Here is a 72089-nt window from a genome sequence, read left to right on the forward strand (position 1 = left end):
TCTCACGTTGTAGACCACTGCGGGCCGATTTCTCCACCCTGGCTTAAGCGTTAAACCAGGTTTAACTATATGGGTAAGCCTGGCTTACCGGTTAAGCCGAGGTAAAGAAATCGGCCCTTAGGGCCGATTTCTTCACCTCGGCTTAACTGGTAAGCCAGGCTTACCCATATAGTTAAACCTGGTTTAACGCTTAAGCCAGGGTGAAGAAATCGCCCCTTAGTAGGTTTTCAGCACTTTTTTCAGCAAAGTTGCTCAGAAGAATAAAGCTTTCATTTTGCAAACAATTAAGATGGAAATGCGCTCACTACATGGTGCTAATGTTGCAATGAGCTTCCAGGTTTGTCTAAGCCGAGTACAACTGATCAATTGAAAAGACTGTCTTTGGCAGAGTGGCTCGGAAGAATAAAAGCATTAACATGAAAAATAATCAATTTGAAATTCGCCCACCACGTGCCACTAGTATTCCTAGGAGCTAACTGTATGATTTAGTGTTCAGAACCATTTCGAACGATACTGTTCTCAGCAATATTTTTTTTGAAGAACTCTTTCGATCTCTTCAATTTAGGTCGAAATTTGCTCACTACTTGGCGTTAGTGTACTTATGAAATGTCAATTTTATATAATCGTCGCATATTTCGCGTTCTCAACTTGTACTCGGGATACGATAGTACTTCAATAAGTGCAAATCGCTCGCGAAATAAACATCAAGTTGTCCTTGATTTATCGCTTCAAATCATCAAAATTGGTGATCCCATCGGAGTTTACCTCGACACGTACCTCTGTGAAGTGAAGTTCTGGTGAATTAAGTTGGAAAAGCGACAAATTTAGTGCTATACTGACTGTGAAAATATCACGCGGTTCGACTTTGTTTATGGTCTTACCCATACACACATCGTCACGACAGTGATAACAAAAAGCGCTGACCCGATCGGTCGGTTGTTCCAAAACGGAAACATCATCGGTAGTGCAATTCGTTTTTATTTTCACTTCGAACACCGAAATTAACATCTGAGCAGTGAGTTACAACCCGGACTAATGTCCGGTAGCTCTTCTGGCCCCTACGGGGGCCCAGCAGGGCTACAGCTCAGACGGAATAAACCTGAATGGATGCTGGGTCCAAACGACTTGGGCCAAGTGATGGTGCTAGTTCTTCGACGGAAAACTGACAATACGGATTCCAACAATCAATCGAACAACGATGCTCCGCTGCCGGACACATTCATTGTAGGAACCTCCATCGAACTGGTTATTGGCACAAAGGAAGCTAGGGCACTAAATGCATCTCGCGAAGGGCGTGGGTCGCGGTACCTACTACGCGCGAGTTCAACCAACGTCATCGATAAGCTCACCAAAATGACTGAATTGACAGACGGCACAAAAATCGAGATTGTTCCCCATCCGACACTCAATACAGTGCAAGGAATTGTGTACGATGCTGATTCCGTGAACAAGGATGAAAAATCGATCCAGGAACATTTGGAGTCTCAAGGGGTCCAAGCCGTGCGGCGAATCAAAAAACGAGTAAATGGTACATTGAAAAACACTCCGCTACTTGTGCTTTCGTTTTGTGGTACAATACTTCCAGAGCATGTGTATTTTGGTCTCATGCGTGTCGAAGTGCGTGTATACTACCCTTCTCCATTGCTCTGCTTTAATTGTGCTGCCTATGGTCACTCAAAAAAGATCTGTGAAAAAACCACAATCTGTTTACGATGCTCAACTTCACATGACATACCTGAAGGAGAGCAGTGTAAAAATGGAGCTAATTGTCTCTACTGCAATGCTGATCACCAAGTCACGTCACGCGACTGCCCAAAGTTCAAAGAAGAAGAGAAAATCATTCGCCTGAAAACTGATCAAGGAATCACTTTTGCTGAAGCTAGACGTCTATGTGCTGAAGAATCTAAACGACAGACCTACGCTGGAGTTATCCGAGACCAAATGCAGCAAGAACTGGCCGCAAAGGACCTAGTCATAGCTGCCCTGCAAAAACAAGTTGCCTTGCTGACCAAAGAACTGGCAAGCTTGAAGGACATGCTAAAACCAAGTAGTGAAAGCCACCCAGCAGCATCACAAGACCCACGGCCCTCAACATCCACTCAGAAAACAGTACAACAAACGACCCGATCCGCTTCGCAAACCGAACGACAATCGCGGAAAGATCAATCATCTCCCACAGTCCGTCGGCGAGAGAACCAGAAGAGCAACAAATCTGGTTACGGCATTGTGACGCGCAGTAAAAGTGGAAAAAGGCCCATGGAAACATCGCCCACCGAAGCGTTCCATAACCCAGGGAAACGTAGTTCTGCACACCCCGGAACAGCCAATTCACCCGCCACCATCAATATCAACAATGGCTAAGGAACGTGATAAAGATATACACACGATCTTTGATGATGACTACCCTGCAACGGAAAAGGACACCCCAACGGAAAAACGAACTGTACACTTTCGCAATAACCGCATCCTTCCTGCTCTTTCATCTGAAGAATACGACAGAATCCACAATCTCAACACTAAACCATCAACGAGCAGAACCTTCTTCACTGCTCAACTCGATTCGCCAAGCGCGAGGCCTACCACGTCGACCCTGACCAGGGATGTTCCGGAGCAATCCGACGAGCCTCTGGCGGCAGTCGACGTGGTTCGCCCGTTCTCCCGGGCAAGTATTTATGAATATCTCGTATCCACAAAACGGTCCAAATTCGTATCTCCTCTCACCAACCCAGATCCTGAAACTACAAACAGACAAAAAAGTGACGTCAGCATAACGACTACCGGCAAACCTCGACGAGGGGAGGGAGAGTGTGTAGTAACCTCTCCCCTCCCAATTTGGGAAGTGGATGTCTGGGGGGCATGTGATGGGGCCTGTCACGAGTGCCTTGCATCGCGTATACCCTCCCGGAATCCAGTTGAGACGAGTCTCACCACCGCACTACATCAGCACAACACCACTGCCGCATTATTTGGAAAGACATATTTCACGCAAACTGATTCGCCAAGCGCGAGGCTCACCACGTCGACCCTGACCAGGGATGTTCCAGAGCAATCTGACGAGCCTCTGGCGGCAGTCGACGTGGTTTGCCCACCACCCCGGGCAAGTATCTTATCAAATTCCGAACCTGAAAAACAGTTCAAACTCGTTTCTCCTCCCATCAACCTAGACTTCAATAAAACCAGCAAACCGATGGGAAACAGCTACATAATGCAAACCGGCGTACTCCAACGAGGGGAAGGTGAACTTGTAGTTACCTCCCCCCTTCCAATCCGTGAAATGGTTGCCAGCCACGAATGCCACTCATCTCGTGTATGCCTCTCGCATCCAGTCAAAAGTTCCCGTAAAACAAGATCCTTTATGCAGTTTGATTCGCCAAGCGCGAGGCCTACCACGTCGACCCTGACCAGGGATGTCCCGGAGCAATCCGACGAGCCTCTGGCGGCAGTCGACGTGGTTTGCCCATTCTCCCGGGCAAGTACCTTGTCAAATAATATCTCTACAAAGCAGTTCAATGCCGCCTTTTCTTCCAGTAACCCAAAACGAAACGTACACCCCAGTGTACAAAAGAATAACATCTACTCTTCTACGGATGTCCCCCGAAGAGGAGAAGCAGTAAACGCATCCACCCACATCCATGGATCAGACGGTGCCATGCTTGACTGCCTGCCAACTCGTTCGTGCTCAAGGATTCCACTTGAGTCCGAGAGTACCAATGTTCTACGATCGCCGTCACAATCATCGGATAAATCCGACTCTAGCACTACGGCACCACAAGGAATCAACCCATCGTTTGCCATTCAGTGGAACATCTGCGGGCTTCGCTCTCATCTGAGTGAACTGCAGATTTTGTTAGCCAAATACCAGCCTATGATAGTGTGCCTACAGGAAACAAACGCGGACTATCAAAGAATACCAAGTAGCTGCTTAGGAAGAGAATATGTACTTCTTCTTAGTCAGGGTTCTACACACGGAAGGCAGGGTGCTGGAATGGCCATAAGAAATGGTACGCCCTTTCTGAGAATTTGGTTTCGATCAAACATCCAGGCAATCGCCGTCCAACTATACGCGCCAACAACGATAACGGTTGTTTCAGTATACCTGCCACCTCAAGACAAAAATGCTGCAAAACTGCTTGGAGAACTCTTGGATGAGCTCCCAAAACCCGCTCTTGTTTTGGGTGATCTGAATGCACACCACTCCGCATGGGGTAGTCGACTGGCTCAATCGTCGTTTGGAGCCAAAAAACGAGGCGAAGCCGTCCTAGAACTAGTCCTACAACACGACATGGGTCAGACTAAGGCCTGAAGGACCTATGCTGTACCGAAGGAGTCGTCTCCATTCTGCTCAGTCCATGGCTGCGTGTCTCCAGTTCCGCACTCTGCGTAGAGTCCGCAGATCGTCCTCCACTTGATCGACCCACCTTGCTCGCTTCGCACCACGTCTTCTTGTACCGGTTGGATGACTCTCATGAACCATTTCAGTAGGGTTGCTATCCGACATCCTGATGACGTGACCCGTCCACCGTAGCCTCCCGATTTTCGCGGTATGGACGATGGTTGGTTCTCTCAGCAGCTGATGCAGCTCGTGGTTCATTCGCCTTCTCCAAGTCCCATCTTCGATCTGCACTCCGACGTAGATGGTATGCAACAACTTCCGTTCGAAAAGTCCAAGGGCGCGTTGGCCCTCTGCACGTAGGGTCCATGTTTCGTGCCCATAGAGGACGACCGGTCTAATCAGCGTTTTGTAGATAGTTAACTTCGTGTTACGTCGAACTTTATTCGATCGAAGAGTTTTGCGGAGTCCAAAGTAAGCCCGATTTCCAGCCACAATGCGCCTCTGAATTTCTCTGCTGGTGTCGTTGTCGGCGGTCACCAGTGAGCCCAAGTACACGAATTCTTCAACCGCCTCGATTTCATCACCGTCGATATAAATTCGGGATGGCGGGCATGGTGATTCCTCCCTGGAGCCCTTTGCCATCATGTACTTCGTCTTCGACACATTAATGACTAATCCGATTCGCCTGGCTTCACTCTTTAGTCGGATGTACGTTTCCGCCATCGTCTCAAATTTACGAGCAATAATATCAATATCATCAGCGAAACCAAGCAGCTGAACGGACTTCGTGAAAATCGTTCCACTCGAGAGTGTCCCTGATACTCGAACTACGCACATCACTCGATCCATCGTCGCCTTGATCAACCGTGTCAGTTTATCCAGGAATCCGTGTTCGTGCATAATCTGCCATAGCTGTTCTTGATCGATTGTATCATACGCCGATTTGAAATCGATGAACAAGTGATATGTGGGCACGTTGTATTTGCGGCATTTCTGCAACACCTGGCGAATGGCGATCATCTGGTACGTTGTAGCGCGTTCACCCATGAATCCAGCCTGATATTGTCCCACGAACTCTCTTGCGATCGGTGACAGACGGCGGCATAAAATTTGAGAGAGTATCTTGTAGGCAGCGCTCAGTAGTGTGATCGCGCGGTAGTTCCCGCAATCCAACTTGTCGCCCTTTTTGTAGATGGGACACACGATACCTTCCATCCATTCCTCCGGTAATACTTCCTCCTCCTAAATCTTGGTAATGACCCAGTGTAGTGCTCTCACCAGTGCTTCTCTAACCGTATTTTAGAAGCTCGTTTGGTAGTTGATCTGCTCCAGCGGCTTTGTTGTTTTTCAACCGGCCAACCTCCTCCTCAATCTCTTGGAGGTCAGGGACCGGAAGTCTTTCGTCCTGTGCACATACTCCTAGATCTGTTACCACGCCACCTTCGGTACTTGCAACGTCGCCATTGAGGTGCTCATCGTAATGCTGCCGCCACCTTTCGACCACCTCACGCTCGCTCGTGAGAATATTCCCGTGATTATCTTGGCACATGTTGGATTGTGGCACAAAGCTTCTGCGCGAGCGGCTCAGCTTCTCGTAGAACTTTCGTGTGTCCTTAGCGCGCTACAGCTCTTCCATCGCTTCGCGATCTCGTTCCTCCTGCTGGTGCTTCTTTATCCGGAAGACTGAGTTCTGCCTGTTCCACGCCTGTTTGTAACGTGCCTCATTCGCTCTCGTACGGTGTTGCAGCATTCTCGCCCATGCTGCATTCTTCTCGTTTTTCAACTGTTCACATTCGCCGTCGTACCAGTCGTTTCTGTGATTCGGAGTCGCGAAGCCTAGTGCTGTAGCCGAGGTACTACCTATGGCGGATCGGATGTCCCTCCAGCCATCTTCAAGTCTAGCTGCGCCAAGCTGCTCTTCCGTTGGTAGAGCCACTGCTAACTGCTGCGCGTAGTCTTGAGCCACTTCTACGTTACGAAGTTGCTCGATGTTGAGCCGCGGCGTTCGACTTCGACGCGTGGTGATAACTGTCGAAAGTTTTGAGCGAATGCATACAGCGACTAAGTAGTGATCCGAATCCATATTCGCACTGTGGTATGTGCGGACATTGGTTATATCCGAGGAGAATTTACCGTCGAGTAGATCGTGGTCGATTTGGTTTTCTGTTTTTTTTTTATAATCTCTTTATTTGGTAGGCCCATGCGCCAAAAAGGCTTAACGGGGCCGAATTTACTATTTACATATTTCAGTAGATAAGTTCGTATCACAGCCATTCTGTGATTCCTGAGTTGCACACAACTTTTTTTATCTTTCCTACGCTTCGATGACAGCCGCCGCTTGTTGGTGCCATCGTAGGTCTCGTATGGTGAAGTTGAACTGTCGTTCCAGTCGTCGTCGTCATCGTCTTCATTCGTGCTCGGCTGTTGGGTTTGGTTCGTTGAAATGGTAGTCGTTTTGGTCTCGTGTTCGGCAAGTGCACGTCTGCTTCTTGCTACAATCTCGATGAAAGAATCACTCACATCAGGGGAAGATTCGCTGGATTGACTGCACATCGGTGGAAAATCAGCTTCGGTGAATATCGATTCGCTTGATGGGGCACTTGCTGCTGCTGCTGCTGCTGCTGCTGTAGCTGTTGTTTGGGTTTCGGGTGCGCTCACATCCAAACATCTCTGCTTTGGATGTACTGGTTTGGAGCATCGCCTACAGGTTCTGACCTGGTTTAGGTGTTCCACATAACAGATCTCATTTGTTATTGAAAGATACGATGGGATTGGGTGCTTGATTCGCATCTGCAGCACACGAACCCCGTTGGGTATGCCCGCAAAGTAGTCTTTCCAGCGTTCAGTTTGAATAGAGAACACATCACCGTACTTCTTCATAAACTCCGCTACCGTAGTATGAGGTACGGAAGGGGGAAGGTCATGCACGCGGACAGTCACTGCTTCGCTGTCCACATATACCGGTATTTTAAATGGTTTGTCTTTCCAAACAAAGACTCGTTTGATATTGTGCGCTTTCTCGTAGCGCAGCGCGATATCATTGCTTACCATCTCAAGGTACACACAGTTACGTGTGTTGTGCAACTGGAGACTTTTAACGTCTGAAAGATTTAATTTTATTTCGTTTTCCAGAAACTGTTCGACTTTTCGAACATCGGGCCGTCCTGGAACAACGCTAAAATCAACTACCAATGTATTTTTCCGAACACCACTCATTTTAACGGTATGAAGCACGGGAGACCGGTAAACGCGTCCGAAGGCTACGAGTATAGGCTGTCAACTGGTTTTCTGTTTGATGGTCGGGTGATCTCCAGGTGGCTTTGTGGATATCTTCGCGGGGGAAGAAGGTGCTTCGGACTACCATACCACGGGAGGCTGCAATCGATACGGCGTGCAGACTGTTTCGCCCGATTACCGGTCTGTACATTTCCTCCCTTCCTACCTGCGCGTTCAGGTCGCCGACAACGATTTTCACGTCACGCGGCGAGCAACCATCGTATGTTTGCTCTAACTGCGCGTAGAACGCTTCTTTCTCGTCTTCAGGTCTCCCTTCGTGTGGGCAGTGGATGTTGATGATGCTGTAGTTGAAGAAACGGCCCTTAACTCTCAACATGCACATCCTTGCGTTGATCGGCTGCCACCCGATCACACGTTGTCGCATCTTGCCCAACACTATAAATCCTGTTCCCAGTTGATTGGTGGTGCCACAGCTTTGGTAGAAGGTAGCCGCTCGATGCCCGCTTTTCCACACTTTCTGTCCAGTCCAACAAAGTTCCTGCAACGCCACGATGTCGAAGTTGCGGGGATGTAGTTCGTCGTAAGTTATCCTGTCACATCCTGCGAAACCTAGTGACTTGCAATTCCATGTTCCAAGTTTCCAATCGTAGTCCTTATTTCGTCGCGTGGGTCTTTGCCGATTGTATCGAGTCGTATTTTCTCCTATGTTATTCGCAATGGGGATTTTTACGGGTGGCTTATTGGGCCTACGCCAACACTCTTGTCTCGCCGGAGGGCCATCGTGCCGGTTCTGTTTTACGTCCCAACCAACACTGGGACGACCACGCTGATGGGGCTACCACCTTGAACCTAGCTGGGCGTGGTGCAGCGTTTCTTACTCAGCCGCTGGATGCCAGAATAGACGCTGTTTGAGCCGCACCTCCTTGATGACCTCCTTGATGACTTCCTGCTAAGCACACAACTCTTAGCTGGCGGTCTATGTCATCGTTTGACCCATGGAAGCATGAGGTAGGAACTTGTGAGGACCAGAGCTATGTTGGACGCTCTCCTTATCGACTCACCGTTTTGCAGCCCAAATGTACCATGTACAAGACGTTAATAAGACCGGTGGTTCTTCACGGACACGAGACATGGACGATGCTCGAGGAGGACCTGCAAGCACTCGGAATTTTCGATCGACGGGTGCTAAGGACGATCTTCAGCGGCGAACGGTGTGTGGCGGAGAAGGATGAACCACGAGCTCGCTGCACTTTACGGCGAACCCAGCATCCAGAAGGTGGCCAAAGCCGGAAGGATACGATGAGCAGGGCATGTTGCAAGAATGCTGGACAACAACCCTGCAAAGCTGGTGTTTGCAACTGATCCGGTTGGCACAAGAAGGCGTGGAGCGCAGAGAGCACGATGGGCGGACCAGGTGGAGCGTGATCTGGCGAGTGTTGGGCGTGACCGACGCTGGAGAGCTGCAGCTGCAAATCGAGAATTATGGCGGCAAATTGCTGATTCAGTATTATCATGAATTTGATGTTAACTAAATAAATGAATGAATTACGTCTGTTCTTATTAAAGTCACCCTTAAAATTGAGATTTTTTTTAGTGTGATACGTCAAGCGACAAGACAAGTGGCGCTCTCTAGGCGTATCGAGGTGGAGCTCTCTTTATTAGTGCTTGTGATCTGTCATACGAGAAGGTGGTGTGCGTATGTTCTTGTAACGAACGCAAGTAGTAACACATACTATTAGATGATAATTCAACTTTCATCCGTAAAGAGCGCTCCCCCCCCGACTATCATGGGAGTACCCATTCTTGATATTGCTATTCTTTGAATCCATATTATTGTGGAAAGAATTTCAGATAGGAACCATCCTTAAAACATATTAAGTATTTCTGAAAGTTATTTGGTCCAATTTCATAGAAGTGCGCCATGACAGAAAACGATACCAGCTTTTGACATTTGAACTGAAGAAACAACGTGAGCTTCAGTTCAAGCGAAACTCCAAGTGGCAAAATATTGCACTGTATGGAATGTCAAATTTTTTAGTGGTGGTTTCAATGATGCAAGATTCATGTCGCCCTTTGGATTTGACTGGAGCACATAATCAACCCCCGAAAAACAGAAAATACCCACCGGCTCTTTTAATATTTGAGTGGTGCCCTTTGGTATAAGTTTGAAAAACAGCCGTTGGTACACAGTGTAAACAAATCCGTCAATATATGCACTGGAAACGCCATACAGTATAAAACCGTGCTTCTACGTTATTTTTACCAGCTGCAGATTTTCTCCTCCTCAGCGCAACAGACAGAAATCATCGCTTTCGTTGCTCTAGCAGCGGGAAAATAAAGCACCATCAGTAGAACCAGTATTCTGGTTATACTCAAACAGCGTTAGCATGCAAGCTCCGAAAAGCTCTTCTAGCTACCCTACCCTTTATCGCCCGATGCACACGTAACTTATTCATATAGATTGTATTGGCATTAAAGCAAAAATTAGCACCATGCACCGTCCTTTCGGGACCTAGGTCCTCTTCCAGTAGCAGTGCGCTATGCTTTCTAGTTCCCACTATCGACGAACACCAACCAGAGTTAGCTACAGTCTTGCTTCGAATGTTGCGGTACTAATCAGTTTCTTTGATCGAACGAGTTTTATACTTCAATACTATGACTTCAACTGCCAACTGATATCTGGTAACTGGAATCTGGTACTGCATAATTTCAAATCAATTCAAACGATTCCTAGTATTCTAACGATAAGAACTTATGTATAAAACCAGGTCACCCGTTACAATTTCCAGTGATTCTTCGTTCAGTGAAAGTGAATGCTAACACCTATGCTAGTTTTTCATTCTAAAATTGACTTGTAATAAAGTGAGGGTACAATCCTCCAACTTTTCGCACAACTTTAGACTCTACCGTCGCCGCGTTTCGTTCTCGCGCCAAACTTAGGGCACCGTCCGTCCGTTGGTAGGTAGAGCTAGAACAGTTTGTATGCACTTAATCAACCGCGTGTAATCCAAAAAACGGCTCCGGCTATCGCCTTGTGGTGCCGCTGCCTGTTTGCACTAGTTTAACTGCTCGATTATGTTGGATCTAATGTGATAATGGTTTGATTAGAAGTGTATTCCGGTGCACCTTGGAGTGGGGAGTTTTGAACTCAGCAGTATGTACATTTGATCTTATTTAGTTTTTTATTTGGTTTCTAAATGATGTTTTATCATTATATTCGTAATATTTTATTTAATTATCGTTTTATTTCAGATTTTCTTTACTAAATCGTCATTTATAGCAGTACAAACGTTTTCATATGTTTATCGATAAATGAAAACATAAGAAATTTGCAAATTCATATTCATTACTTGTTAACCTCCAAAAAGTGCGAGGAAAGTTGCGTGATCGAAGCAACATTTTGGTTTCATTCCCATCATCATTCGGTGCGGAAACACGTTTCCCATCCGTCTCCGGTCGGATGGTTGGAAGGCAGATGCGAAGGCAAAAATATGAAAATTCAAATCAGGCTTCGTCAACCCAGTCGAACATCGTCACAATGACTGCGGAATTTGTGCCAACTTTATGAATATTGAGTGCGCACAAATAACATGCTTGGTGTATTATTGGTCCATGATTGCCTCGGTTGGTTGGTTCTTACACAGTTGGCTTTCCGGAAAACTTAAAGAGGCAGCTCACCTCGAAGGAGAACCGAAAGAGCAGAAAGTGCAAAGCACTCATAAAGCACTCTACGAACGCAAGCTCCTGCCTTAGAATGTGCTGATTGTGAGGCTTTGTGGTCAGAAGGCAACATTCCTGTGCAGCTAGGTACCTAGACAAGGCTTAAGTTCTCAATTCTCGCACACACTAGATTACGATATTATGCTTTTGCTTCGGCACTCTGAAGGCGTTTTAGAATCGGAAGCAGAGGCCAAGAAGGGAATGACTTTTCCTCTGGCTCATGGATAGCCCATGGAACACATACACGCAGGCAGAGAGATACAAGTGTTGCTCCCGGGGCATACAGAGGGCTTATAACACTTGAGCATCCTTTCCCGATATCCTTTCCTGGTTGCTTGAGGTTTTCCTTCCAAGCCCTGGCTGGGTTCGATTCCGTAATAGCTTTTTCCCGTTTACATCCTTCCGGTCTGAACAAGAGCCCTTCCTCCGATAGCAGGATTAACTGTTTGAAGTGGTTTGATTCCCTCCAGGTCCAGGGCTCAAACGAAGAAATTACGTAATCGTGTTACAAAAGCAGAAATGCTCCGACACTTCGGTATAATTATTGGTTGTGGATTATTCACTCGAAGGAAATCGATTCGATTTCAAACCCTGATGAGGTTTTTCTATTCCGCACTCTGCTATGGATGAACGGGTGGTAAGACAAAACGAATGAGTAATTGCATCCATCAAACATAAATAAGATTGATTGCTCAGCTGTGCACACCACACCGAGGCAGAGGCAGCCCCATCCAGCAGTGCTTATTTAATCAATTGTGCTTTTAATCCGCCCACTTGTTTGGCACTAATTGTGATGCTAGCTGTCGCTGGAATGATCGGAGGCTTCGTGTTTCTGTCACCCGGCTGACGACGACGACTGTCTTTGTGCGCTTTACTTGTAATTAATGTTATTAATTGAAGTCGTCTGCCTGCGCTCTAGAACGGGAGCGCTTCATCATCGATTTATTTGGATTAGTGATTGAAGGCGACTCCGTGACATTGCTTTGAGTTGAATGTTTCATTTATTTAAGACCAATCAATCTCATGAATTCATAAGTGATATTATGAGATCTTTGTACAGAGAAAATTGATACAGACCGGTGGACGTAAATCAAACAAAAGGTATTGCAAAATTTGGCACGGTAAAGGCTGGGTATGCTGCGCGATTCAGATCCCATTGTGATCCACTAGCCTCTGCCCAGCAACTCCTATCCCTACCTCCACGCGGTACCGGCCGGAAACTATGAGCAACCTTAGGGAAGATCGAGTAACCAACCCCGGTGGGAACTTTGGTCGTAGGCTGACAGGGAAGGGGGGAAGGGGGGAAGGGGTTTACTTCGGCAAACCTGAGCGTCTGTTCTCCAGGAGGAGCGGCTCACAACAGCGTCTGATCCCCACGTTAGGGGCGGCTGATCTACGTCCGAGGGAAGGACTCTAAGCTCAACTGTGCACTATGGTCCTCCGGAAAGTAGGGGATTAGTGTCAGGCCATACGAGCCAGCCGTAAAAAAAAACATTGTAGCGAAAAATCAGCAACAGAATAATACGAACCGAGACCAACGGAAAGGACCCCACCGAACAAAAAAAACCGCGGGTTCGGCATCGTAGCGCTGCAGGAGATGTGTTGGACAGGATCCATGGTGCGAACGTTTTGAGGTAATTATACCATCTACCAGAGCTGCGGCAACACACGCGAGCTGGGAACAGCTTCAATCGTGATGGATGATATGCAGAGGCGCGTGATCGGTTGGTGGCCGATCGACGAAAGAATGTGCAGGTTGAGGATCAAAGGCCGATTCTTCAACTTCAGCATAATAAACGTGCACAGCCCACACTCCGGAAGTACTAATGATGACAAGGACGCATTTTACGCGCAGCTTGAACGCGATCGCTGCCCAAGCCACGACGTCAAGATCATCATAGGTGATTTGAACGCTCAGGTAGGCCAGGAGGAGGAATTCAGACCGACGATTGGAAAGTTTAGCGCCCACCAGCAGACGAACGAAAACGCCCTACGACTCATTGATTTCGCCGCCTCCAAAAATATGGCCATACGTAGCACCTTTTTCCAACACAGCCTCCCTTATCGTTACACCTAGAGATCACCACAGCAGACGGAATCTCAAATCGACCACGTTCTGATTGACGGACGGCACTTCTCCGACATTATCGACGTCAGGACCTATCGTGGCGCCAACATCGACTCCTACCTCTATCTGGTGATGGTCAAACTGGGCCCAAAACTCTCCGTCATCAACAATGTACGGTACCGGCGACCGCCATGGTACAACCTAGAGCGACTGGAGCAATCGGATGTCGCCTCAGCATACGCGCAGAATCTCGAAACCGCGTTGCCAGACGAGGGCGAGCTCGATGAGGCCCCTCTAGAGGACTGCTGGAGTACAGTGAAAGCAGCCATCAACGACGCAGCCGAGAGCACCATCGGGTACGTGGAACGGAATCGACGGAACGAATGATTCGACGAAGAGTGCAGAACGGTTTTGGAGGAGAAGAACGCAGCGAGGGCGGTAATTCTGCAGCAAGGGACTCGACAGAACGTGGAACGTTACAAACAGAAGCGGAAACAGCAGACCCTACTCTTTCGGGAGAAAAAGCGCCGCCTGGAAGAAGCGGAGTGTGAAGAAATGGAACTGCTGTGCCGTTCCCAAGAAACACGGAAGTTCTATCAGAAGCTCAACGCATCCCGCAACGCAACGGCTTCGTGCCGCGAGCCGAAATATGTAGGGATAAAGACGGAGGCCTCTTGACGGACGGACGTGAGGTGATCGAAAGGTGGGAGCAGCACTTCGATCAGCACCTGAACGGCGTGGAGAACGTAGGCACGGGAGCCCACGGCAACGGAGGAAACGACGACGCCAGTGCAGCGAAGAAAGGGGTAATCTGTCCCATTCACAAGAAAGGCGACCATTTGGAATGTGAGAACTTCAGGGCGATCACTATTTTGAATGCTGCCTACAAAGTGCTATCCCAGATCATCTTCCGTCGTCTGTCACCTAGAAAGAATGAGTTCGTGGGAAGTTATCAGGCTGGCTTCATCGACGGCCGGTCGACAACGGACCAGATCTTCACCGTACGGCAAATCCTCCAGAAATGCCGTGAATACCAGGTCCCAACGCATCACCTGTTCATCGACTTCAAAGCGGCATACGACAGTATCGACCGCGCAGAACTATGGAGAATCATGGACGAAAACGTCTTTCCTGGGAAGCTGACTAGACTGATTAAAGCAACGATGGACGGTGTGCAAAACTGCGTAAGGGTTTCGGGTGAACTATCCAGTTCATTCGAATCTCGCCGGGGACTGCGACAAGGTGACGGACTCTCATGCCTACTCATCAACATCGCTCTGGAAGGTGTGATGCGACGAGCTGGGCTAAACAGCCAGGGAACGATTTTCGCAAAATCCGGTCAATTTGTGTGCTTTGCGGACGACATGGACATTATTGCCAGAACATTTGGAACGGTGGCAGAGCTGTACACCCGCCTAAAACGCGAAGCAGCAAAGGTCGGGCTGGTGGTGAATGCCTCAAAAACAAAGTACATGCTGGTAGGCGGAACCGAACACGACCGGATCCGTCTGGGAAGTATTGTTACGATAGACAGGGATACTTTCGAGGTGGTGGAGGAATTCGTCTACCTCGGATCCTTACTGACGGCTGACAACAACGAGAGCCGTGAAATTCGGAAGCGCATCATCAGCGGAAGTCGGGCCTACTACGGGCTCCAGAAGAAACTGCGGTCGAAAAAGATTCACACACGCACCAAATGCACCATGTACAAAACGCTAATAAAACCGGTGGCCCTCTACGGACACGATACATGAACCATGCTAGAGGAGGACCTGCAAGCACTCGGAGTTTTCGAGCGACGCGTGCTAAGAACGATCTTCGGCGGTGTGCAGGAGAACGGTGTGTGGCGGAGAAGGATGAACCACGAGCTTGCTGCACTGTACGGCGAACCCAGCATCCAGAAGGTGGCCAAAGCCGGAAGGATACGGTGGGCAGAGCATGTTGCAAGAATGCCGGACAACAACTCTGCAAAGCTGGTATTTGCAACTGATCCAGGTGGCACAAGAAGGCGTGGAGCGCAGAGAGCACGATGGGCAGACCAGGTGGAGCGTGACCTGGCAAGCATTGGGCGCGACCGAGGATGGAGAGCGGCAGCCACAAACCGAGTATTGTGGCGTACTATTGTTGATTATGTCTTGTCTTAATGATGTTGAACAAATAAATGTATGTATGTATGTATTGCAAAATTTCTACTTACAGGATATTTCTGAGGCGCAATTAAAAGGATCTAAGCTGGACCAGAAAATAATAATTCGCAGGAATTTCTCGTTTTTCATTGGAACCTTTTTCATAAATTAAGTTAGGGTTTCAATGACGAAATCTAGTTCTCAAGAACAGGTCTTGCTCCTAAACCTTTTAAATGGGGCCAAGTGGGTTTCCAGAAAGGTCCCAGAGAGCTAAAAAAAGGGGGGGTGCCAAGGGGCTTCGAAGACGTTTCAGGGGGTTCAAGAGCCATTAAAAGGCATTACAATGGGTCTCAGGTGCGTTTAGAGGTATTTCAGAGAGTTTCAGAGGGTTTCTGGAGCCTTTTAACCCTAGTAGGATGTTGGGTTCAATACAAGGATACTATGACCCACACAGGCATGCTCAACTTCCACTACGTCATCGTCAACCTAGCATCTTGGAAGGGGCAAGGCGCATTTTAAATTAGTTATGATGATTTTAAGGGCGTTTCCATGGGATTATGGAGGTTTCAGGGGCGTTTCGAGGCATATAAGGTCAGGGTTGTTTCAGGATGTTTCAGGAACACCATAAGAGTTTAGGTGGCATTTTATATGGATAACGCACTTGTAACCCATCAAAACCTGCTAAAAATTGTCTGAAACATCTTGAAATGTAGAAAGACGTGTGTGTTTCCGCCATGTTGTTTTGATTATAGGATTCGACTGGATGACTGTTGAATTTTCCTAGAGAATTTCGGCTTGCAGTCTGATAAATTGCGTTGATTAATTGTTTATCATCGCCGACGTTTCGGTCCGGCTATTGGACCATCTTCAGGGTCTACATATTTTATTAAAATTGGCACAAATTAACATTAAACACATAAAAATTACATTACACAAACTCACTCGATACGCTAATCAACAAGTTACAAAACAATTTTGTTCAAATTTAAAACTGTCGGGTTGAAAAGGGTCACGCCGTCTGGTACACGTTTGGGCCATTCGTTCCGATCGGATTTGGGAAATCCCTAGCTGGTGCACGGGTACTACCTGCCCCTAATAGCCGACGTGGAAAACGTTCTTTCGTTAGGAGAGGACCAAGACGTACGGGAGCGCACGAGATGTCAAGTTGTCAACCACGTCCAAAACTTCGTGCAAAGATTTTCGAGTCACAGTCCGTCACAGCTCGAGCGGTTCTGTCACAAAGCAGAAGTCAAGACGAGGAAATTCGTCAAAGACAACCCGGACATCCTAATCACGGAAGCGGACAAGGGGAACAGGACGGTGGTCATGAGTTTGGAGGACTATGATGGGAAGATGCTGCAGCTCGTCAATGACTCCGATACGTACGAACCACTAAAAGCAGATCCGACTGATAAATATCAACGGAAAAACAACAGCATGGTTCAACGTCTGGTCAATCTGCAGCTAATCGACGGTAAAACCAAACACCAGTTGATGTGCTACAACGCTGTGTGTCCACGCATATATGGATTGCCAAAGGCACACAAGCAAGGAATGCCACTACGCCCAGTGGTGCCCAACGTCACAGCACCAACGTACCACCTCAGCAAATACATCGCGCAGATATTACAGTCGTCTTTTACCAGCGAATACGATGCCAGGGACTCGAAGACGTTCTGTGAGTATGTGAACCAGCTAGATGTACCCCCGGACCACATAATGGTCTCCCTTGATGCCGTATCCCTGTTTACCAACGTAACCAAGCCATCTGTCATCCATGACGTCATCATGGTTTGGGACAAAATCCGGGGAAAAACCAGAATCAACCTCGATTTATTCCTGGAACTAATCACATTCTGTATGGATGCAAGCTTCTTCTGCTTCAGAGGAAAGTTTTTCCATCAACGGTCCGGTACGGCAATGGGCAGCCCACTGTCACCGGTGTTAGCGGACATCGTGATGGATAGCATCATCAGCAGAGCAATCAATGCAGCAAACATTCCACCGCAGCACATCCGAAAGTATGTAGACGACCTATTTTTGCTGATCCACAAAGATCGGGTGCAGGAGGTACTCGAAATATTCAACCGACAAAACGAAAGCATCAAGTTCACATGCGAGGTTGAAAAGGAAGGGAAGCTGCCATACCTGGATATGCTACTGATCCAAACGGGTGAAGGAAGAATAAAAACGGACTGGTATTCAAAGCCGATATCGTCCGGCAGAATACTAAATTTTTTCTCCTTCCATCCCATTGATCAAAAAATCGGGGTTGCAACGAACTTTATCAATCGAGTTCGTACCCTGAGCACAATCCGGACAGAAGAGGAGAAGAATCAACTCATCCGGAGACAGCTTTCAAGCAATGACTACCCACTGCATCTGATAAACAGAATGCTGCATCAATCAAGACCACCCGAAGCAGCAGACACGCCGAACGTATACCGATCTGTGGTGCACATCCCCGGTCTAACACCAACCATCAAGAGAATGCTCAGGCAAAATGTTCCGTCGGTTGGCATTGCATGTAGCAACACCAACACAGTTAAGCAGCTGTATAAAACAGCAAAAGATCCCGTTCCGTACATGCAGAAGTCCAATGTCGTGTACAAAATAACATGCAGAGACTGCTCCGGTTGCTACATTGGTATGACCAAGAACCAACTGAGAACGAGAATGTATGGCCATCAAACGTTGATAAACACGTTGGATAGGAAGCTCTCAGCTGGACTCTCATACGATGATCCAGAGATACAGCTGCTATCTCAAAAGACTGCTTTGATGGAGCACTGTATACAACAACAGCACAGATTTGACGTAGCCAACCCTACAATCATCGACTGCTGCTTCAAAACTCAGGCTCTCCCTGTTTTGGAAATGTGCCACATTCTCACCACTCCACAAACAGTGAACCGTCGCACTGATACGGAAGACATGAGCGCTACCTACAGCTTTCTCATCGCATCGGTAGACGATCTCCGGAGGGAAAACAGACGCACAGATGGATCGAGAAACCAATACAATGATGCGAGACACACAACACAAGATGACACCGTCGGCTAATACCAGTACACACGGATAAACAGCTGATCAGTAGAGGCGACCATCTGCACCGGCAGGTAGTACCCGTGCACCAGCTAGGGATTTCCCAAATCCGATCGGAACGAATGGCCCAAACGTGTACCAGACGGCGTGACCCTTTTCAACCCGACAGTTTTAAATTTGAACAAAATTGTTTTGTAACTTGTTGATTAGCGTATCGAGTGAGTTTGTGTAATGTAATTTTTATGTGTTTAATGTTAATTTGTGCCAATTTTAATAAAATATGTAGACCCTGAAGATGGTCCAATAGCCGGACCGAAACGTCGGCGATGATAAACAATTAATCAACGCAATTTATCAGACTGCAAGCCGAAATTCTCTAGGAAAATTCAACAGTCATCCAGTCGAATCCTATAATCAAAACAACATGGCGGAAACACACACGTCTTTCTACACTAAAATTGGCCAAGACTATGGACCCACGGTCCAGAGAATTTTCAAAGAGTACATCTTGAAATGCCTCCAAAATCTCACTGAATTGTCCACGACCGTCACATCACCTTATTCCAATTATTTTGGACATCCAGAGGATCCTATGTGGTTCCATGAGGGTTTCAGAGTTCTTAACAAACGCATACCTTTGAGCAAGCGTTTCAAAAGGTTACGAGAGGATTTTAGGAACGTTTCAAGGAGATTCATGGAGTTTCAGGGACGGTTCCAAAGAAATTTCAGTGTGTTTAAATCAGTTCCAGAAACAGCCCGCGAAATTCTCTTTAAATCAGCTGGGGCAATCCATGGGAGCTCAATCCATCAACGAAAACCAAAGTCACAGCATCCCAAACTTGACCATTTTGTATGAAAATCGGCGTTTGTCCGATCAATTATGCACCACAGTGTACTTGCAGGAATTCCATTTATGAGTTCAGCAAGAAATTTCCTAAAGAGTTGTCCGGGAATTCTTTTAAAATGTATTTAAAATGTATTAAAAACGTAAATCTATAGAGCTTTTTCCATGAATACATCCAGAGACACCATCAACAATTTCTTTAAAGATTCTTTCAGGATTTATCAAATTTTCTTTAATTCATTTTAGACGGCATTCGTATCCAAAATTTCTCAAGAGGTTCCTACAGAGATTTTTCTTGGGTTTCCTTCAAAAATTTCTCAAAAAAATTCATCTTGGGGCCACCTTTTTTTTTCAGAAATTCCTACGGGGATGCCTTCGTACATGTATTTCTCCATATTTATTTTCATCAACCATTTCTGAAGGAGTTTACACAGGAATATTATCAGAATTTCTTCAAGGATTTTTTTTAAGAACTGATTTATTTGGAATTAATCTAGAAATTTCTCAAGACATTCTTCTAGGAATTTTTCCAGGGTTTTCTCCAGCAATTCCACTAAAGATTCTTTCAGAAATTCGTTAGGAATTGTCATGTAGAAATCAGACAAAAAAAACCATGAACTCCTTCAGAAATGATTGTTGTAATTTCTCCTGTGGTTCCTTTAAGTTTTATTCCATATATTTGTTGGTTAGGCATTTATTTAGAAATTATTCAATAAAACTTTTAGGAGATTTTTCTAGAAGGTCATTCTGACGCTTCTGCATAAGTTCTTCCGTTCTCCCTTCGAGGAGCCTTCAGGAATTTTATTAGAAATTTTTCCGGAGGTACTTTTAGAATTTTTTCAAAGATTTTTTCAGAATTTTTAGCTAAAGTTACTCAACAATCTTTTTCATGACAGTTTTAATGCAGTTTAAAAGCAGTTAGGTATACTATAAATAAATCCAGAGAGATCTCTTGTACTTCCAGCTCTTCTTTCAAAAATTTCTGCGATATTTCTTTTAACTTTTTTTTTTTGTTTTTGTAATCTTTTCTACAAAAATAGGAATCAGGATTTTTTGAGTACCAACCCCTTCAGAACTTGTATAAGATTTTTTTTTTCTTAGAACTCCTCCAAAAGTATCTTTTGGATCCTATGAAGTTCTTCAAAGGATTCTTTCAGGAAATCCTCCAGGCATTTTTTCAAGATTTTCATCAGTACATTTGCTGCAATTTCGGCAAAAATTAGAGATTGCTTTTGAGGCTCCAATACTGATTCCTAGAAAAATTTATCAAGTAAATTTTTCATTGAAATTACTTTCAAAGTTCGTCCAGAAGTTCCTCTTGTTTTTTTTTTTGTGAATTGTGAATAAATATTTTAGTAAATGTTTGAACAATTTCTGGAAAAAAAAATCCTAAATAACCATCCAGAAGGAATATCTGAAACAACTACTAAGACACAGAGAACAGGCATCCAGACAAGAACAAATTTCATTCAGAAAGTTGTGTAAGGATTTGAATCATTACTTGAACAAGGATGCAAAACATACAATATACGATGAAAACATGAGCGCCGCCACACACCATATAGCCACAGTCAGTGGTGAATTGAAACATTTCAAGTGGTGAATTACATTAGTATGAAAAACTAACCGATTGCAGTGCCACGCTGTTGCCACTTGTGTTGCCGATAAATATTCCTTACACAAAAATCAGATTAGACTTGGATGTCTGTTCTCTGTGCTACAGGTATCTATGGAGGAATTACCAATCTGATGAAACCGCAGACAGTAGTAATTAAAAGAAAACTTGAAGGAATTTCTACAAGAATCCCTGAAGAAATTTCTCAAGAGATTCCTGTGAGAACCCTTGCAAGAATATCAAAAGGAATCTCTGGAGGATTTTTAAATAAATTTTTGGGCGAATTTCTTGAGAAATATCTGAAAAACCCCAGGGAAAGAAATCCCTGGAAGAAGAAGAGAGAATAATTTTGTGGAAACTTTGGGAAGCCGTTGGTAGAACTCATAGAAAAATTTATTGATGAATTTTAAAGAACTATGCTTAGATGCTTTCATTATTCCAAATACTCGTTAAGGATTTTCTGAAGGTGTTCCTGGAGCATTTTGTGGACGTATTTCTGAAGGAATTCCTGTAAGCTAGATAAGCTTCTGAAAATTCTTAGGAAAACAAAACTCATCAATCTAAGGAAATTATTGAAGAAATATTTCGGAATGAACTCTTTAAAGAATCAGTGGAGAAATACATCAAATTTTCCTTATAGGGTGTTCTGAAGATTTTTTTGGAATAAATTCTAGTGGGTTCTCTGTATAGACTCTGGATGGACTTTATGAATGAATCCCAGAAGAAATTACTTAACACATTCATGCGAAAATGATCAATGTAATGCCTAGAATTTCCTTCTTGAAGGACTTCATGAAGAAAATCTGTACGATGTTTTGGAAGAATCTCCGGTAGATTTTCGAAAAAAAAACACTGGAAGAATTTAGGAAAATTTCTGTAAAAAATCCAAGGGAATGGAATAAAAAATAATTATTGGGGCAGTTCTTGAGAGAATATCTGAAGGAATTCCTGGAAGAACTTTTAAAGAATCTTTGGATGAACGATTCTGAAAAAACATGGTAGATTTATGACCGAATACCTGGAGGTATTTCTGAAGGTATCCACCGAACAATTTCGGAATCCACAGAAAATATCTTACAGCATTTCTTGGACAAATTTAATAAAGAATCTTATAAGAATTTCAGAGGGAATCCACAGAGAAATGCTTATAGCAGTGATTCCCAATGTGGGCGAATTCGCCCCCTAGGGGGCGAAAACGATACCAAAGGGAGCGAACATTTTAAAATTAGAAATTGGAGGGCGAAAAATCCAACAAGTGTCACTATTCTGTTTTATGAATTACTAGCTGTCCCCGGCAAACTTTGTCTTGCCTACTACGTTTTTTTGACGTTTCATGTCCCTAGCCAAGCGCCCAAGTCCCCGTTCAAAATGTATGAAAACCTGATTTTCAAAAACTCTCAATTTTCCCATGTTTTAGGCCTCATAAACCTTCCTTGGGTGAAAACTAACAGAACAAAACTTAGACGACCCAAATCGGACCATCCGTTCGCAAGTTATGTGCGGTCCCACGTATGCCACTGCATCTTTATATATATAGATAGATAGATAGACTGGAAGTTGAATGAAAATGTAATAAAATTTGTTGGCGCGTCCAAACATTTTTAAAAAATCTTAAAAGTACAGCGAAAATAAGAAAACTTTGTTCCAGTAACCTACAAAATAGACAGAATTTGTAGGTTTTAATACAATTCCAAAATTTTGAATCCTATTTAAAAAAATGCAAACTTAGGGGAGAAGAGACGAACCAGCCAAGGGCTGAAAGTCTCTTAAATAAAGACAAATCAATCAACTTAGGGAAGCGGAAATATTTTTAAACAGCTTCAAGGGGGCGGTTGCTCCGACAAGTTTGGGAACCATTGGCTTAAACGAATGCCTGAAAGAATTTCTCGTGGAAACTTTGTGAATATTTCTGAAGGAGTCTGTGCAAAATTCTCAAGATTTGGTTTTCTGAAAGAATCAGGGGAAAACTTGAGTAACTTAGTTAGTAACTTGGAGTCACCCCGATGACTGCATGGAATACTACTTTGAAACCAATTTGAACAAAACTTGGACAAAGCTTAAACAATGAAACCCCATGAGAAAATCTGAAACCCCTCTGGAGCCTCTCGGGAACACTCGTGAAACTGCCCAACAGTCACCCCAAACTCCCTGGAACAATCCCAAGCCCCAAAAAATCCCCATAAACGCTACTAAAATGATGATGATGAACCTGGGCTTGTAAGTGGAATACCTGTAAGTAAAAAAAATCGGGTTAAGTACTGTTCCTTTTAATTCCACTAAGAAATTTGCATCCTTTGACAGATACGTATTTCGACCTCTACTGTAAGATCGTCTTCAGTGTCTTGTACTTGACTCGACTCGTCGAGGCAAAGGATGCAAATTTCTCAGTGGAATTAAAATGAACAGTAATTAAACCGATGTTCTTTTTGCTAATAACATGCCTTGACATGCATTGAAGCCCTGCCCTTGAAAATGCCTCTGACACCCTTCAAAATGCTTCCGAAGCCCCCAAACCGCGTTTAAAGCCCACTGAAACGTTTCCTTTGAAAGCCCCTCGAACGTTTCGTAAACCCCTTAAAATCTCCTAAAACGTCACTGAATTCCTTTCCGCAAGTACCATGTTTTAGTCAACTAGAGTAGAAATGTGTAGAATTAGCATTCCGGTAAAATATGCGTCAATAAAAACAAAAAAAAAAGTTAGACTAGAAGAGGTTTTTTAAATTTCTTTTCATTCGTGGAGTCTAAGACTGACACCTTTTTGTTATGCTTCGGAAACTTGCCTGAAATACCGTAAACGCTCCTGGGACTCTTTCAAACCTCCTGAATCATCATTAAATCTTCTCAAAACGCTTTCTTGAAATTCTATCGAAACTTCCCTTAAAACGCTATTGAAACCTTCAAAAACACTACTGGAGGTTAGAAGCTTTCTGAAATTCCCTGGAATGGTACTGAAGCCTCCTAAATATCTCCTGTAACGTCACTAAAACTCATTGAAACGTAATGAAATCTCCTAAAATTCCTAAAACACTTGGAATACAACCTAAAACTCTCCTGAAACCCCCTAAAACGTTCATGAAACTCCAAAACGCTTTTGAACCTCTAAGGCGCTCCCAAAATCTCCGGAAGTATCATTAAAGCGGAAGAAAACTACTCGAGCAGAGTAAAATGGCTTTATAATAGCATATTTTTAAACGGAGATCAAAAAGTGATATTTGTTTGTTTGAGATAAGAGGTAAAAGTACTGAAAATAATATCTCAATTTTACTCCTGGAACATCATCATCATAGCACATTTAGCTCTTGGTAAGATCTAACCAATACCAATGAGCTATTTGATTGATCTTCAAATATCAAATTTTGCTATTGTTTAGATGGTTCAAGAACAAATTTTTGCTATTATTTTTGCTATTATTTTTAGCTCTTATCTCAAACAAACCAATATCACATTTTGATCGTCAGTGCTTGACCTCTGCTCGGGTTAAGCTTTAAAATGCCTCTGACACCCTTGAAAACGCTTCTTAAACCTCGCTGAAAGCCCTTGGAACGCCCAAAACCCTTTCAACTCTCCTAATGCTCTCGATGTTTCTTGAGTGGTCTGAAAAGGGCCCTTGAACGCTCCCTGAAACGCATCTGAAGCCCCAATGAAACTTATTTGAAGTATTAGAGTCAACCACATAGCCAAGCACAGAGAGAGTGCATACGGAAGAGCTTGGGAGAAAAGGACCCCTAACGCACGGCAATGCACGACATTTTAGAGGTCTGCATAGGCGTTTTCGAGGATATCTGAGGACTTCAGGAGTTTCAAGGCGTTTCAGGAGACTTTAATGGAAGTTACGGAAAGGTTCTGAAGATTTGGGGATTTTCAGGGGGCATTCATAGCAACTTCAGATGAGTTTCTGAGGTGTTTTAGCTGGTTTCAAGGTGCTATTGAGATTTGCAGTATACTTCAGGTGCGTTCAGGGGTTTGAGGATTTAAAGAAGCTTCCAAGGGTCTCAAGGGGAATTTCAGATGGGTTTTGATCTATTTGCAGGAGGGTGAAGGGGAGAACTTAGCGGGAGATCACTAGTTACGCTTGGTGATTTAGTGACACATAATCAAGGGAGTGGATACCCTAAGATTTTTTCATCTTCATACTCTAACTTAAACTCACCTTGACCACCCTCTCCACCCCTTTCGTGTAAACCATTCATGAAACTCATATTAAGTAGCCCTAATGCTCTGGATACTGTGGTGATTCGAGAGAAAGACGGTTGGCTGACCCCTCCAAACGCCGGATAGGTAATCACCGGATAGACAGAATCGAAGGCCGCATGAAGCAGCTAAAGTATGTTCAGGAGCAACTAGACGGAGCTTGATTTTCAGAAAATGACGGCCTGATGGATGAGATCAGCGATCAGGCAGGGTAGCGGGCTTGATCTACGACAGGAGACCGATCGTTGGAGGAACAGACAGGGCTGCAGGCTTGACCACTAGATGAACAGGGACAAGAAAACAGACACTTGAATCTTGACGACAACTGGACAGCCAACGGGAACCACACTCATTTTTTTTACCAGAAGGCCACCCAGGAACATGAAGAGCTGCAGTCATCCCAGTACACCAACAAATACGGTTCACCTGGATTGGTTCAACCAATCACCGATTCTGCACAATTTTCACTCGAGTTTACACTCTCCACTTCAATCCCCAGCCAAATACAGATCCATCCACCTTAGGAAAACACTACGCCACTCGCCCGGTGGTAGTGCACGTTTCCGTGCCTGCATCAGTCTATTCAAAGTCAGCAAATTTTCAAGTTTTCAATTTGCTTCCTCTTTGTCTCTGTCTAGGTATGTGTGTGCGCTTAGCTTTGTCTGCCGAGCCGAGCAGAACTTTGTCCATAAGTGGACGCCACTCCTCATCAAATGGGTGGCCGTCATTGTTGTCGTCGTCGTCGTCGTCGTCGTTGTACCTACTGATGCTTGGTTCCAGGACGAACCGTTTGTTGGTTGGAATTAACGCTCTCGTTGGTCTTTCTGAGTCACCGGGCATCGTCGTCGTCATCGGCCTTGCCACCATACGGATGACTTCTCGACAAACGGTCGTACCGAAGCCAAGTCACACACAAAGGTAACGCTCGGAACGGAGGGGACCGCGACGCTGGCACTGCAAACTTCCGCAATCATCTCTGTTTTCCCGACGTTGCTCTGGTTGGTTTTCACAGCTTTTTTTCTGTGCTCGAGTGCAGGAAAACTGTGCAGAGATTGTAGAAATGTGTACGAAGGTCACAGGGTGAAAAAAAAAATGCTGACGTGTGCTGAAAGTGCTGCCGCACTCTAGGAAAAGGAAATTGTAGACGATGGTGCTCGAATTATGCTAGAACACTTCGACTGGGTAGACGAGATTATCGTGTGGGGTGTGGCTACCGTCACCATGAGTGGAGCAAAAACTTTGGCCTAAATTTGTTGAAGACCAGTTTCTGCACATTGCCTTGACATTTGATGCCGAGTTTTTCTTCTTGGCGTTACGTTACATTTGGAACAAAACCAGCTTTTAAGCTTATTGTTCTTTAACACGCTGTTCTTTTGAACGCTGCGTTATAGAATCTTTGTCTTCATAAGCAGCTCAATAGCAGTTTTCTTGTTCATCCCGAAAGGACTCAACTGCTTATCGTAATAACAGATAAAGAAATAAAGAAATAAAGAGATAAAGAGATAAAGAGATAAAGAGATAAAGAGATAAAGAGATAAAGAGATAAAGAGATAAAGAGATAAAGAGATAAAGAGATAAAGAGATAAAGAGATAAAGAGATAAAGAGATAAAGAGATAAAGAGATAAAGAGATAAAGAGATAAAGAGATAAAGAGATAAAGAGATAAAGAGATAAAGAGATTAAGAGATAAAGAGATAAAGAGATAAAGAGATAAAGAGATAAAGAGATAAAGAGATAAAGAGATAAAGAGATAAAGAGATAAAGAGATAAAGAGATAAAGAGATAAAGAGATAAAGAGATAAAGAGATAAAGAGATAAAGAGATAAAGAGATAAAGAGATAAAGAGATAAAGAGATAAAGAGATAAAGAGATAAAGAGATAAAGAGATAAAGAGATAAAGAGATAAAGAGATAAAGAGATAAAGAGATAAAGAGATAAAGAGATAAAGAGATAAAGAGATAAAGAGATAAAGAGATAAAGAGATAAAGAGATAAAGAGATAAAGAGATAAAGAGATAAAGAGATAAAGAGATAAAGAGATAAAGAGATAAAGAGATAAAGAGATAAAGAGATAAAGAGATAAAGAGATAAAGAGATAAAGAGATAAAGAGATAAAGAGATGAAGAGATAAAGAGATAAAGAGATAAAGAGATAAAGAGATAAAGAGATAAAGAGATAAAGAGATAAAGAGATAAAGAGATAAAGAGATAAAGAGATAAAGAGATAAAGAGATAAAGAGATAAAGAGATAAAGAGATAAAGAGATAAAGAGATAAAGAGATAAAGAGATAAAGAGATAAAGAGATAAAGAGATAAAGAGATAAAGAGATAAAGAGATAAAGAGATAAAGAGATAAAGAGATAAAGAGATAAAGAGATAAAGAGATAAAGAGATAAAGAGATAAAGAGATAAAGAGATAAAGAGATAAAGAGATAAAGAGATAAAGAGATAAAGAGATAAAGAGATAAAGAGATAAAGAGATAAAGAGATAAAGAGATAAAGAGATAAAGAGATAAAGAGATAAAGAGATAAAGAGATAAAGAGATAAAGAGATAAAGAGATAAAGAGATAAAGAGATAAAGAGATAAAGAGATAAAGAGATAAAGAGATAAAGAGATAAAGAGATAAAGAGATAAAGAGATAAAGAGATAAAGAGATAAAGAGATAAAGAGATAAAGAGATAAAGAGATAAAGAGATAAAGAGATAAAGAGATAAAGAGATAAAGAGATAAAGAGATAAAGAGATAAAGAGATAAAGAGATAAAGAGATAAAGAGATAAAGAGATAAAGAGATAAAGAGATAAAGAGATAAAGAGATAAAGAGATAAAGAGATAAAGAGATAAAGAGATAAAGAGATAAAGAGATAAAGAGATAAAGAGATAAAGAGATAAAGAGATAAAGAGATAAAGAGATAAAGAGATAAAGAGATAAAGAGATAAAGAGATAAAGAGATAAAGAGATAAAGAGATAAAGAGATAAAGAGATAAAGAGATAAAGAGATAAAGAGATAAAGAGATAAAGAGATAAAGAGATAAAGAGATAAAGAGATAAAGAGATAAAGAGATAAAGAGATAAAGAGATAAAGAGATAAAGAGATAAAGAGATAAAGAGATAAAGGGATAATTACTGCCTAGCGCAGTAATTATGAAAAGATGCGGTTGAATTCTAGCATGGATGAAAGCAACATGGAACGGATATCCCATATTTCCCATTTTAATAATAATATAGTTTCGAATGACAAATTGAGCCGTTTTCTTATCCCTGTAAGCCACACAGTGTGGCATGGGCAGGCACGCCGAACACCGCTCCGTCTGGGATGAAACCGTCATAAAACGAGGCAAAAGAGCTGCTGCTGTCACGTTTCGGGTTGGCACGTAACTGTCCTCACGTAGAGGTACTTGATCCGCCGCGCCTTGACACCGGTGAGAAGCATCGGCTTGGATGTGGTGGAAAAGTGCGGTAAAACCATGACAGCAGCGAGATATCCCGATGATAATTCAGTTATCAGTCATGCAACCCTTTCTCCGTGCTTCCGAGAAATCCCTCGAAATAATCGTTCGCTTCCCGTTGGAGCAGGGAGCGTGCCGTGGCGTAACGTGGTGGGTTTCAGTTATGTGAGCTTCCAGTAATTCATCATTGTGCACAATTTCATTCATCATCGTAAGCTTCTCATTTCACGCTCGGTATGTGAATCAAGCTTAAGAACAGTGCTTTCACACACTTTGTTGTTTGAATGCTATGCTGCTAGTGCTATACATGCCGCCCTGCCTTGATGGCGTCGTATCATCGCTGACATGGCTCAACCTTTATGTGATGGGTTGTCATGTGGAGGCACCGCACCGTACCGCGCCGTTGTTGTTTGGCTTGCTCGGGATCTACAGCAGCCAACTCGTGTAACGTAGGTGCTACACACATCCTCGAGCCTCGACTGTCACTGGGCTCTGGCAGCGGTTGAATGATGAACTTTACTTGCTAGTCACTACAAAATGTGCTCAGATGGGCGGGAGAATGCTGCATAATATCTTGAGAGTGAATGCTGGTGCTGAGTTACTAATGCATCTAACCGAAAATGATATAAGTCAATAAACCACAGGCCCTGAGGAAGATCCAAACACGAGGATCGAAACGTCGGCGATAAAATAAAAGAACCAACGCTTATTTCTGTGAGTGCAATGTTGCTACGTCATTCCGTTCAAAAGATATTGACGACTTTCTACAAAAAATAGACACTATTCTACTATTTTTTTCTTGAGTTACAAAAATAACACCCCTCTATATTTTTGATATGTTTTATAACAATATTTCTTCTTTTGAATGTGGTGCCCCTTACTCTGAACACTCACGGCACTTTTTACTGCTTATGTCTTACAGTATATTTCTCACTTTTCACTTTTTTTTTCTTACTGTGTCTAGAATTTGCAAGTAAGTTAACATTCACGAGATAAAAGCTAAAAAAAATCACTTCTCCACTTTTCGCTGGTCAGTGCCTCACTCTGATTCACATTCCAAACTGCTCACTTCTTACTATTCCACTCTCCTCACTGCTTTTCACTGCTCATTGCTCCCAACGCACTTCTAACTTCTCGCTCTTCACCACTCACTCCTTACTTCACACAAATCACTTCTTATTTCTCTCTTCTTTCTCCCTACTTCTCTCTCTATCCTTGTACAATCCTCACTGCTCACTCCTAACCACTCACTGCTCACGTTTCATTCCTCAATGTTCAACAATACTTATTTCTTGTTGTTAATTGATCATTCCAAAATGCTTGTTTCTGACTTCTGACTCTTTACTATTCACTTTTCATTCATCATTCTTTACTAATTCACATTTCTAATTCTTCAGTCGTCAATGTAAAATGTACACACACCACCACTTACTTCTTACTCATGTTTCATCCTTGCTCTTCTCTGATTACTCCTCATTACTCACAATACGTTTCATACTTCTCGCTCCTAAGTAGTTCACTGATCTGTGCTTTCATTTGATTTCTTACTGCTTTACTGCCATGCTAAGCACATCTATCCCATGATGTTTTGCATTAAAGCCATATTTTTCACAGTCACAAAAACATTTCAAGTTAATTTGATACATTTTCATCTTGCTCCACAAATAAATAGTTAACGATAACGTTTAGCATCTTTCTGACATTGACGTTCACAAAAGACGATTGCACTCATTTATACTAAACATTTTGCTCAAATTATGGAAGAAATAAATCATTTTCCTTAAAATTTCGGTTTCCTTGCACCCTTGTTCACAATAGTGTACCAGTTATGGCAATTCTCATAAAGAATGCATGCAAATAGTGAGAAAAGGAACCGAAGTTAAAAAAATGTAGCCATAACTTGTACAGGGTTCCTACCATTGGCACACGCTGTAATAAATATTTAAAGTAGTTTTGGCTCCGTTTCTATATTTTTTCTGTAAAGTATGAAAACTAAGCTATCTTTTAACCTATTGACCCATTGGTCTTCTCGTCAATGTAATACAAAAAGTTTTCCTTAGGTAGTGCCATAATTTGTACAGGCATCCTATTTAACACACGGTGAGCCTCAGCCTGTCTGGTCAAATATTGTTCACAACACTTCTAGCTATTCACTGCTCACATTTCACTCCTCACTGCTTCATACTCCTCATTCTTCATGTTCAATTTATCAATTCTCAACTGCTTACTTCTGACTCTTTGCTATTCAATTTACACTCCTCACTCTTTACTAATTCATACTCCTCCTCATCACATTCAGCGTTCCTTTTGCATCAAGTTGAGAGCAGCTCGCTGACGTTGTGTACGGTTTGGGCCAAAAGTGACCCTAATGCCAAAGGAGGGTTAAAGTCTCATTCCTCACCATTTATTTTTCACTGATCACTCCTCACTACCCACAATACTTTTCTCTTTTCTTCTTCCTCACCATTTTATTGCTCATTCCTTACACATAACCTCTTGCATTTGAAAGGTCACTCCTCACTTATTTCTCTCACACAGCACTACTCATTTCTCACTGCTTTACACAGTGTTTACTTCACACTCATCTCTTTCATTTGCTAATTCTTAACTACTCACATCTCACTCCTCACCCTTCATTGTATACTCCTTACTGCGCACTGCTCACTACTCAGTACTCACTTATCACTCCTAACAGTGTTTGGCAACACAAGTGATAAGTGAACCACTCTGCAGTTTTTTTTCCCTTGGTTTTTTCAATAACCAAGCGTGTCTATGTTCGCTCGTCGAGTCGTATGGTTCACGAACGAATACAAAGAAGATACTCCAATAAAGACAAGCTGCAGCGATGAGCGGACATCGCTAAGTGTAACTGCGAATACACGTTATTTTCATCATTATTTCGCTTTAAAAACGTAACATACTATTCAATTTAATTGTATTTATGATGTTGCAGGCGGCGTTGCCATAATAATCAGAAGTTATGACAATATTCTTGCCGAATGCATCACTTTCATAAGCGTTGCCGAGCATCTTCTTTCATGATTGCGCTCTCGTATTGAACCGAACAAGAGAATGAATAACACATTGCCGAAAGCGTTCCCCAGCACGTCACTTCACGATGTTTTATACTCGTCGAGTGTAGCACAAGCTGAGTATAGACCACTCAATGACTCACGATGAGATTCCAAACTCTGGGAAAAACTAAAAAACTGTTCTCCTCAAATTTTTGGAAACACAATCTTGATATCAGAACAAAATTATGCATCCAAATTGTGGTCCTTAATAGATGTTCATGACTTTCGTTTTTTTTTTTTGTAAACTAGTGTATCAGCAGACGAATTGGCCTATCCAGTGATCGCGGCGCCTAACGGTCTCACCAGTGTCTACTATCCGGCCACCGCCGGTAATTTGAGACATAGAGCCTCCACGTACATACTCATTCAATCGCTGCTAGACCAAGCGGACTTCAAACAAAGACCTCTGTGTCTGTCCCGTCAAAAGATCAAGGGATTCCGCATCCAAAAACTTCCCCATCCAGAAAACGCCCTAGGATCTGAGAGTCAAAAGAGGCCTTGCTGGACCTCCCCGAAAGCTGCCATTAAATCAGCAGCTTGGAACTTAGGTACGTCTTCTTCTGGGCCGGCGAGGTCGACTCCAGGGTCTTGAAACTTAAGAAGTGTTCCAGGTACGTTCCAATGAGCATCGGGAGCGATTCAGGTGATTCTAGGAGGTTCAAGAAACATTTTAGAAGTGTTTTAGAAAGTGCAAAAGTTTTTATGAACTTTTTCATGCATTTCCATGGGATTCAGTGTCTCAGGTATTCAGGGTTTCAGAACGTTTCAGGGAAATTCAGAGGGATTTTAGAGGCATTGTAGGAGGTTTCAGGGGAATTGCAGGGCATTTCAAGTGGTTTAATGGCTGTTCCTGTGAGTTTCAGAGCAGTTGTGGTGCCCCTTGCCTTGGCCTTGGCTCTCATCCCTTTGCACTGCTTATTTCTTACAGTATACTTTGCACTCTTCACTTTTCTTTTCTTACTGTATCTAGAACTAGCAGGTAAGTTAACGTTCACGAGATAAAAGATACAAAAATCTCTTCTCCACTTTTTTCTGCTCAGTGCCCCACACTGCTTGATACTCCTAACTACTCACTTTTCACTACTCCACACTCCTCACTACTCACTCATAACTTTTCACTGCTCATTGCTCCCAACGCACTTCCAACTCCTTGCTCGTCATCGCTCATTCCTTACTTCATACAAATCACTTCTCACTTCTCTCTTCTTTCTCCCTACTTATCTCTTTCTGCACTGTACAATCCTCACTGCTTACTTCTAACCATTCGCTGCTCATGTTTCCCTCCCCACTGTTTCACAATACTAATTATCCTTGTTTATTTTATCATTCCTCACTGCTTGCTTCTGATTCCTGACTTTTTGCTGTTAACTTCTTATTCATCACTCCTTACAAATTCCCATTTCTAACTCTTCCCTCATCACTATAAAATGAACACACATCACAACTTACAGTTCACTCATGTCTCACCCTTGCTCTCCTCTGACCACTCCTCAGTACTCATAATACGTTTGTTCTTCTTCTTCTTCTTCTTGGCGTAACGTCCTCACTGGGACAAAGCCTGCTTCTCAGCTTAGTGTTCTATGAGCACTTCCACAGTTATTAACTGAGAGCTTCCTCTGCCAATGACCATTTTGCATGTGTATATCGTGTGGCAGGCACGAAGATACTCTATGCCCAAGGAAGTCAAGGAAATTTCCTTTACGAAAAGATCCTGGACCGACCGGGAATCGAACCCGTCACCCTCAGCATGGTCATGCTGAATACCCGTGCGTTTACCGCCTCGGCTATATGGGACGTTTGTTACTTCTCGCTATTAAGTATTTCACTGATCTTTCCTTATAGTTGATTTGTCACTATTTTACATAGTGCTAATTTCATACTTCTCACTTTCAACTACTAATTCCTTACTATCTTCATCTCACTCCTATCTCTTCACTACTCTGTTCTGCTTTGCTTTTAGAATTTCTGTTGCTATCAGTTTCTTCTTCTTCTTCTTAGTGGCTCTACGTCCGCACTGGGACTTGGCCTACCTCGCTTCAACTTAGTGTTCTATGAGCACTTCCACAGTTATTAATTGAAGGGCTTTCTTTGCCTGCCATTGCATGAATTTGTATTGTATTGTGAGGCAAGTACAATGATACACCCAGGGAGTCGAGAAAATTTTCTCGACCGGAACGGGAATCGAACCCGCCGTCTCCGGATTGGCGATCCATAGCCTTAACCACTAGGCTAACTGGAGACTATCAATTTCTATTAACCTTGTAGTTTCAGTACTGAGATAAATGCCCTTCAGAGTAAAATCTCAAAAAAAAAAAAAAATCTGGGGGTCCGTTCGACGGAGTTTTTATCGTCGCTGATAAGCAGACACATTCTGGAACACGCCTTCTCAACACTTGTTAGTTGGTTCTGCCGTCAAGCTAGGTGAAAACGTCACCAGTTATTTCGAAGTTATCTGGACGCTTCATGATAATAAACTGTCACACCAACCGTAATTTAAAGTCGATTGTTCATTTCCAGGATATTGTCGATTGCGGGGAGCACCAGAATCTGTGATAGTACTAGTTTGAAGAAAAAAGGGAAAAGTAACTTCTTTCCAAAGACCGTTCATGCTGGTAACCTCCTCTTGGATATCTACACCACGTTTTCCACCCCATGGTGCTAAAAGTTATAAAGTGTTGACCATGCAAATTAATTGCACCATGAACTGTGCAAGTTTTCCATCCGTCCGTCTTCTTCTGTCTGAATAGGTGCTAGATCTTTGACCCGTAAGAAGCAACTTTGTAAAGGAATATCATTAGTTGAGCAAACCACTGACTGCTGCACATAGTTTCTAATTGATTGTCTTAGATTGGTAAAGTAGTAGGGGCACCTTTTTCCTGTCCCTGGTATGAACTGCGGCACACAGTTCCACGAATAGGTTTGGAGTGAAATTGAAGTATAAAATTTCCACCCTCATCCCTTTTCAAAAGCGTTCCACTTTTATGATAGAGTAATGCGGGGCAAAAGTTCGCACGGGGCAAAAGTTCGCAGTAGGTCTTTTTCTGGGCACGAGTTAATAACCCAAACAAATCTATATGGGTTCGACACATAATCAGGTCAGCTACTCATCAATAAAAATTGGAACGATTTCGTTATGGTTTGGCAGAGATATGCGAAAAAATGTGTTTCAAGGTGTTTTGATAGAATTTTTAGACCTCTTGGAATAAGAATTTGTAGTAACAGGAAGAAGAAGAATCTCAAAACCTCTTGATGTCGGAGAATCGTTATTCCATAGTAGTTCGCGAGGTGCACTCGAATAAGCAATAAACTACTAGTGCTTCTTGCACAAAGGGACATTGTGAAAAGCTCGACAGAGGGGCAAAAGTTCGCAGTAGCTGTGGGGCAAAAGCTCGCACTAGATTTCTGAGTCTAGTACATCAATATAATTACGGAATATTTGAAGCAATGATAATTCCGTATAAAAACTACTATATATGCATAATATGTGAAGTATGCACCCTGAAATCGATGCGGCATAGGGTTTGAACTTAGTTTAGTAAGAAGTTTGACTATAAGGCAAACATTATGACCACCCATTGAAATCAATAAATGAAAAATGGTTAAAAACATTTCAAAACATTATCTTAGTCATCCTCGTCGTGTCTTTTCGTATGTTTCTGAATGTTTTATGCTCATCTACTTTACCGGGGTCTTTCATAGCTTAGTTTGTAAGTTCATAGTTATATAATTCATCACCATACTAACGGGGATAAGATTCGATTACGGTCCCGTTCAACAGTTTTACTGCATATTTGATTTTTTCATGTATTTTGAGCAACACGTATCTCTATGATCACCCCACAATGTATTTTGACAACTTCAGTAACGCTGAAAAGGACAACTCTTAGTTAATAGTTGTGGAAGTCTTCATAAAACACACTCTATACAAAAGCTGAACATCAGTTCGTATTCCAGTTGGGCCGTAATGCTAAAAACAGAAAGAAACAGATTTCATGGCTAGAGTGAAAAGACGAACATGAATTAACATGAAATAAATGAACATCACACCAATAAACTACCCTGTACAAAGTGCGAACTTTTGCCCCGCATAATGCGAACTTTTACCCCCACTATGGGGCAAAAGTTCGCATTGGAGTACTTGTTTTAAAAATTGTATTACTAAAACTAGAGAAGAAACGCAAAAAAATCTAGTACTACGTTTTGAAGGTAACATGATAGGGACCCGTTAAACGAAGAAAACCGATATTGTTTTCTTTTCGTTCAACAGTTATTTTGTGAAGTCTGTTAGATGCGAACTTTTGCCCCGCATTACTCTACTTTCGCATATTCCACCACCACTCAATATCGTTCGGTCACATGCTGTTTTATTACCTTTTATGAGCCAGCAGGAGCACAGCTAATGTGAGTGGGACCATTTTGGCAACTGATATGTTGGGGATTTTTTGTAGAAATAAATTGTATTACATCGACAGTTTGCACTTTGAAGGCTTCATAAAGGTGAAAAATGTGTATTTTTGTATATTTTTTATTAGAATGAGTAGTGAAGTTATAAAATAAGTCCATTTTCATCAATCAAGATTTAAAAATTGAGACATCTTCGATTGTTCAACAGAGGTCTTATACATTATAAACAGCCACGTGTTAATTATCGTGGTTTATACAAATCAACCCACGTCATAAATATTTCGCAGCCGAGAACTACATACGTCATGGCCATTGTGCTATGCTGTCAACATTCTGCCATCCAAGCGCTTTCACATATCGTTCTCCGCATGACATCCAACGCCGCAAGTTCTAACCTTCCAGGAGACAGATGGCATCCCCCCATACTCCACTCCAAGAGCGGATTTTCACTCATTTTCAAAGTCACAAGCACAAAGCGCCAACCAGAAAGCCAGAAGAAATGCTATTTATTTTTCGCATCAACGCCTTGTTTGCACACAATCATAATTCTCTCCTCCAGCGACACAGCTAGCCAACCAACCAACCAACCAGACAGACAGAGTTGTTTCCAACTCTTCACTTCACGCTGTTCAGTATGAGTTTCCTCGAATTTGGCAAATGTCTATACCACATTTGAGAGGCTTCAGGGATTTGAATTCCTTCGGAGGAATTACGATTCAGAAAAATATAAAAATGGATTTAAATTGTATTGACGTACTAGCACTACTATGACTTATGAATAACGGGCTTAGTGGTCTAATGGAAACCGCTTCTGATTCAATTGTAGAGGGTCCTACGTTCAATCCCTGGTCCATTTTACTTTGTAGTCTTCTATTTACTTTTCTCTCTTCTCTACATATTCAACTCACGTTTCGTTACATTTCAACATCACAGCACAGTACAATCAATCTACTAGCGCATACAAATCAAAATCCCGTTTTTTAACACACAACATATCATCTTGCGCCTACTAAACGGCATTCTACTCACCAAAGTGAACCTCTGCTAAACAGTCACCTCCTTAACACTCGAATATACGCAGATATATACGGTCTGCCTCAGGGAAGAGATTGCATAATCTTTTTTTCTATCATTCATACATCGACCAGCAATTTGACGTATCATACGCCATTCTCACGTAAATATGGCGCACTGAGGATGATTTTTTATCCCAAGCAGTTATCGGATTAGTTGCTAGTGTATGCGTTAGTGTATATGTAGCTGATCTGGCGATACTGAAGTAACGACTACGGACGATCAATTAAGCTCAAGCTCGAACCCGGTTGAGAGTCCCTGTGTTAAACCAAGAAACGACCACACCACTGTACGCGCCTGCAGCTGGAAAGAACCCGATTTTCCGTTTATCGCACCCTCATTTTGGTCTCGGAGCACTGCTGAGTATCTCGCTTTTGGGCACATACGAATACTTAGCCTCGCCGACAGACAGTACCAGTACAATCGAATCGCATGTGGCTACGAAACCGACAGAGATGAGGAAGTTCGGCGAGCGAACAACCGAGCGTTCCAAAACATTTTATTGTGATGATTATGGCTATGCGAATGGCGATGATGTGTGATGTTGCGGCACTATACCATCACTCTACTATACTGTCTGCTGTTGTTTCTGGTTTAGGTTTTCGTTGGTGAACGATGTCTTCTTGAGGATGGGGAATGTAGTGATAAACGTGTTATGGCTTTTCTTCTAGTTTGTGTAAAGTGAAAATGAACTTTGAGGTCATTCAACAATTCAAACCAAAAAGACAAGATGCCCATAACAAGAGCATAGAAAGGGTCCATTCAGTCGAAGTGGCAAACGGGTAAGTTTCCAGCAAGACCGTTTTGGGCGTTCGGTTCCCGGCCAAGTCATGATGTTATAATAAACAAAATTTCCTTAACATTCTTAGGCATGGTGTACCTTTGTATCTTCCATATGATATACTAATACAAAAATAATCAACTGGGAATGAAAGCTCTCAGTTGATAACTGTGGAAGTGCTCATACAACACTAAGATTTCAAGTTGGGTCTGTTTCTAACGAAAATGTGTTCAATTAATGGCACATAAGGAATTTCGTCCTACTAGTCAAAATGTGCATTTTGCACTATCTTCCCTCTGCCATTGCAAAGTTTTCCCTCCACAGCTGTGAGGAATTATGACGAGCATTTCATTGTTTGTTTTCTTTCCGGCATCGGAGAAAACCCAGACAGTTCGAATGAGTCACGTCAAGAGGACATCAGCCAGCCGTGAAATGAGAATGAGCAAAAAAGGATTAGTGGCATATGTGCTGCATGCGCTTGTGTATCCAATTGAACAATGTTTCAAATGCCAAACAAATAGGATATTAATTTGTGTTGGATTAAAAGGTAAAATAATCATTAAGTAGAAGGATATGGCTCATTGTTTTTTTGATTTACTAATTTTCAAGAATTTATTTTAAGGATTTTGCATATTTAATTAGGCTTACCTTACCTTACCGGTCAGGCTAAGGCCGGGGTGGCCTCTGCTGTACATAGTAGCCGCCTCCATTCCACTCGGTCCATGGCTGTTTGTCTCCAGTTCCGCACTCTGCGTAGGGTCCGCAGATCGTCCTCCACTTGGTCGACCCACCTAGCTCGCTGCGCTCCACGTCTTCTTGTACCGGTCGGATGACTCTCGAGAACCATTTTAGTCGGGTTGCTATCCGACATCCTGATGACGTGACCCGCCCACCGTAGCCTCCCGATTTTCGCGGTATGGACGATGGTTGGTTCTCCCAGCAGCTGATGCAGCTCGTGGTTCATTCGCCTTCTTCAAGTCCCGTCTTCCATCTGCACTCCGCCGTAGATGGTACGCAACACCTTCCGTTCGAAAACTCCAAGGGCGCGTTGGTTTTCTGCACGTAGGGTCCATGTTTCGTGCCCATAGAGGACGACCGGCCTAATCAACGTTTTGAAGATGGTTAACTTCATGTTACGGCGAACTTTATTCGATCGTAGAGTTCTGCGGAGTCCAAAGTAGGCACGATTTACTGCCACAATGCGCCTCTGAATGTCTCTGCTGGTGTCGTTGTCGGCGGTCACCAGTGAGCCCAAGTACACGAATTCTTCAACCGCCTCGATTTCATCACCGTCGATAGAAATTCGGAGTGGCGGGCGCGGTGATTCCTCCCTGGAGCCCTTTGCCATCATGTACTTTGTCTTCGACACATTAATGACTAATCCGATTCGCCTGGCTTCACTCTTTAGTCGGATGTACGTTTCCGCCATCGTCTCAAATTTACGAGCAATAATATCAATATCATCGACCAAACCAAGCAGCTGAACGGACTTCGTGAAAATCGTTCCACTCGTGTTTATCCCCGCTCTCCTAATTACACCCTCTTAAGCAATGTTGAACAGCAAGCACGAAAGACCATCATCTTGCCGTAACCCTCTGTGAGATTCGAAGGGACTCGAGAGTGTCCCTGATACTCGAACTACGCACATCACTCAATCCATCGTCGCCTTGATCAATCGTATCAGTTTATCCGGGAATCCGTATTCGTGCATAATCTGCCATAGCTGTTCTCGATCAATTGTATCACACGCCGATTTGAAATCAATGAACAAGTGATGTGTGGGCACGTTGTATTCGCGACATTTCTGCAATATCTGGCGGATGGCGAACATCTGGTCCGTTGTAGCGCGTTCGCCCATAATTCCGGCCTGATATTGCCCCACGAACTCTCTTGCAATCGGTGATAGACGGCGGCATAAAATTTGAGGGAGTATCTTGTAGGCAGCGCTCAGTAGTGTGATCGCGCAATAGTTCCCGCAATCCAACTTGTAGCCCTTTTTGTAGATGGTACACACGATACCTTCCATCCATTCTTCCGGTAATACTTCCTCCTCCAAAATCTTGGTAATGACCCAGTGTAGTGCTCTCATCAGTGCTTCTCCACCGTATTTGAGAAGCTCGCTTGATAGTTGATCTGTTCCAGCGGCTTTGTTGTTTTTCACCTAGCCAACCTCCTCCTCAATCTCTTGAAGGTCAGGGGCCGAAAGTCTTTCGTCCTGTGCACATACTCCTAGATCTGTTACCACGCCACCTTCGGTACTTGCAACGTCGCCATTGAGGTGCTCATCGTAATGCTGCCGCCACCTTTCGACCACCTCACGCTCGCTCGTGAGAATATTCCCGTGATTATCTCGGCACATGTCGGCTTGTGGCACAAAGCCTCTGCGCGAGCGGTTCAGCTTCTCGTAGAACTTTCGTGTTTCCTTAGCGCGGTACAGCTCTTCCATCGCTTCGCGATCTCGTTCTTCCTGCTGGCGCTTCTTCATCCGGAAGGCTGAGTTCTGCCTGTTCCGCGCCTGTTTGTTACGCGCCTGTTTGTAACTGTTCACATTCGCCTTCATACCAGTCGTTTCTGTGATTCGGAGTCGCGAAGCCTAGTGCTGTAGCCGAGGTACTACCTATGGCGGATCGGATGCCCCTCCAGCCATCTTCAAGTGTAGCTGCGCCAAGCTCCTCTTCCGGTGGTAGGGCCACTGCTAACTGCTGCGCGTAGTCTCGAACCACTTCTACGTTACGAAGTTGCTCGATGTTGAGCCGCGGCGTTCGACTTCGACGCGTGGTGATAACTGTCGAAAGTTTTGAGCGCATGCATACAGCGACTAAGTTAGTGATCCGAATCTATATTCGCACTGCGGTATGTGCGGACATTATTGGATATATCCGAGAAGAATTTACCGTCGATTAGAACGTGGTCGATTTGGTTTCCTGTTTGTTGGTCGGGTGATCTCCAGGTGGCTTTGTGGATATCTTCGCGGGGGGAGAAGGTGCTTCGGACTACCATACCACGGGAGGCTGCAAAGTTTACGCATCGCTGGCCGTTATCATTCGATACGGCGTGCAGGCTGTTTCGCCCGATTACCGGTCTGTACATTTCCTCCCTTCCTACATGCGCGTTCATGTCGCCGACAACGATTTTCACGTCACGTCGCGAGCAACCATCGTATGTTTGCTCTAACTGCGCGTAGAACGCTTCTTTCTCGTCATCGGGTCTCCCTTCGTGTGGGCAGTGGACGTTGATGATGCTGTAGTTGAAGAAACGGCCCTTAACTCTCAACATGCACATCCTTGCATTAATCGGCTGCCACCCGATCGCACGTTGTCGCATCTTGCCCAACACTATAAATGCTGTTCCCAGTTCATTGGTGGTGCCACAGCTTTGGTAGAAGGTAGCCGCTCGATGCCCGCTTTTCCACACTTTCTGTCCAGTCCAACAAAGCTCCTGCAACGCCACGATGTCGAAGTTGCGGGGATGTAGTTCGTCGTAGATTATCCTGTCACATCCTGCGAAACCTAGTGACTTGCAATTCCATGTTCCAAGTTTCCAATCGTAGTCCTTATTTCGTCGCGTGGGTCTTTGCCGATTGTATCGAGTCGTATTTTCTCCTATGTTATTCGCAATGGGGATTTTTACGGGTGGCTTATTGGACCTACGCCAACACTCCTATCTCGCCGGAGGGCCATCGTGCCAGTTCTGTTTAACGTCCCAACCAACACTGGGACGACCACGCAGATGGGGCTACCACCTTGGATCTAGCTGGGCGTGGTGCAGCGTACTCAGCCGCTGGATGCCAGAACAGACGCTGTTTGAGCCGCATCTCCTTGGTGAACAAACGCTCGAATCGTACCTCCTCAATCTAGCTGAAGTCAGAAGGACAACAGTGCCCAGGCTGCACTACCAGCTAAGCACACAACTCTTAGCTGGCGGTCTTTGTCTTCGCTTGACCCGTGGAAGCATGAGGTAGGAACTTGTGAGGACCAGAGCTATATTGGACGCTCTCCTTATCGACTCACCGTTTTGCAGCCCGTTTAATTAGGCAGCATCCATTTATTACGTAACGCTAAAGATGGAATTTCCAGACACCGCCCTCCCCCCTCCGTAACGCTTTTTTGTATGAAAATCCTAAATTTATTGTTGATTAACCTGGGCTTGTTAGGGGAATATCTGTAAATAAAAGAAAATCGGTTACAGTTGAGGTCGAAATACGTATCTGTCAAAGGATGCAAATTCTTAGTGGAATTCAAAGGAACCGTACTTAACCCTAAATTTATTGTATGGGCCGTAACGCTCGGCCGTACTCCCCCCCTCCCCCTAGAGCGTTACGTCATTTGTGGATGGCGCCTTACGGTACAATGTGAAGCCTTTTTCTTTACAATATTTTTGAAGAACTTCTACAGAAAGTAAGTTTTGCTGATGTTTCTCCAGACTTTCTATCCACAATTCGTTCAAACATTTATCAATGGAGTTCTTCATAATATTTCCAATAACTCTGCTTCGCCTTCGATTATTAGGGTTATTCCCCAATTGTGGAAGTGTAAGTACTGTAATTTTCGTTATCATTTATTTTTCCGCGCATAATTCCACGGTAATAGAAAAATATCCTATCATCTTGACCAGTCATTTTTCACATCTCCAAATGAACTTCAGTTCCTCTACATTCCATTTTCTAAGAGAAATTGAACCATTTGTACCGGAAACCAAATGTTGAATGCATTCTTAAGCTCGTTAATTGTTGAACGGGTTGCACTGGTAAAAAATATGTCAAATTGTCATTTTTAAGTTTCGTGGGGTTTCAGAAGGATTCATAGGGGTTTCTTTGGGGTTTCCTGGAGTTGTAGGGAGCTTCTAAGGTGGATTTCAGATATGTTTCAAAGGCGTATCAAGGCTTTTCAGGGTACTTCAAGATGGTTCCGGAGGGATTTCGATTGGATTGAGCTGATGTCCCTGAAATCATCCAGAACGACCCTGAGACACCTAGAACATCCCTGTAACGCTACTGAAACCACCCGGAACCCCCTTGAATGCGCCTTGAACTCTACTGAAAGCGCTTGAAATCTATCATTAGAACATCCTTGACTCTTCTGAAATTCCCATACCCATAAAACACCTAGAAAACCCAAGAACACCTCTGGAGAGCCTATTCAACTTCCGGACAATACTTGGAAAACCCTTTGGAAGACCCTTGAAACCTCATGGAGTACCCCTAAAGCCCCCGGAACGCAACTGAAACTCCATGAAACGCTTCCAAAACTTCAGCAACGCACCTGGAACGCCCTGGATCACCTCTGAAACCTTTTGAAGTTCCCTTTAACGCCACTGAAACCCCATGGAATTCTCGTGAAACTCCGTGAAACCCCTTGTAACGCTCCTGGAGCTTTAGAAACGCAGCTGAAATCTCTTGGAACGGCCCCAAACCCTGCAAAACCCTGTGACGCCCTTAAAACGTCTTGAAATACTCCTGAAGCACCTTTAAAACCCGGTGCTATTTGACCTGGAACGGCGCTAAAATGTTCAGGAACGACCCTTAAGCCCTTGAAATCTCGTGTTTCGTTCATTCAAACCCAATAACAGTCCTGAAACCTTGAAATTACCTTGAACGCTTCTGAAACCCTTCTAAAACACTATGAAATATCCAGGAAACCCTTCGAACCCCTTGAACCCTTTGTGAACGAGCGATTAGCAGCGTCAGTTGTTTAGGTGGCTCGTAAGCCTCGGAGTGTGGGTTCGATTCCCGCTCCAGTCGGGGAAAACGAAAAATTCTCCACTGGGCAACTTGGTGTAATATGTGTTGTCCGTTGTCTATCTAATGCTGGAAATGTTCAGTCTGTGCGACCTCTGGTCGAAGACGGCGTAATTGTATTTATGAAACTCCCGGAATGCCCATGGGAACATCGTTGAAGTCCCTGGAATACGATTGACATCCCTGAAATGTCCTGAACCCTTTAAAAACTTCTGGAATGTCTCTGAAACCCCTTGGAATGCACCTGAAACAGGCTCGTCCACAGAAAAGGTGACAAAGGATGGGGTTTTTCCTAGTTTTGCGAAGGAAGGAGGGGCGCCTAGTGTAGGAACATCGGCAATAGGAGGGGTTTAACCCCCAAAATCCCTTCCTAGTTTACGGACTTGCCATGAGACCTCCTGTAGTGCTCCTTGGAACACCCCTAAAACTCCTCGAAATCCCCTTGAACGGCACCTGAAACCCATTGAAATAGCCTTGAACGCTCCTTAAACCCACTGTTACGCTCCTGAAACGCCCTGAAACATCCCCTTGATTGCTCGAAAACCCTTCGAACGTCCCTGAAACCCATTGGAACACACCATGAAACTTCCTGGAACACCTCTGAAATCCCCTGCCTGTAACGTTATGAAACGCCTTGGTATACCATTAAAACCTCTTGAAACCCCCATGAACTTCCATGAAATCTACTGGAATGCAATTCAAATGCGGAATCACCAGTGAAGCCCGATGAATGCCGCTGAAATTTCCTAGAACGGCCATGAAACCTCTTGAAACCCCGTAGAACACCTCTAAAGCCTATGCAACGCCCCCTAAACCACCTGAAACCCTTCTCAAACTTCTTGAAAACCCTTTGAACGCTCCAGAAACCCCTTGAAACACCCCTAGTTTTGTTGAAAATCTTTGTAATAATCTGAACCCCTTCGAATGCCTTTGATATCCCTTGGAACACCCTGCAGCAACCTGATGTTCATAGATGACTCCTAAAACTCCTGGAAACCCCCAGAAATCTCCTGGAACACTCCTATAATGCCTCTGAAGCCCCCTGGAATATCCCCGAAACACTTCTGAAATCACGTGGAACACCCTTTGAAACCTCATGAAACACCTTGGAACGCCCCTAAAACCACTTAACACCCCCTGAGACCATTTGAATACCCTTGAAACTGGAACGTCATTGAAGTCGAACACAATGCGGCAGTCATGCTAACAGTTTAGGTAAGGTACTTACCTAACCGGTCAGACTAAGGCCTGAGTGTTCTCTGCTGTACGTAGGAGTCGTCTCCATTCTACTCTGTCCATGGATGTGCGTCTCCAGTTCCACACACTGCGAAGGGTCCGCAAATCGTCCACTTATCTCGCTGCGCACCACGTCTTGGCATGACTCTCCCAATTTTCGTGGTGTGGATGGTTAGTTTTTTCAGCAGCTGATGCAGTTCGTGTTCGTGGTTCATTCGTCTTCTCTAAGACCCACAACACCTTCTGTTCGAAAACTCCAAAGGCGCGTTCTGCTGCTCTGCACGTAGAATCCATGCTTCGTGCCCATAGAGGACCGGTCTAATCAGCGTTTTGTAGATAGTTAAATTCGTGTGACGGCGAACTTTGTTCGATCGTAGAGTTCTGCGGAGTCCAAAGTAAGCTCGATTTCTTGCCACAATGCGTATCTGAATTTCTCTGCTGATGCCGTTGTTGGCGATCAGCAGTAAACCCAAGTACATGAATTCCTCAACCACCTTGTTTTCATTACCGTCGATAGAAATTCGGGATGGCCGGCGCGGTGATTCTTCCCTGCAGCCCTTTGTCATAATGTACTTTGTCTTTGACACATTACCAACTAATTTGATTCGCCTGGCTTCATTCTTTAGTCGTATGTACGTTTCCGCCATCGTCTTCAATTCGCGAAGGCAAACAGCTGAACGGACTTCGTGAAAATCGTTCCACTCGTATTTATCCCCGCTCTCCTCCTAACACCCTCTAAAGCAATGTTAAACAACAAGCACGAAAGACCATCACCTTGCCGTAACCCTGTGCAAGATTTGAAGGGACTCGAGAGTGTCCCTGATACTCGAACTACGCACAACACTCGATCCATCGTCGCCTTCATCAATCGTATCAGTTTATCCGGGAATCCGTATTCGTGCATAATCTGCCTTAGTTGTTCTCGATCGATTGTATCAAACGCCGATTTGAAATCGATGAACAAGTTATGTGTAGGCACGTTGTATTCACGGCATTTCTGCTACACCTGGCGGATGGTGAATATCTGGTCCGTTGTAGCGCGTTCACCCATGGATCCAGCCTGATATTGCCTCACGAACTCTGTTGGAATCGGTGATAAACGGCGGAATACAATTTGAGAGTATCTTGTAGGCAGCGCTCAGTTGTGTGATTTTGATTGCGTTCCCGCAAAACCAACTTGTCGTCCTTTTTTGTATATGGGACACACGATACCTTTCTTCCATTACTTCGGTATTACTTCTTCTTCCCAAATCTTCGTAATGATCTAGTGAAGTGCTCTCATCAGTGCTTCTCCACCGTATTGTAGAAACTCGCTTGGTATTTGATCTGCACCAGCGGCTTTGTTATTTTTCACCCGGCCACTCTTCTCCTCAATCTCTTGGTGGTCAGGGTCCGGAAGTCTAGCACACCGGATCAACTTGAAATGGGTCGTGTTAGATTGAACAGCTGGTTATTATGATGTTATTTAATCATAACGGTCTCCAGTTAGCTCCATGGTTAAGGCTATGGATCGCCAATTCGGAGACGGCGGTTTCGATTCCCGTACCGGTTGGGAAAATTCTCTCGACTGCCTGGGCATTGTGCATCATGGTACTTGTCTCACCTCTCACAATATACAAATTCATGCAATGGCAGGCAAAGAAGCGCTACAATTATAATAACTGATGAAGTGCTCAATGAACACTAAGTTAAAAGAGGCAGGCCAAGTTCAGTGGAAACGTAAAGTCACAAAGAAGAAGAATCTAAGTCGCAAGAGAGATGGATTTGAAAAAGAAGTGTTCATGATGTGGGCTGATGTGAGCTCGGAGTCAGTTTGGCTTTCTGTTCCGCAGAATCGTTACATGTTCTTTGGCTTAGTTGGTTCAAGCACCAGTCTAGCGATAGGAGGACGTGTGTTCGAGTCCCACAAGGGCACGATTTCTTTCACCACTCCATCACTCAATTTACCAATTATTCAACATTCGGCGTCTTCCGATTTTCAAATAATTCTAGAAAATGTGTACATGTCAGTAACGAGCAACATAATCACGTGCAATAGCTCATTTATGCCACTTTTGCGAATACAAAATTGTTTTATTTTCCATCACCTCGACCCTCGGAACCGGGAAGGAAGCAAAAGCTTATGCATGTTTTCTGTCGCGCTATAGTTGCGTTCATCCGGAACAAAAGAGCTTTGTACCTACCTACGTATTCTTGCCTCCTTGTGCCGCCTGCCTGCGCGCATCGATCTTGGCCTGTTCCGGGTTCGCGTTCGAGTAGGTTACCAGCCTGCTGCTGCTTGCTTGCCAGCCGAAGGAAAACCGGCGAGGTATGAACGGCGTGCGGCAGCAAACGAGAAAAACGGATAAACATGCGCATCCATTATTTTCATAATTATTATGAGAAATCTGCATTAAAATTAAAGCACTGCAGCAAAAGTCAACCATGTCACTCAAAGTTGCTGTTGGGTCGTTGCGCTGCCTGGTGGGTATTGTTGGTTGCTGCCAACTTCGCGCCAACGTACGACGACGACGACGGTGAGGCTCTTGCTCGATGATGACTGTGTGCTGGTTGTGCGTTCTAGGCACACACCCATAGTGCTCGACGTCGTCATCAGCGTCATCGTCATCGCCCGTCGTCACCGCCGTCGTGACTTGATAGAAAAGTTCTACTTGTGCATGCATAATGAAATGAACAATTGCGAGCAAAACAAGGACGCGCACACGTAGCTTTGTATAAACTTTTCATTTTCTGCTTTCTGCGATGCACGTTGTTTCTCGGTTCTGGGCTTGGTGCTTTTGTCGGTGGGCTCCGACTTCTGTCACCACCGCCAGCCACCATCAGCGAGCTTACCGGATTCAACGGGATCAAGTTTTCTTTCGCTGTTCATTTTTAATGAGGATTACTCTCGCTCTTCATTTGCCTGGTGGTGTTTTGTCCTGCGTTGATCCTAGACAATACATGATTACAATGAGAGAACTTGAAGGGTTCTGGTTCCATTTTCTATGAAAACTGTAAAGAAATGAACGTTAGAATCGTTGAGCCTCATGAAGGCATTTCTAATCCATTTAAAATTACAAAATAACCCAAATGTATGACAAAAACCCTCAAAGCAGAATACTCCCATCGATTGAGTGTCATCAGATGCATACCTTTTATCCACTCTTGAATACTTATTCTTCGACTGATTGACGCGTATTTCGACTACCATTTGTAGTCTTCCTCAGTGGCAGTTATTCAATGATGGTAGTCGAACAAAGGATAAGAATTAGAGATGGAATTAAAAACCCAAATTAATCCACCTAGCGGTGATGGTGCCTTTCTCGTGCTTTAAAATATCCTTTCAACAAAAATCAAGCGACATGTTGAAGACATTACCATAAGGGGTACTCACTAAACAGATTAAATTGCTGCGTGAGCCATGTTTTTCTGCTTATTTGAAATGTTTCATGATTTAGCAAATGAAATAATCAAAGATTGCCTTGGTGATCGCGACGTTTAATCAGTTTACGCTGTTAAGTGAATCCCCCTATAAATATAAAATGAAAACTGATTGCTACATCTGCTCAATATGGATACATTTCATATTAGCATAACGCATCCAATATTCAGAAAATATTAGACAACGATCTAAAATTCAAACCAAACAAGTGTCACGACACCGCAAAATTTTGAACCGTCATTTTAGATTTTCAGGTCATCATTTTTTGGCTCCGGATATATACCCCAACGAAACTAACCGCCATCTTGAGCATTCAAACACCATCTTGGAAGTTCTGGTACTCATTTTTGGACTCTGCACCTAAAATTACATGAAATAGTCGCCGTATTGAATTTTGACATGTCGTTTAGGATTTTCTGGTTACCAGTTTTGGACGAAGACCGCCATTCTTCCCCATTCAAATTATAGTCATATTGCAGACCTTGTGAAACAGTGCACAGCTTGAGTTTTCTGATTACAAATTTTGAATTCTGGACATGTTTCCATACCAAATATGTCCATAATGCAAGAATTGAAAATCCTATAAAAGAGGCGCTAACTTGAATACTGGGCCATTATCTTGGATTTTGGACGGCAGCTTATTTATTGCACCCATAAACAAATAGAAACGCTCCATAGAAAATCAAAAAGCGCTCCATAAAGAATGAACATACGTCCATGAAAATGTGCAATTGAAAACGTTCCATACTTTATAAAAAATGTACCGGTAAAACATAAAATTTTCTCAATAAAAGTGAAATTTTGCACCAATAAATAGTATTGATTGATTGATTTGTCTTTATTAAAGAGACTTTCAGCCCTTGGCTGGTTCGTCTCTATATATTAATAATACTGAAATGCTCCATAATAAAATACAAATACTCCATAGAAAAATATACCCATAGAAAATTGAATATTGCTCCATAGAACAAATAAATTGCACCATAAAAAATTGATATTGCATCATAGAAAATAGATGAATTCTCCATAAGTATTATCAAACTGCACCATAGAAAATATGAACTGCTCCATGAAAAATTGAAAATCCTCCATAGATAGCATATTTTCATAATTTAATTCGACAGGGCTGAATTGCCTTACATTTCTCTGCTCTAGTGGTACGAATGTTTAAGGCAAAACTGGATCCATTTCCTCACTTTTTGGTTTTTGATTTTTAATAAAATAACGAAGAAATATTTTCAAAATCGGTTTTCGTACACATGTAGAGTATGGATCAAGGTATGTCCTAAATTTTTCCCTGGTGGAAAAAGTTTTTCGTTTTTGCAGAAACCATTTTTAAACGAAATTGCACAAAAAAATGGTTTCTGCAAAAACGAAAAACTTTTTCCACCAAGGAAAAATTCAGGAGATACCTTGATCCATACTCTACATGTGTACGAAAACCGATTTTGAAAATATTGCTTCTTTATTTTATTAAAAATCAAAAACCAAAAAATATGAGGAAATGCTTCCAGTTTTGCCTTAAAGTTATGGAGAATTTTCATTTTTTTATGGAGCAAATTGTATTTTATGTGATGCAGTTTGATAATACTTATGGAGCATTTGTCTATTTTCAATGGTGCAATTTCAATTTTTTATGGTGCAATTTATTTGTTCCATGGAGCAATATTCAATTTTCTATGGGTACATTTTTTTATGGAGCGTTTGCATTTTTCTATGGAGCATTTGTATTTTATTATGGAGCATTTCAGTATTATTTATTGGTGCAAATTTCACTTTTAATGAGTTTTTTAGTTTTACCGGTACATTTTTTATAAAGTGTGGAACGTTTTCAATTATTTTTGCACATTTTCATGGAACATATGTTCATTCTTTATGGAGCGCTTTTTGGTTTTCTATGGAGCATTTGCAATTTGTTATGGTTGTAATAAACTTATGCCGATTTTGGACTGCTATCTTGGACACTCTGGCGGACTCCGAACGTATTTCTCATATCAAATACACTTATTTTACAAAGTTTTAGAGCCCAAAATTCCATAAAACAGCCGCCATCTTCTGTTCAGGGTTGGCGCGATCAAATTCTTATTTTTCCATTCAACGTTGACCCATCCTGCTATAAATTTACACCTCAGTAATCTGAAATGGTACGATTTGATGAGATCGCTTTAGTTTTGTCTATATTTTGTTCTCTTTCATATATGAGAACTTAGACCTATTCGTCGCTGTTGTTTATACCTAACGTTTATCAGGCCATTAAACAAAGCCACGATTTGATTTTCACTTAAACGTTGGTTCTGCTACACAACAGCTAGTCTCTAATGTAATCTAAGGCTATTTTCTTGCTAATCGTTCATTAGGTTATCAAAAAATCTGCGATCTGATGTGTCGTATGTATGCACTGCACAGTTAAAAAATGTTACATCATATCACCTGTAATAAAAGGACACCGTCATAGCTCACACATTTTTCCATCAGTTTTAAGGACATAGTTGCAGGGGTTTCAAAATGGCAGCGTGTATGGCAGCCAGTCTCCCCCTTACACCTCACTCCCCTCACCACAGTCATCGAATAGCGTGGAGGCTGCTGAACAAATTCTCCAAATTTTTCTTGCTTACCTTGTTGAAATGCACTCAGGTTGCTACTTGTGGTAGACAACTATATTTCTCATCCGTCGGGAAGCACTTCTTTTAATTTTTTACTTTATTTTCACTATACCGTGCCAAAAAGAGGCACTCACTGCACTGTTTATCTTCGGCAAGTACGTCGCCAATTTTTTTTAAATCAGTTTTTATTAGTCGTCCAAACAACATAGCACTGAGATAAGTTGATCGTATATTTGAAACTATTCTTACTTTCACCTAACCACCCGTTCATCGCGAAAAACCGACGCGTTTTCCACTTTTTTGGTCGAAAACTCGAATCAATTTTAATCGCGGTTCTTTAAAACGGAAAAGCGTACCGTGAAACTGGGTGATGTTGTTCAGCGCAGGGTAAAATTGATCAAACCGTTGTACACGTTTATCGCGAAATTAGGCTGTATTTTTGTCAAACATTGTAACTATTTTAAATATCATACTGCCAATGTGATTACAATAAGTAACAGAACAGTCGGTCGCTGTTTATGAGTTAAAATTGCGTTCATTAATATCACCCCATAACACGGTAGTTTTCCACAGTCAGAGAGAGGAAGTGCGAGAGTAGAGAGGAGAGAGTTGTCAAAAAAACGTAAATAAAGCGGTGCACAATGGGATAAATTATAACAATATTGGGCAAAGCATGAGTTTAAATCACTTTGAAAATGTTTTATAAGAACCAATTGTGTCGGTGAGCAGATTCAATAAATCACGTGGGTGCAAAAATTCAAAGGTGAATATAACTGCTTTTTAATATGGCTTATTTATGCAGATTTGTTTTTACTTGTTTGACCAAGTTACACCTCACTGTGCGCCGTTCGATTTGGTTGTTTTGGGTGGGTGGTTGAGAGGGTGATTAGAGCGGGAGCCAAGCTTATTGTTGTGATCTCTAGCAACCTTCACCTTAAATTTACAGCTTTGTCTCAGTATGAAGCTTGCGTGCAACATTCCATACAAGAAATTGTTTAATGTAAAATTCAGTGATATTGAATAGAGATTTATATGTTAAATTTGTTTACGGCGGGTATGATTTCCAGGATTTTTTGCTGTGTGGGTTTAGTTCATTTTTATATTTGGTAGCTTCCGATGGGATACCCGCAACTGATTCCATGACACTACCGGTTGTCCCAATTATGGTCTGAGATTATTTTTTTTGCTAATTCTTCACCTTTGCCTAATCACCGCGATTTGATATATCGCATGTATGGGTTTAATTCACTTTTACTTTCAACCCCTTTCGAAGCCACAGCCGAATCCGCAACACTACCGGGAATCTAATGTGGTCTGACCCTATTTTTCCATCAGGTTGTCGATAAGTCGTGATTTGATTAATCGCATCCATGGGTTTGGTTAAATTTTACATTTTACTACCCGGATCTTATTCCGGGTAACTACCGGCGGAACCAAATATGGTCTGACACTATTTTCTTGTTAACTGTTCACCGGTTAACCAAAAATAGTTTACATGGTGTCACATGCAGGGTTTGACAATTTCGACGGGAGTCACAGAACCGATTCCGGAAGACTACCAGTTGTCTCTAGTGTGATCTAAGGCTATTTTCTTGCTAACTGTTCATCAGGTTATCGCAAAAGCCACTATTTGATGTGTCACATGCCTGGATTTGGTTCACTTTTACATTTGGCCTCTTCCGGCCACTCAAAACCTATTCCGAAACACTTGCTGGCCGTTCATTAGGTAATTGAAAAAGCCGCTATTTGATGTGATGCATGTACGGGTTTGTTTCTTTTTCGGATTTGCCCACTTCGGCGAGACACCCGGAACCGATTCCGGAACACTACCGGTTCAGACATGGTCTGAGACTATTTTCCTGCTCATTGTTAATCAGGTCATCGAAAATGCTGTGGTTTCATGTGTCGCATGCATGGGTTTGATTCAATTGTATCTTTGGCCACTTCCAGCGGGACGTTTAGAACCGGTTCCGGAACACTACCGGTTCAAAAATGGCCTGAGACTATTTTGCTGCTTATCGCTCATCAGGTTATCGAAAATGCCGTGGTTTGATGTGTCGCATGCATAGGTTTGTTGCATTTTCAAATCTGCCCCTTTCCTGGGATACCGTTCCGGAACACCTAAATGGCCATATCTCCGGAACGGCTGGACCGATCCGAACCATTTTCAATAGGAAACAATGGGACCAGATTTCGCGTCGAATGAACCGTCGGTCATTGAAATCGGTTGAGGTTTACTGCCAAAAAGTGATGTGAGTTTTTTTGTACACACTCACACATACACACACACACGCACACACATACACACGCACACACATACACACACACAGACATCACCTCAATTCGTCGAGCTGAGTTGATTGGTATATATGACTCGACCCTCCGGGGTTTCTATCGAAAAGTCATTTTTGGAGTGAACATATAGCCTTTCCAGTACACTTAGTGTACGAGAAAGGCAAAAAAACAGTGTTCATGCACGAAACTAAAGAAAGCTATTCCGGTTGGTTAGTCGCGAAACATCTACTCGTTCTTGTCTCTCGATGATCAGGGATCTGACTCTGAAGCTGTGGACGGGGTTCCCTCCGTTTTCCAGGGTGGCAAAGAGGAAATGGTTAAGCCTACTGAGACCCATCAAAACCTCGGAATCTGCCAAACAGTTACCCGCAATCCACCATGGCAAATAGTAAGAATGGTAAGAACATCGCAAAACGTTCTCTTTCAGAATTAAAAACCAGGACGAACGAGGATTTTCATCATTTTCCACATCAAAAATCGCAAATGTTATAACTTTCTCGAATTCTCAGCCAGGAACATCAGCGCATTCTTCAGGAACCCCAATGTTAGCACGCTTTCTGGTATGGTGCTATCGTTCTTCTGCAAAGTAACGTAAGCGACATTTACAATAATGAATCCAGAAAAAGGACCCTAAGTAAGAAAATATAAAAGAAACGAAAAAAAAGGTTGACCATCTTGTTGTCTTTGAAGTAAGAGTATAAAAAGTATTCAGAAATAAGCACTTGAAAAAAAATCAATCAAAACATATTGGTAGAAAACCGTTTCTTGTAAGGAAACTCGACCAGGAACTAGAATTCTTTAGAAGAAACGATTTTCTTCGAAGACGACAAACTAGTATCTCATATATTTTCGTAATAAAAGCTCTTTTCGTAAGAAAAATGCTATGAAGATTTCGTAGAAAAATTGCTAGACAGACATTTCTTAGAACAAGCTCAGAATGAGCCCAGCATGTATGAAATTTCTGGTGAAATCTTTGGTGGAATGATGAAATTTCTAGTAGTAGTTCTAGCGCATTCTACTCCGGATTCTAGGTCAGTCCATCTTTGGGTTCCGAGCATTTTTTTTTGAGAATCCCTCTCAGGATTCTAGATGAATTTCTCTTAATAATGTGGAAGATCCCCTCTTAGGATCTCTGTCGAGGTTCTGGGGCAATCTCTTTCAGGATTCTAAGGGTCAAGCCCGTGCACAAGGGGGGAAGGTTTTGCCCCCCCCCGATTACCGACGCTTTTTACACTAGGCGCCCCTCCGCCTTTTGCCGAAATTGGCAAAAACCCCTCCCTTGGCGCCACTTCTGTGCACGGGCCTGCTAAGGGTATGTCTTTCAATACTGTAGGAGAATTTCTCTCAGCATTCTAGGAGAATTCATCTCAGGATTCTGGATGAATCTGCTAGGGAGTTCTGGGGGTATCCGTCTAAGTATTCTGGGAGAATCACGAGGAAAAACTTCTCTCCTGATTCTGCGGCAAACCAGAGCGTTCATGATTAACAAATATTTTAATCATGATTAATCATTGGTGATTAAAATTCAAATTTCGGTGATTATTGATTATGATTAATGATTAATTTGATTTTTGGGATGATTAATGATTATGATTAATGATTAAAATTGATTTTATCTGTGATTATTGATTATGATTAATGATTAAAAATGGCTCATTGATTAAAAATCATGATTAATCATGATTAATCAATCACAAAAAACAGGAAATGATTAAAATATAATTATTGTTTAAAATATTTTTGAAGTTCCAAAAGTAAAAGGTAACTCTGTCTGGGAGATTATTGAAAAAATAATCAAGAAGAACAGCATTTGAACCAATTCAAATTGGATCATATATTTTATATGGTGAAAAATTTTTGGTGATGAATGATTAATGATTGATTATTTTTTTTTCTCATGATTATGATTACTGATTAATGATTAAATTGCGAAATCAGTGCGATTAAGATTAATGATTAATGATTAAATGAGAAATTTTGGTGATTATGATTACTGATTTTTGATTAATCTTAATCATTAATCATTAATCATGATTAAATTTATGATTAATCATTAACGCTCTGCGGCAAACCATCACATGATTGAAAGAAGAAGTCCTCAAAAGGTTCTGAGAGAATCCATCTCAGAAAACTGGAGTTACCTCTCCCTTAATAAAATTCAGGGAGAATTCCTATTGGAAGAGTCTTTCTCTCTTTTCTGGGATGAGATCTGTCAGGATGATAATTTTCAGCATTGTTAAGGAATCTCTCACAGAATTTTAGAGGGATCCTCAGAATTATGGAAGAGTCCCTTAAAAAATGCTGGAGGAATTTTTCTCAGCAGTATTATATGGGAACACCTATCAGAATCCTAGGGAATCTTTGGATTCTAAGGGAATTCGTTTCACGATTTTGGGGTATTGTCTAGTAAGGATGAATTCCCTTTCAGGGTTCTTAGAAATTTCTGAATGATCTGGATAGAGATTCCTCTAAAGATTTTGGAAGATCCTCTTTTAAGATTCCACTCGGAATTCTGAGGAAAACTTTCTCAGCATTTTCAGGAACTCCTCTCAGACTTCCTGGAGAATCATACTCAGCATTCTCAGAATTGTGGTGAAATTCCTCTCATAATTCAGAGGGGATCCCATACAGGATTCTAGTGGCATCCTTCTCAGGATTCTACGGGTACTTTTCCCAAGATTATCTGAAAATTCGGTTTTCTGGGGTAATCCCCGTCAGGATGCTAGGGAAATGTCTCTCAAGATACTGGGGAATTTGTCTCATGATTCTGGAGAAATTGGGATTCTGGGGCTATATTTATCAAGATTCTAGGACACTCTCTTTCAGAATTATTAAGTATTGAAGAATCTCTCACGAGATTCTGGGTAGAATTCTCGGGATGGAGAATCCCTCGCATAGATTTTGTGATTCCTCTTGGGGTTCGCAAGAAATCCTTCCCATTGTTCTGTTTTCTGTATTCTGGAGCAGTTGCTCCCAGAAATCCCTTTCAGGATTCTGGAAGAATCCCTCTTAGTAATCAGGGAAAATTCTTGGCATGATTGTGGAAAGATTCTCTTGACATTGTGGTGTAATAATTTAAAGTATTCTAGCGGAAGCATTCTCAGAGTTCTAGGACAATCCCTTATAGGAGTAAAGGGGAATCCTTTCAAAGATTCTGAGGGATTGTCTTTCATGAATCTGAGGTAATTTTTCTGTTTTATTTGGGAATATCTCTCAAGATTCCAGAGAATCTTTCTCTGGATGCTATGGAAGTCCATTCTAGAAGTTTCCGTAATCCATTCCAAGGACAATCCCCATCAGATTTTCGCAAAAATCCCTTCTAGGTTTCTAGATATATTTCTCTCAAGCATCTGGAAGAATCCCTCTTATGATGTCTCTCAGGATTCTGGGAAATACCTTTTGGGATTCTGACAGAGTTGTTGTCAGCATTTTAAAGAAATCCACCCAATATGTTGGGGAATTTCCGGGAGAATACATAAAAGAATTTTGGAGGACAGGCCCATGCACAGAAAAGGCGTCAAGGGAGGGGTTTTTCCTAGTTTAAGCAATGGGCGGAGGGGCGCTCAATGTACGGAACATCGGTAACGGGAGGAGTTTAACCCCCAAAACCTCTCCCTTGTGCACGGGCGAGGACTTCTTCTCAGGATTCTGGGGGAATCTAATTTCCCAGAATTCTGTGAGAGTATATCTCAGGTCTCTATGGCAGTCCCGCAGAGTATTTTGAGGGAACCATTCTCAGGATTCTGGTGTAATCCTTCGTAGGTTTCTAAGCTACTCTTTTCAGGTTTCCTGGCCATTTATTTTAAGTTTCTTGGGGAATTCATCTTAGAATTTCGAAAACCTTTTTTTTGTGAGAATCTCTCTCAGTATTCTTGATGAATTTATTTCAAGAATGTGCAAAAATCACCCTTGTATCTCGTCTCAGAATTCTAGGATAATCCCTCTCAGGATTCTGGAACATTTCGAGAGAATCCCAAGGGAAAGCTTCTCTCAGGATTCTGAGACAATCTACCACAGGATTCTCAGAGGATTCCTCTCTGGGCTCTGAGACAATCCGTCTCATAGATATGGAGTAATCTCTCTCAGGAAAATGAGAGATAATTTCTACCAAGATACCGGAAGAGTCTTGCTTTCTTTTCGCTCCGGATTCTAATGTTATCTTTTCAGCATTCTGAAGAAATCTCTCTCATATTTCTAGAGTTCAGAATTCTGGAGGAGTCTCTTTAAAGATCGTGGGGGGTTTCTCTCAGCAGTATACGGGTAAAAGTATTGGTAAAAATACATCTCAGAATTCTGGGGAATGCAAAAATATTAAATTTCATATGTTTTGCAGAATGCTCTGTCTCAACGTTATTTCCATCAGAGTAGCGAAATGTTCGATGTACAATCTAAAATGTTGATATTGAATGTAGTAATACAAATAAAACATACCATGAACTTGAACTACATGCAGTATACGAATCATTTCATAGTTTTGTAATATTACATAATATCGAACCGATGTCGAAACATCGATTCAAAGCATTCTGGTAGAGCGAGAAGCTAGATTTAATCGAAATTGTAATTTTACTTGAGCATCCCCATTTCACTCCAAAAAACATATTCCGCTCTCCAACCGGTTCGCTCTTATTATATACCTGCAGCTGGCGATAGTATCGCCAGCTGTGTAATACATAAGTGATCAGCAGAGTAGGTAGTAGAGAGCAAATCAGCTGTTTGTAAAATCAGTAGAAATAAACCGCCGCGGAGGAAACATCTCCTCTTTTCGTTTTCGTAATAAAGTAGTTTGGTGTTCGCGTTAATAAAAGTTTTTTTTTTTTTTTTAATTTCTTTGTATTTGTGAATTTTAACTTATTGCTAATTCTTCACAGGTTAATAAAAGTGTTTCCGTCGATAATTAACGAGTTTCCAATCAAGTGTCCGAAAGAACAACCCGCGGCGGGCGCGAACACATTCGATTAAATCGGTGAATGGATTCTGTTGATTCGACTCGAATAGATTCACAAAAATAGATGTCTCAGCCAGATTTGCCCATAAGTCATCAACAACTTCAGTTCTATGTTCCGACAGATTTGCCGATTTTGAAATGGCGTGCATCCCGGAAATCAACATTATCTACCGAGAGCCTACCTTCAGTTTCCTTTTTTTATCAAAATTACTTTATTTCTCCCGGAGCGGCGTGACTCTTCAAGTAGTTTTAAAAGTCATTCTGTACTTTTATCCCACTCATTTCATCTTTCTTGGAATCGTTCAGTTTCAACAATAGAGTTAATAAACTATAGAGGACGAATGTCGCTGCTGTTCCCTTTGTTCTCGTTCGCAAACATGTCGGGTACCTATCTGTCAAACTGCATACTTTTTCGCTTTGACACTTATAGCCCGGCCTATCTCCGCCAGCAAGAGATGTTTCGGCAGCGACGTCAGCGACATTCTTCCTCTATAGTTTATTACCTCTATTGTTTCAACCCTATCCATTTCCATTGAAACCTTTATTTTTTCAACGGTAATAGCACTAGCGTACAAAATGAAACGAAAATCATGTACTTCTAACAACGTTAAACGTTTTCCATGCATAATTTCGTGAAACCGTTTTCCTGAATGGAATACGCCAAGTCTTGAGTGCTTCACCCAAATGCTCATACACCATCATTATCCATTGGTTTATTTATTATTATTATGATCAACAGACTTAATTTGGACCCAACGATCTGATTACTTTAAACAAAACAACAAGACAGTTTTCATACAATTAACTAAGTATACAGAATTTCAACTCATCACAACAAATTTAAACCATAACACACAATATACAAAAACACACGTTAGTGGTACTCTTCTATGGATTCTTCATGGTTCCCAGTAACTGGATTCATGATGTTCGAATTCTCTGAATAATAATCCTGACGGCCAAGTTGACTCCAAGTTGACGGCCGGGTCCTTGTATTGCCAATCGACTCCAACCTTGAACGAAAAGTAGCGCAGGAGTTCGATATTGCTCCAACGTGGCACTAATCTGACAACTTTGGGTTGTGTATTGTTCAGTTGTAGAGAGTGTGACACCATTTCACGTATTGCATCTGGGGAAACATGCTTTGCCACTCTGGTGAAAAACAAACTTGCGGGATCCAGTTGATGTAGTTTCGGCATTCGAACCCATCCGCAGCTGAGAAGAATCGCTGAAATGCTGAGATACAGTTCTTTCGCGATTAAAGTTTGTTTGAGGTGTAGACTCGGGTGTAGATGTAGACGGGATGGCTGTTTAACGATTGTTGCAGTTCAACGAAGCATTGCTTCACTTTTGTAACCACGTTACACATTTTATGGATAACTCGCTTCCATTACTCCAAGAGATTGATTGATTGGTTTGTCTTTATTTAAGAGACTTTCAGCCCTTGGCCGACTCCAAGAGAGTTTCATTGTGGTTTTGTACCTACAACGCCCTCCATTGTGATATACCACAACTATTGCTTTGAAAGAAGCTTGTCCTCCGCGGTTTGTGCGGATCGCAAGAGGTATTCCTGAATGGAACTCTGATCTGTTCAAGTTCAAAATATTCTTCAAAATATCTACAAAATTCTTTTGTATAGTTACGAATCTCTAGCTACCGCCCGAGAGTTATAGCTACATAATCGACTTAGTGGGTCCTTAAAAGCTCTACTTACTTCAAATCTCCAGGAGTAAATGGAGGTTTGTCCTATTTTTCTCCGGGGGGATTTGAGTATTTCAAACATTTCTTCAGGCTCTAGTTTAATTTAAAAAACATTTCACTTAATACTTCACTTTTGCAAAAGAAAATAAAAAATGAATAACTCTTTTAAGAAAAACTAGAAAGGACGAGCAAATTCCTTTTAATTCTACTACTGTGCTTATCTTCGGTGTCCGAAGATAAGCACAGTAGTAGAATTAAAAGGAATTTGCTCGTCCTTTCTAGTTTTTCTTAAAAGAGTTATTCATTTTTTATTTTCTTTTGCAAAAGTGAAGTATTAAGTGAAATGTTTTTTAAATTAAACTAGAGCCTGAAGTAACAAGTTCTACTAAAAGCTCTAAAGTAATAGTAAAATTTCAAACATGTTTTGAACTCTTGTAGTGTACTGTTGGGTATTTCCATAGTTTTATCCCAAAAGGGTGCGTGCGTTGTATAAAGAAGGAATGAGTTCCTAGTTACCTCATTCTTTCTAAAATTCTTGAAATGCATTATTGATTATCACATCTGTGATGTTCGTCTGGCTGACATGCCTATTCATGTGAGCTCACATGCCTCCCAATTTGGGATGTCCACAGTGACTCTTTAAGGCGAAACTGGATCCATTTCCTCACTCTTTGGTTTTTGATTTTTTATTAAATAACGAAGCGATATTTTCAAAATCGGTTTTCGTGCACATGTAGAGTATGGATCAGGGTATCTTCTGATTTTTTTACGCGAGAGAAAATGTTTTTCGTTTTTGCAGAAACCATTTTTGAACAAAATTTCACTAAAAAATGGTTTCTGCAAAAACGAAAAATATTTTCTGTAGCGTAAAAAAATCAGAACATACCCTGATCCATACTCTACATGTGCACGAAAACCAATTTTAAAAATATTGCTTCATTATTTAATAAAAAATCAAAAACCAAAAAAATGAGGAAATGCTTCCAGTTTCGCCTTAACACAAAGTTGTATACGTTTTCAAGAAAACACTCGCTCAAACGTAGTTTGTGCTCTGGTGATTTCTTGAATATTGAGGATGTTTTCAATGACGTGACTTTCAATGTCATATTGAAAGTCGCATGACGTCACAAGCTACCTCCAATGAGCTATAGACTCTCTTTACGCTTATGCGTTTTACAGTGGCCTTTTCAGGGCACTGATTAAACCCGTTGTGGTATGGGCTATGAGCTCTCGTTGCGCTTATGCGTTCATTCCCTCTTCTAAGGCACCACTTCCTATTTCATCACCTTTCCCTTTCCTAATTTATTCTTGAAAAAGTCAAATTACTTATTTATGCTGATGGCATGAAGCTCTTTTTGGAAGTCAGGAATAACCAAGATATAAGTATATTTCAGAAGGAAATTCATATTTTTTACAAATGGTGCTCAAAAAGCTTATTGCAGCTGAATGTTAAAAAGTGTAATTTAATAACTTTTAGCAGAAAACTAAGCACACCTACTAGCGCAATTACTCTAGGAAACCAAGAAGTAGAAACATGTGAAAGAGTTAGGGATCTAGGAGTTATTTTGGATTCTAAACTAACTTTCACAGACCATTACAATACGATCATCCATAGAGCAAATAATATGCTTGGGTTCATAAAACGCTTCAGCTACAATATTGAAGACCCGTATACAATAAAAACTCTGTACATTTCTTATGTGAGGTCAATTCTGGAATATTGCAGCGTTGTCTGGTCCCCTTTCAGAATAACGCATATCGACAGGATAGAATCAGTACAAAAACAATTTCTATTATATGCTCTTCGGAAACTAGGTTGGACAGTATTTCCTCTTCCATCATATGAAGCACGCTGCATGCTTATAAACATTCAGACATTAAAAGAGCGTCGTGAGATCGCCATGATCTCATTTGTAAATGATATTATTTCGCAACGAATTAACTCATCTGAAATTTTATCTAAATTCAATTTCTATGCACCTACACGGCGTCTTCACAGTCGAACACCTTTTAAAACTTGTTATAATCGGACGGATTACGCTAAATTTGGACCAATTAATCAAATGATGTCAATCTATAATGAACATTGCGAAATGATTGACTTTACAATGTCTCGGCATAATCTAAAACAATATTTCAATAACAACAGAAATAGACACGCATAGTTTGAACGAACTACTTTTTAGACCCCTATAAGAAAAAATAATAAAATGCATTAATTAGAAATAGAAAACAAAATTTATGTATATGTTTATGTCTATGTACTAGTCTACGTTGGATTGACAAAATAAAGAAAAAAAAATAAAAATAAAAAAAAATAAAATATAATTCCCATCCCTTGTCCCATTCTCCCTCAAATAAATGATGAAATAGGCTCATATGTATGTATGGCGATGGCACAAATGTCCCAAATGGAGGAAAACGTGCCTGTGGAGCCGGCCCTCTGATACCCCAAACAAGCATTGTTATGAGGAAGTTATAAAAATTAACGTGGAACAATTCGTCATTGATATCATCATCATCATCAAACATCTGGAAGCAGTTTTTTCATTCAAAACTAAAATGTTTGCATCAAATGGGGACCAGAATACAGTGAATACATTTTCATGTCCATTGTTTTGATTTTCAACGAAAAAACTGCTTTTAAATTTCCGAAAAGTGGTAACGAATGCTTGAGCCTTAAAACCAATGTCTTAATATAGACCATGGTTTTGGCTCCGTTATGCATATGAGGTGTCCGGGCCTTTTGAATAAACGGATAAGTAAACAAATGATTCTTTTGTGCTTCTCGATTAGATGCTAATATCACGGCCTAGATTCCATTGACTGGCCGAAAAAGCGGAAATTTTCTTGGAATTTGATGTCGGAGTTTTTCTCAATATGCTGTTCCAAGTAGGGCTCATATAGCCGAGGCGGTAAACGCACGGGTATTCAGCATGACCATGCTGAGGGTGACGGGTTCGATTCCCGGTCGGTCCAGGATCTTTTCGTAAAGGAAATTTCCTTGACTTCCTTGGGCATAGAGTATCTTCGTGCTTGCCACACGATATACGCATGCAAAATGGTCATTGGCAGATGAAGCTCTCAGTTAATAACTGTAGTAGTGCTCATAGAACACTAAGCTGAGAAGCAGGCATTGTCCCAATGAGGACGTTATGCCAAGAAGAGAGAGAGAGAGAGCTGTTTCAAGTGCAACTGGAATTCTGATTTTCTGGTTTCGACTGAGACGGCTAAATTGACAAGCCAATCAAGCCAGGAAACACCGAGCCAGGCAGTACTGGTCCCAGTCGATTTAGATCCGTAGAGCAAGGCCTCTTCACTAGCGACTCAATTGCGCCACACCTTGGCTCGATGGTATAGGTATACTGTGGTGCATTTTCATGTTGTTCTTCCATTGCTGATGGTGACGTTTGTTCGTTTGGCGTCCGTCGTCGTGTCCATGTGGATTCCTTCTCTACTGGGGTGGAAAAGTACCTAAGCACGGTGCATTCCATGGGAGGCTGTTCAGTGTTCAACAGCAAAACAAACTAGTCACTTCCTGTTTTGTTTCACCGGTGGATGTGGTGGTTGTCGTCGTCGTCGTCGTTCCCGGTTGGTTGATGACCGTCCGCCTTCTAATGACACCATTCCATGAATTATACCTACCTGGCTATGCTGATGCTCTTTTGTTACAGTGACCGGGCCGCTGTTCGCGTTGACGGCGGCGTTGATGACGACGAGAACGGTGACGGCTACGTCACAGTCAGTCACCCGAGGCAAACCGGAAGGAACCCGCACTGGGAAACAGGATCAATTACATAAAACATACTCTTTGGGAGCAACAAAAGGAAACACGCCGCCACACTCCGGTTGTGTCCAGGCGTGTAGGTCTGATTGCTCGTTGGTCGGTGTTTGCATCTCGTCATGGTGTTTCAACGCTGTGTTCGTTCTGATACAATGGCTAGGGTGTTTGAAAAGCTTGCAGCCTGCAGGTGACAATTTACGTGTTCCATCAATGTTTTGCTTTGAAGCAATTGGACGAAGTGGTTCATAACACAGGTTTACAGGGTTTTGGAAACGGTTAGGTAACGTTTCTTTTGCGTGTAATTTTATGAACAGAACGGATAGACGTGTTTTTCGCTTAAGGGTTATTTTATTCAAAGCATTCTACACTAAAATATAACATTTAAATCAATTTAGTACAAGTGTATTGCATTTTCTTAGGATGATTCACTAAGAGATAAGCAGAGTTTCAGCAAAGAAACACCTTCAGAGTTTTCCCAAAGAATTTTACCTTAAAATCTACGATGCGTTTCTCAACAAAAAAAATCAAAGATTCTATAAAGTCCTCGATGTTTTCATTTAAAAGTTACCTTCCAAAGAATTCACTTGTTCTACCTCTGTTTGGAAATGTGGATAATTTTCTAAAGAATTAGGAAATTCAATAATGCTTTTTGAATGCAATCATCGCAACAGTTGTATCAGTTCAGGTGAAATGCTTAGAATCAATTGAATCTAAACTCTAACCTATCAAAATTAATGATCCTTTCTGTTCGCAGTTTATCAGCTGATTCGACAGACCCCAGCCAAAAAATAGCTCTCTCCATAGCAAAATCATCCTCCAATAGGAATGTGACAAATGGACAAGCAGATGGCAGTGGGTCTTATCGCATTTAGTCACGCAAAAGTAATCTGTTTCTGCAGTTAGTCCGAACCGGAGTCCGTAAGTATTTTCCGCACATGTCCCAGCCAGCATCGTGATGTTGGGGCCGATGCTGATACCGGGATCGGATGGCGTGCAAAGCTCTTGTCCAGAATGTCGTCACGGAATGTAGTGACAAAGCGGTGGGGCAGAGGTGAGTGATGACCGCACCGTTTGTTCGGGAGATAACATTATCTCGGCTGCTATTTTGGGGCTTATCCCGAAGAAGGTGTCAAGGTTCATCATTCATCACCATTTTGTTTCATGTCCGTTGAAGGTATGTCACTAAGCTTTGTATACATGAATGCTTTTAATAAGGGTTGTAATGAAGGTGCATCCAGATTGTACAATTTAGTATTTTCTTATCGTTATTAAACAATATTCTCTATCGTCACGTAAACGGAATCAACATCCAGAACTTCAGCAAGTCGAGCACCATTTAAACTTCAGCTTTCTGTTATCCTACACGCACGAACGAGCACACGCACCCCCAAGAAACCACACGTCTCGGGTGATTACACAAATCATAAATCTTGGGGGAACGTTTGACCACGTCCCAACGGAAGAACAATCTTGGGACTTCCTCTCCGGTGCCGTCTCTACCAACCTTAGACCGACCGACCGACCGACATGCCAGAACAGGAAGAAAGTTATCCCACAGATAAATGTTGACAATTTCCCTCTTCGCAATATTTATCTACTCGAGCAAGAAACACGCGCCCACAATTCGATACTCACTTACACACACTTTGGGGAAAACGTGCCCAGGAAGACTTCTGAATTGGTTTTGTGCTGCCACCTTCTTTGTATCGAGGAAATATATATATAAATACTGGAAAGTTACCCTGCGGGGCCATCACACTGTGAATGATTTCGAATATTCTTCTATCCAGCTTTGGTAAACTTCTGGGAAATTTGCAAGTTTGATCTGAAAAAGAAGCAACTCCCCGTGAAACAATACCGATAAGTAAACTATCACTTACCTCCGGGATGGGATAAATGGTTGGTTCGATTACTTGGTTCCTGTTCCAGTCTTCGATTTCACCCATTTTGAAGACACCGTCGGTCCAGAATCCTCTCTGAATCTGCCCCGTTCTCGAGTGAAGATAAAGTCCTTCTCCATGCTTGAGGCCACCACTGAACTGACCATGATATCGATTGCCCCCAATTTCAAGGAAAACGCCCAACCCATGAAAACGATCATTCAACCATTCCCCCATGTAGAAATCTCCATTGTCGAACCACATGAATCCTTTGCCGCTACGTTGATCCTGCTCCCAATAGCCGAGATACTTTCCGTGGTTGTAGTATTTGATCCCAAGTCCATGCTTTTTCCCATTCTCCCAATCTCCGACATAAATTTTAACATACAGTTCAGTGTCCTTCAACTTCCGGTACATTATTCCGTATCCATGTCTGCACAGTTAGAAACAATTATATAACTTAACTATTCAGCATACGAAACTAATCAAACCTTAAACCACATCGCCATTGACCCTCGTAAAGCAATCCGTTCGATTGTGACTGCTTACCGAGCCCAGATTTTCGATTTGATACGTCAACCTGACCCTGGTAGTGGCTGGAGCGAGTGAAAAATGATCGGAGTGGGGAAGGCGCCATGTCCTGATCTGGAATAGGGCACTGCAAGCTGAGGTTGCAAATGTAAATGTTTATAAGTCTTTGACGTTTCTTGGGTTTATTGTTTACAATTCGGAAATATTGTCATCTTTTCATGGGTAGTTTGATTTAATTCAAAATGTGGGGTACGCGTGCGTGGGAAGTTGTCCTGATGATGACACAGTGGCGGGGGGAGGTCCGACCTGGGATTCCACAGGAATTCCATTCAGAATTTCTCCACAATTCCATCATGGTTTCTTCAGAAATTTGATCCAGGACTCTTCCAGATATTATTTTTTCTGAGATTCCCAGGAAGTTCTTGATGAAATTCTTTCGATTTTTCTAGGATTTCTGCAGAAGTTCCTCTGGGGTTCATCCATTTGTTTCTTCTGAGATTCCTGAAGAGGTTTCGTCTGGAATGTTTTTTCAAGAGCTTTTGCCAGGATTGCTCCAGGAAGTATTCCCGGGATTCTTCCCGGGGTTCCTCCAGGGATTCTTTCTGGAATTTCTTAAGGAATACCTTCTGAGATTACTTTAGCAGTTCCTAGATTCCATCCATGCAGCGATTCTCGATCTCTATAACAACGTTTGTCTTACTAACATTCCTTCCCATCCTCGATGACCGTAAGGACGTGGCAAACGCCGTTATTGAGAGTTCTCGAACTGTGTACATTGAGAAAGGGTTAGCTAGTCCCAAGACCCGTTCATTGATTCTCTGGGAAATTTTGATTGCTCCGGTCAACCACGGAGTAGAGTAATGTGGGGCGAAAGTTCGCAGTGGGTCTTTCTCTGCGCACGTGTTAAGAACCCAGACAAACTTGTACATATGGGTTTGACACATTATCCCCGAGCAGAAGGGAATGGCAAGAGTATAATAAAATATGTTATTTTGGCAAAATGACTGAGTAACGGAACGATTTATTTTTATGTTATTAACATAACATATCATGTTATAAACTTATCTGTCATAAGTGGCAAAATAACAAAAATCATAACAAAAAACCCAGATTAATCCACCTAGTGGTGATAGTGCCTTTCTCATCGAAAATGTACTCATGATCTTTCCTTCGACGTTAGCAGAAATGTTCGAAATCCTGGGAACACTTTAAAGCAAAATTTTTAACAAAGCCGTAATCGATTTGTGAAACTTATTGATGGCACATATTCCAATGTTATGTTCAACGACAAAACAGAGCTGAACAATATCAGACCTGTCAGTTGACTGCTTGACCATCTTAACTTTATTCACAACCACAGATCACTTTACGATCTTCGACAAAGTTTTCTTTAGCACACTTTAAGCTACATTATATTATCCTTGGTAACACGGATTTAGGGGCTGTCCATAAACCACGTGGTCATGAAGGGGGGGGTGGTTTCGGCCAGTGAGCATTTTGTATGAACGAATAAAAAATTTTGTATGGACTAATGACCACGCGGGGGGGGGGGGGGGGTTTAGAAGTCCCGAAAAAATGACCACGTGGTTTATGGACAGCCCCTTACCTCCTTGTAAGAAAAATGCAAAAAGGGAAATTTTCCATACAAAAATCGAAATGAGAAGAGCGATAGCTCATCCAGCCGCACCCAAATTTTGCGCAGTACTTTTAGACGAGAGAGGAAATTTAGAAAAAAAAACCTAATTCAGTGTTGATGCGATCAAATTATAATTTTCCCATTAAACGTTGATCCATCCTACTATATATTTAGGCTCAAATGAGAATGGCAAATGCTCCAGAACTAAAAAAGCACTTTTTCCAAAATGATCCAAATATCTAATAAAATGAAAATGTCCGATTGATGATTTAGTCAATTATAACAATCTCGAACACGCTGGTTTTGTTCGCTTGTTCGTCATTCTGAATAAAACGCTTTGTCAGTTTTGGATAATATGCGATTCTCATTTGAGCCTTAACACCGCAGGAATCTGAAATAGTGTAATTTGATGAGCTCGCCTTGGTCACAATTTTGTTCTCTTAAATAGAGGGGGGTAAGACGGACATGGTTAGGAAACACTCTATTTTGACAGTGTAAACAATGCGATAATTAAAATTTTATTTCCATACTATTTACTTCGACTAAGGTACTTTACAGTCTGCAAGCCGATTTTGCAATAAAATTTGATTTTTCATGACTTTTGAGATAATTTAAAAGTGATCTTCAAATGTATGTTTTTCAATAGTGTGGGTAAGACGGACCAGTAGGGTGGATAAGATAGACACGTTTGGAAAATTAGCTAATAAGCCATTAATTGTGTTAAATGATGTTTATGGCCGTTTATATTCGGTAGATCAATCATAGTAGAATCTAAATTTTATTGCCGCCTCAAAATTAGATCCCATCACAAAAGCGTGTAACAAGGTAAATGATTGATTATTATTTGCACTTTTGACATATGTATTCTCCCATGGAGTGGTTGAATAATCATCGACTGATAAGAAGATAGAGTTAATCGTATAAGAAAGCCAAATTTCAGCTCTTAAGTGACAGAACTAGTCGGTGGTCCGTCTTACCCCCGCCTCCCCTATATGAAGACTTCGACCATTTCTTCACTTTTAATCTATTCCAAAGTTTACCAGGCTATCAAAAAGCCACGATTTGATCAATTGCTAGAATTATTTTTTCATTTTTGTAATTCCGCTATTTGATGTGCTACATGCACCCGGAATCAATTTTTGTATGTGTTCTGAGGCTATTTTCTTGCTAGTTATTGAAAAAGCCGCGATTTTGTGTGTCGCATGCATAGGTTTGGTTCACTTTTATATTTGACCACTTACGATGGAACACTTCAAATCGGTTCCCCGACACGACTTGTTGTCCCGAATATCCTGGATAAAAAATTACCATTCATTACATGGTAAATATTGTTAACATATGACTGGTTTTATTGTTCCCAATAAAACACAGTAGATATATTGTTACTTTTTACAACACAAATCAAGCTCATATAGCTCATACAATAAGTGAACATTAGCTTTATTAGTGACTAATTGATTCGAATGTTTTTCAATAGTTCTTTAACAATGTTTAATTACTATCAGTAAAAATTAATTTAAGTTGTTTTTATACAGTTGGAAAAGTGTCTGCAAAGTTCTCATGGACTTTTTATTAAAAAAGGATTTATTTCTCAATCACATATAAAACAATTCGTAACAAATAAATAACAATATATATTATTGTTGCTTGGATCATGTTGTTCTACTCTGTATAATCAAATACACAATCACTTGACATATTTTTTTTTGTTTTCATTTTAAATTTTAGTACTGTAGATGTTTCGGTTATCGAATGTTAATCGCTAAAACTACAACGACTGACAGACGTCAAACCGAGTTGGCAGATGAAGCTCTCAATTAATAACTGAGGAAGTATTTATAGAAAACTTGCTGAAAAGCAGGTTTATCCAAGTGAGGACGTTACGATAAGAAAAAGATGAACAATGATTTTTCTATTGTTTTTCACTAAATTAAAAGAATCTAGTAAATAGTAAACTACCATTAGTTACAATACAAATACAATTAGTTTAATGGGATCAATTGAACCGATGTTAAAATAAACATGCAATAATATTTGTTGTTATGTAAACAGATTTCGCCTTTGAAAAACCATAGAATTCATATTTCTCAGTAACATTTTTCTCCAGCATTTACAGGTACTAATGGCCACATGAATTGTGAACGATTTATGGTATGGATCATATGACCTGAGGTCCGACTTGTGATATTTGGCAGTTATTTGAAAAGATTGATGATAGATCTTATCAACAGCTGCTAAGCAATACATATAAGACACACATCAGAGTGTTTGGTTCTTACCATAAAATGTGCATATCATTCTGGCAGCCGTTAGTGCTAGTAAATGCTGGATATAAATGATAACGGGGAACATAAATTTCATGGATTTTAAAAAGCGAAAACTGCTTACAAATAACAACAAATATCATTGTATTTTTATTGTAACAACGATTCATCTGACGCCATCCAATTAATTGTAGTTGTATTGTAAGAACAATGGAAAAACATTAGGATATATTGTTTTCTTTTGAAAATTGCCCTGAAAATGTCTCATAAAAACACAATACATTCTCTTGTTTTTCGTGAAAAAATGTATGAAAATTTTCTCAAAATGTTATGGTTAAGATACATAACGACCACCATTTTTTATTGTAAAAGTGACATTTACCATTCGTTGAATGGTATAGAACAATAGGGGTGATGGTGAGTGTGCTGTGCAAATTACAATACGTTCAATGGTGAATAAATTTCGAAAAAATGGTGTTGTAACAATAAAATTTATCGGATTTTTATGATATTTTTTTTATCAGGGATGGTCTGAGGCTATTATCTAGCTAGCCGTTCATCAAATTACCAAATAAATCATTTGATATGTTACATGTACAGTAGACGTTCGATCGGTGCAAACGGTTTAACTGCAATGCTTTTAACTGCAAGTCCGGTAAGTGCAAAAAATTTGCAGTTATCGCACCGCTATCCGTCAAAACGGTGCGCCAAGTTAGCCCAAACGAACAATCGAATGAATTTTTCGTTCATTTAACGTCAATTGATGGGTTGTTGACGCCTATCTGACGTTGCAGTTATCGAATTTTGTTCGCTAAGTGAAACGTAAACATGTTGCAGTTATCGAACGTCTACTTTGGTTCTCTTTTACATTTGACTATTTCCGGCGGGATACTCGGAATCGGTTCCATAACACACTGATATGGTCTGAGTCTATTTTCTTGCCAACTGTTTATCATGTTATCTGAAAAACCGTGATTTGAGGTATCGCATGCATGGGTTTGGTTCACTTTTATATTTGGCCACTTCCGGCGGGACACCAGGAATTGGTTCCGGAAAAATACCGGTTCAGATATGGTTTTAGACTATTTTTTTGATAACCATTCATTAGGTTATCAAAAAATCCGCGCTTTGATATGTCGTATGCATGGGTTTGGTTCACTTTTATATTTGGCCACTTCCACCGGGACACCCGGAACCAGTTTTGGAACACTACCGGTTCAGATATGGTTTGAGACTATTTTCATGATAGCCGTTCATCAAGTTATCGAAAATGCCACGCTTTGATATGTCGCATGCATGGGATTGGTTCACTTTTATATTCGGCCACTTCCGGCGGAACACCCGGAACCGATTCCGGAACATTACCGGTTCAGATATGGTCTGAGACTATTTTCATGATAACCTTTCATTAGGTTATCAAAAAAGCCGCGCTTTGATGTGTCGCATGCATAGGATTGGTTCACTTTTATATTTGGCCACTTCCGGCGGGACACTCAGAACCGGTTCCGGAACACTACCGGATCAGATATGATTTGAGACTATTTTCATGATAACCGTTCATCAAGTTATCGAAAATGCCGCAATTTGATGTGCCGCATACATGGGTTGGTTGCATTTTCATGTTTGACCCCTTCCAGGGGTATCGGTCCGGAACACCTAAATGGCCATAACTCCGGAACGGCTGGACCGATCCGAACCATTTTCAATAGGAAACAATGGGACCAGATTCCGCGTCGAATGAGCCGTCGATCGTTAAAATCGGTTGGTATTTACTATCTAAAAGTGAGGTGACCTTTTTTTGTACACATACACACACATACATACATACACACACACAGACATCATCTCAACTCGTCGAGCTGAGTCGATTGGTATATGAAACTTGTCCCTCCGGGGGCTCAATCAATTTTTCGTTTTTGGAGTGAACATATAGCCTTTCGGTACACCTTGGTGTACGAGAAAGGCAAAAATGTTCCTGGAAGACCAGTTAAGGCTCTATTGAGAAAGGCAAAGGCTCCAGAAATAAAAAAGCACTTTTTCCCAAAATGATCCACAAATCGAAGAAAATGAGAATGTCCGATTGTTTATTTAGT

General features: G+C 42.0%; 2 protein-coding genes across 2 annotated transcripts; one reads left to right on the forward strand and one right to left on the reverse strand.

Annotated features, from left to right (window-relative positions):
• The first annotated feature begins 7558 nt into the window (after nucleotides 1-7558).
• Nucleotides 7559-18547, forward strand: LOC134285967 (uncharacterized). The gene is made up of 2 exons (XM_062847524.1): nucleotides 7559-7576; nucleotides 16553-18547. Exons 1-2 carry the CDS (start codon nucleotides 7559-7561, stop codon nucleotides 18545-18547), a joined length of 2013 nt encoding a protein of 670 aa, XP_062703508.1.
• A 46360-nt stretch (nucleotides 18548-64907) lies between these two features.
• LOC109404253 (MORN repeat-containing protein 3) lies at nucleotides 64908-66265 on the reverse strand. Its single transcript, XM_029856605.2, has 3 exons — nucleotides 66057-66265; nucleotides 65566-65998; nucleotides 64908-65510 (listed from the first exon to the last, which is right to left on the reverse strand). Exons 1-3 carry the CDS (start codon nucleotides 66200-66202, stop codon nucleotides 65439-65441), a joined length of 651 nt encoding a protein of 216 aa, XP_029712465.1. The 5' UTR covers nucleotides 66203-66265; the 3' UTR covers nucleotides 64908-65438.
• Nucleotides 66266-72089: the final 5824 nt, after the last annotated feature.

Source organism: Aedes albopictus, chromosome 2 (genome assembly GCF_035046485.1).
Source record: "Aedes albopictus strain Foshan chromosome 2, AalbF5, whole genome shotgun sequence".
NCBI classification, from domain to species: Eukaryota; Metazoa; Arthropoda; class Insecta; order Diptera; family Culicidae; genus Aedes; species Aedes albopictus.

What these genes read in the sequence shown, in the direction of transcription:
- LOC109404253 (XM_029856605.2), bottom strand. Translation starts at nt 66,202, where the DNA reads ATGGCGCCTTCCCCACTCCGATCATTTTTCACTCGCTCCAGCCACTAC. An exon ending in CAATGGCGATGTGGTTTAAG is followed by an intron (nt 65,999 to 66,056) that starts GTTTGATTAGTT and finishes CTAACTGTGCAG; the next exon opens with ACATGGATACGGAATAATGT. An exon ending in CCATTTATCCCATCCCGGAG is followed by an intron (nt 65,511 to 65,565) that starts GTAAGTGATAGT and finishes CTTCTTTTTCAG; the next exon opens with ATCAAACTTGCAAATTTCCC.